The following is a 63,766-nucleotide window of genomic DNA, read 5'->3' as shown; positions in this document are numbered from 1 at the left end:
AGGAAGAGGGCTCGGAGCCGCAAAGTGTGGAATAAGTAAACGGCTTTATTGAGTACAGAGCGCACACTCCGCCCGGCAAGGTTCCCTGGCCCAGAGGAAAGAAAGAGAGATGGAGGTGAAAGATGGAGGCTAGGGAAGTTGCAGGGATTAAACCGCGTGGGAGATATTTAAAGGGTCCCTCTAGGGAAGTGGAGCTACTATGACGTGGTGAAATTTCACTGGCTGGCAGACGATCGCGATCGCTTCTTTCCAAATGGTTCCTGGGAAGCTTCCTTTGGCGGGCTTGATTGTGGGCGGTCCTAGCCAAAGTGGGCGGGTCTGAGTTCCTACATGACCATCCCTCTATCCACCGACCTTACATTCTGACCTTTTGTGTAAAATAGAAAAAGGGCGCCGTTTATTCGTCTGGCTACTTCCTGCTGAATAGGGGCGTCGTGGGGAGGGGGAGATCAGAAGGTGGTGGCTTTGATGGGTTTCAGGAGGAACATCTGTGTGGCTGTGACTGGAGAAACTTCGCAGATGCGGTCCTGTAAGGATTTAAAAAAAGAGAGGAGTAATAGGGGAATTTGCAGGGTCCATCCTTTTGGTGAGCTGGAGATGGATGGAGTCCAGTGGTTCCAACTGCCAGTGGTCCTATAAGGAGGCAAGCTTGAGGCAGAACTGCATGTCAGGAGTGGTGTAAAAAGGGGAAAGGAAGAGGGTCCCATCCATTCCCATAACCGAAACCTGTGAGGGAACTAGAGGTCCAGAGTATGAAGGCAAAAACAGAGAAGGCAGCCCCCCTGGCCACAAGAAATGAGATGGACTGACTTACCCACTTGTTGCAGAACCCTGGGTTCTCCGAGTCCAGGCCGTGTCCTAGGAGTTTGAGCGATGCACCCACCTGGCTGGATTGGCCTTCCATTTGGGCAGCTTGTCCTCCACGTAGAGGCGCTGAGGAAAAAACCTGTTGCCCAAAGGGGCAATCTCTCTGCCAGTGACTGGGCTGCTTGCAGTCAGGGCAGGGCTCAGTGGGCAGCCACAGGCAGGGGCCCTGCCGGGGCCAGTGGTCCTGCTTGCCACACTTAAAGCAAGCTGCTGGTGGCTCTGCTGGTCTCAGGGTTGCTACAAGAGTCGGGGTTTGGAGCGTTACCTTCTGCTGCATGGGGGCCTGGCGAACAGGCCTGTTTTTACTAGTTGGGACCGTTAAAGACTTTAAATGCCATGTTCACAGGTTCCAGATAGGGGTTTGGGGGATTGGGAATAAGAAGAGGGGGGGCTCGTGCAGAGCCCGGCACCCAGATTCCGCAGGAAAAGCGCTGGAGCCAAAGGTAGGACAGGGCAGGAACTTTCTGTAAGAAAATTGGGGTTGGACGTCCTGAAAACCAGTATAAGACCCAATGCCAGGCTGAGAAAGGCCTGACGGAGGCGGGACTAGAGAACACAGTGAAGGGAGGGGCCCCTGGCCAGCAGGGGAGGAGGAGATGGTAGTTAGTAGATGGCGAATAAGAAACAGGTTTTTTGCGAAGGGAGGGGAGAGAGTTTGGAGTCCGCGGAGAAGGAAAGATTAGGAGTAGAGGTTTTAGGTGAGGTTTCTCTGGCCAGAAAAAGGGCCGTGCGGTGGAACAGGCAGCACAGAGATTAAGGACAGGTGCGCGAATAATTAGGAGCCGTGAATGTAAGAGATCTCCAATCAGTTCCCAGCTTTTTTGGCGATAGTTAAATTGGTGAGGGTGTTAAAACCGAAAGTCCCTTCATGAGGCTATGTTGGGCAGATAAAATGTATTATGCTCACCTTGTTAAAGATTACGCTGCCCACGAGGAGGCCGTCGCCCAGGTGATATTAATGTGTGTTGGGGTGGGCTAAAGGCAGGCAGAATCCTTGTAGCCTGGGGCTTGGTTTTGGGATTAAACCTTTCCTACCCTTTTTTGATGTGGGGTGGTACAATCCAATCATGCCTCAGAGAAGTGACTTTGTATTGGAGACTTCCCTGTTTTGTATATTGGATTAAGGGTTTGGATTTCTATACTATAAAATAGGGGCAGAAAGGGAGCTGGCGCTTGGTTTCTGAGATTATCATGAGAGGAGAGAGTAGAGCCAGCAGCGGAAGGAGGCCACGTGGAGGAGGCCAGGAGAAGCAGCCAAGATGGCGGAGTGCTGAGTGAGATGCCAGTTTGTGTAGAGTTTGTATCTGGGATAAGGAAGAAGATGGGGAACTGAGGAGAAGAAGGCTGGTGAGCTAGAAACCTTTGATTCTAGGAAACTCGGATAAGTCAGTGGCTTTGTGAGCACTGAGTGTGACTGGGTTTTGGAGCCCAGTGTGTATTTTTACTTGCCCGCCGGGTGCAAGGTAGGATTAAAGGCTATGGCCCATCAGTTTTTGGCTCCGCTGTTTCTTTACCGACTGTCCGAATCCAATGCGAACCTGCATGGGCCAGGCGGCTGTGATAGTGGCCCTGGCCGTTTCTCCTGGCCTTACAGGCTAATTGAGTGGGTTCTGTGGCTTGGCCACAGCGGAGAAGAAGAACAGTTTCTTCTTCCTTAGGGAGGGAAATTCCTGTGCCCCAACAGCCGCACTCAGTTCTCGGAGTGGTCAGACCTGAGCATTAGCGTCCTAAAAACTCAAGGTCCAGCCACGGATGAAAGTGGATGTGTTTGGGGAGGTCTCCACAAGCACATGCTCACTCGGACGGACGGACAGACGGACGGACGGAAAAGACTTCCCTGACGTAGCTACGGTTTCGGACACGGAGTCTTGGAAAGAACTGAGAGGAAGGCGGAGGCAGCACCGTGCGCTGAAGTGGGTTGGAGATCGGAAATCCTGGTTCTTTCTTGGAGGGGAGGAGAAAGGAGTGGTCCTTGTGGACTTCTAACTCCTTCCGGGTTTTCGGCACCAAAATGTAAGGTATTTTTCCCCGCCGAGAAGGAAGGAAGAGGGCCGGAGCCGCAAAGTGTGGAATAAGGAAACGGCTTTATTGAGTACAGAGCGCACACCCCGCCCAGCAAGGTTCCCTGGCCCTGAGGAAAGAAACATGGAGGCTAGGGAAGTTGCAGGGATTAAACCGCGTGGGAGATATTTAAAGGGTCCCTCTAGGGAAGTGGAGCTACTATGATGTGGTGAAATCTCACTGGCTGGCAGACGATCACTTCTTTCCAAATGGTTCCTGGGAAGCTTCCTTTGGCGGGCTTGATTGTGGGCGGTCCTAGCCAAAGTGGGCAGGTCTGAGTTCCTACGTGACCATCCCTCCATCCACCAACCTTACAGCCCCCACTGTGTATGCTTTAGTTTCCAAGAAAGGACATGGCCTGACCCACTGCGCAGGTGAATAGCGGTGTTTCAACGCCAGGAGGTGTGGGGTGCAGAGCTGGTCACCCCAGGCTGCGTCAGGCCTGTGGGAAGGCGAGCCCCAGGCTGTGCGGGCAGGTTCACCCAGGCACACCTTATTGTGAACCTCCAGCACGGAGTCCAGCAGCTGGGTGGGCAGGCACAGGCCATGCAGGGCCGAGAACACACAGCCTTCTGCAGCTTGGTCCCGGGTGGCTCGGGTCTCTCATGTGCACGATCAGATCCTGAGGGGCAGACAGGACAAGTGGTCAGGATGTGGGGCCCTTCTCAGCCCCACAAGGAGACTGCGCTGCCCCATAGTCCCCAGGCCTGGGTGGGACAGACGGCAAGGTTCCCAAGACCCCACAGCAGGTCCTGCCCCCCACCCACCCCACCCGAGCAGTGTTGCATGCGAAGCTTGGGGCTGCTCCATCCTTCTCAGAAATCCTAGAATTTGCCTTCTGTTCACGTTTTAAACAGTGACTTTTGCCTCACCATAAACACTTTACAAGTTGCTTCATTATGCAAAACTTGGTAAAAGCCACCTGTGAGTTTCCACTGGAAAAGGTACCATTTATATGTGTGTGCTACTCACTTGTGAGATCTTTGGGGGGAGAACTGGAACTTAAGTTTTAAAAATGTTTTATTTCAGAAAAGTTTTCTATTTTCAGAAAACTGGCAAAGGCATTTGAGATGTGGCCTCAACCACTTGTGCTGTGCATCGAAAATTACTGTCACAGCCCAGGGCTGCAGTGGGATGTTCTCATAACCACACCCCAGAGTTGTTCAAATTTCAATGTCATTCCCGTGACCCCACGTATCCCAGGATGACAGCAAAGACCTGCTGTTCTCCCTGGCTGTGTCCCATCTTGTGGGGGGCCCTGGCCATGTCCTGTAGGAGGAAACCTGATGTCCACTGTTTTCATGTGTTTGAGGGCCCGGCCCTGATCAGTGCATACTCACCGAGTGGGCTACATCCTCCAGCGTGGCGGAGGACTCGATCAGGCTGTGGGGCAGCTGGGATAGGAAGCTGATGGTGTCCATGTAGATGACCGTCATGCCGGATGGCAGTGACTCGCGTAGGCCATGACATCCAGTGTCACGAACAGCCGGTCCCGCGGATGGGCAGCGGCATCTCCCGTCAGAGCCTTGATGAGCGTGGTTTTCCCTGGACGGTGGTACAAAGACACTCACTGCAGGAAGGCCCTCACATGTCCCTCATGTCCACTGGGGCGACATAGCAGGGCACAAGTCCTTGTGGTGAGGTTTGTCCTGGGAGGTAGCAGTATGTATGTATATGTTATGCCTCTTTAGGCCTGGAAAAACCCTGAGCTTGGGTTTTGAGGGAAGTCACCCTCTTTTGCACACAGATCACAACTCCTTGAGGTGGGGAGCTGACTGAACCCCATGGAGGGGCTGGACCTCCAGGTGCTTGGCAGATGCTGAGTAACAGAGGACAGAACAGGGGTGCTGCCCATTTACCCACGGTGCCCGAGACTGCAGAGCTCGGGGCCCCTCCAGGACACCTGGGATTCTGACTGTACCTAACGATTCAGTTAGCACGCGGCCCGAATGAACCCCACAACACACTGTGATGCCCCACTTCACACGACCCGAGTGCTTCTGTCATCTGCAACGGTGTCTGCTAGACTTAAAATGTGAAGTGTTCCCCGAGTTCAAACACATCCGTAAGTGAGGGCGTTCACCCCACTGTCGGGAGCTCGGCAAACACACACCTACGTGACCGCTGCTGTGGGCCTGACAAACCCAGGGCACTCAGCTCACAGTCGGTCTGTTCCTGCCCTCCGGCGGCCTTGGTGACCAACAGCCCCGTCATCTTTGTGAGTGAGCTCTCCTCACACACACCGGCCCAGCACGGAGGCCCCCACATCTAACGCATCGCCCGCTCACCACTGTTGGTGTAACCCACCACGGAGACCACCGGGAATTCCCGCTGCCGGTGCTTCCGCTTCACCCACAGCCACTCCAGGGCCTTCCGAATTTTCATCTCCTTCTCCCTCATGAGACGCTGCTGCAGCTGCATGAACGACTCTACTAGAAACACCCGAGGAGGCAAGTCAGGGAGCAGACAAAGAGGAGAAATTAGAGTGCCCACTGCATAACAGGCCTCCGCGGGGACGTGGGCAGGATGCTCACAGACATCACCCAACACCTTGTCTGACACACAGCTCTGTCTGGCAAAAGGCAGCCTCGCCCCCAACTTCCCCCACCTGGGCCCCCCTCACTCTGCAGGAAGTAACAGCCTCAGAAGAACAGCCCCTGATGTCCCCAGGGAGCCAAGTGGCACCTCTAAGATGTGTTACATCCTGACCCCCAGCATCTGTGAGTGATACCTTATTGGAAAATTGAGTTTGTGCAGATGGGATGAGGTGAAGGATCTGAGATGAGTCACCCTGGGTCAGGGAGGTCCTACACCCAGTGACAGGGACCTTAGAAGAGACAGAGGAGGAGACACAGACACAGAGGAGAAGCCACGTGGGAATGGAGGCAGAGACAGAAGGGAGTTGTCCACCAGCCTGGGTCGCCTGGAGCCCCAGGAGCTGGGAGAGGCAGAAGGATCCTTCCTGGAGCCTCCGGGGGAAGCACAGCCCTGGGTTCCCTGGACCTTGGACGTCTGCTCTCCAGGATGGAGGGAGAGTGAATCTTTGATGCTTTAATGCAAGACCTGTGGTCTGTAACAGGCTCCCAGGACCACCTGGACCCCTAGCTTGTGGGATATGACTGCAGAGGAGGCCCACACGCAGCCCTTGCCCTATCAGGACTGTTCAGGCACGCTGCCCCTTCCTTAACGTGGCTGCCACGACTTACCCCCTTCCCAGCACTTGGTGAGGAGACCTTGGACACTTACCTGACCCCATGATGTAGCGAGAGCTCCCTCCACATCCATCCAGGTGGGAAATCCTGTCTTTCAGGTGGGACCTGTCGTGCAAACAGGGCAACCAGTAGACGGGAGAAGATGCTGAGGTCGTTCAGGGAGCACAGAGCAGGGGCACCACTTCATGTGCGAGGGTGAGGGAAGGACGTTGTGTGGGGCCTGCAGATGGACAGGACCAGTGCACTGGGGTCCTCTCCAGTATGGGCCTTCACTAAATCAGGGAACAGGGTCCCACACAGGGTGACACCGTCAGGGAATGAGGCTCCACATTGGGTGACGTTCCTCATGGAGGGACGAGCCCCAGCAGGCATCCGACACGCTGTGCCGTCCAGGAGTGTGGTCAGCCATGTTCCGTCCTTACCACCCGTGAGCAACAGTCAGATGTGGGAAAACAAGAAGAGGTTTGTCTGTTGTGATACCTGGTGCTGTTGCCATACCTGAGCACAGGGAGCTCAGCCAGGGCCACCTGCAGCCGTGCCTCCTTGGTCCAGGCGTTGCAGCGGAAAATGTGCAGGGCCACCGTGAACCAGTTGAACACCTGCATGCCCCAGGCGGCCTCCAGTTCTTTCTAGAAGTGCAGAGTGCGTTAAAAGACCCTCACTGGGAGCCCGGCCCCATCACTCGACCTCAGGTGAGAGGACCTGTAAGAAAAGGGCTGTAGACTGCAGCCCTGAGACAAGTCTTCCGTGAGGACTTGATAATGCCAAGTCCTGGGGGGCAGAACACTGCCCCAGCAAGCACCAATAAGATTGTTTAAAGGAAACAGCTGATCCTTATAGCCTTTTCCTGCATACCTGAAAGCTATTAGACAATGGCAGTTCTTTGCATCTGAACCCATTCTAAGCTGCTTTGCCCCAGGCTCTTCTAATTTGCTTCATAACCAAAGACATGAATAAACACAAAGAGGCTGCAGAGATCTGGGCTCTCAGTCCTAGAGGCTGGGAATCCCCTGTACCCATCTTTTCTCCATGTTGTATCCTGTGTGTTCTTCTTAAGTCCCGCAGCGCCTTCCCCTCGTGCACACCCACTGACAAACTGGCTGCGGCAGGGACCTGTCCCAAACACTGTGTCCTCTGTTCCTCCTGGGAGGCTGACCTGCACTTTGTTTGGCTGTGTCCCTGGACTCTCTGAGCAAGGTGTTTGGGGCAGCTGGGGCATGGACTGAGATCAAGGGGAAGCCCAGAGTCCAAGTTCAAGCACGTGGGTCCCACAACCACGGAGGTGAGGTGACTGACCCCACGGAGAATGAATGCACGTAAGACTCATGGAGACACCAACAGGCAGTGAGGACTCGCCTGCCGCTCGCTGCTGTGAACTGTGAGCCCAAAACAGTGAGGAGTGTGACTGTCAGGGGTCCCAGAAGAGCAGGGTTCCCATTGGGTGTTGAGGGGAGCCAGGAGGGGAGGGCAGAGCTGGGGGGCAGCCCACTCTCAACGCACCAGGAGGCTCCATCACGTGGAAGCCTTTGTGACGTCAGAGGTGTCCTCCCTCAGTCGCGTCAAGCAGCGGCCTGTGCTTGACCTGCTGGTCCCCTCGGTCCCACGGGTGGCGCTGTGCTCACTGATCCCTCGGCAGGAAGGGGCAGGGACACATGCACAGGACCCACCTGTCAGGTGCTCCAAGGTCCCTTTGCCGAAGACGAGCTTTCTAAAGTCGGGCGCTTTGGTCGGCACCTCAGGCACAGTAATAAATATCCACAAACTACAAGGCACTAAGATATAATAAGACAAAATCTTGCTCCTCAAGATTAATCCAAAATAAACCATCATTTAAGTAACTTACTAATGAATGTCTACATATATATATCTCAAAATACCAATTCTACTTAAAAGGTCATCTCAACATTAAAAAAATAGTATTGAAATAAGTAAAAAAATATATTCACTTGGCTGAATTAAAAAAATGATCTTTTTTTTTTATAGAAAAGCCTATTCTATTTTATATTGGTTACCATTCTACCTACAATAATTACCAACTTATTCAAGTAATTCTCTTCAAGTTTAAAAACAATAAATTTTAATAATATGATTAAACTATAAATATATTTTTTGCTCAATAAACAAAGAAAGTAGATGAATTATAATATGGGTTACTCAGGGTTATATCAAAATGATCCAAACTAGGCTTGCAACTCATGGTCAGCGAACCTGGCCACTCACAGCCTTTCCAGAAGCATCCCTTTGAATTTGACACTGATTCTCAGTGTAGAAAATACTTTAAACTGGGATACTTCTTCCAGGGTATTTCTTTTTTTTTTTTTTTTTTGCATTTTTCCGAAGCTGGAAACAGGGAGGCAGTCAGATAGACTCCCGCATGTGCCCGACCGAGATCCACCCAGCATGCCCACCAGGGGGCGATACTCTGCCCCTCTGGGGCGTCGCTCTGTTGCATCCAGAGCCACTCTAGCACCTGAGGCAGAGGCCACAGAGCCATCCTCAGCGCCTAGGTCATCTTTGCTCCAGTGGAGCCTGGCTGCGGGAGAGGAAGAGAGAGACAGAGAGGAAGGAGGGGGAAGGGGTGGAGAAGCAGATGGGCGCTTCTCCTGTGTGCCCTGGCCGGGAATCGAACCCGGGACTCCTGCACGCCAGGCTGATGCTCTACCACTGAGCCAACCAGCCAGGGTCTTCCAGGGTATTTCTTAAGCACTTAAATGGTTATTTGAAAGATGACTTAAGCAAAGTACAGGCCAGATTCAGTATTGGAACTCATAACTGTTTAAATTCTCTGATAATTTGCTCTGTAACTTTATGAGTCTCATTATTCTCCACTTAACTTTCAGTTCTAGAAAATTAAAAAATATATGTATCATAGCCCATTCCTAAAAAAAAAAAATCTCACCAGCATCTTCACAGAATTGTGATAGGTTTGGCTAGTGACTTGATAAAAAGGCATTCTACAAAGATTTGCACTCTATAGTTCAAAAGAATTTGAATTTAATGTATTTAATTATATATGTTGGAAGTATCCTGCAAGGAAAAATAGAATTCCTTAAATCCTAATAAGCCTGATCCTGAAAGTAGTAGACGTTAACTGCAGTCAATCCACGAAGTTAATGCTCTCCTCAAACCTCAGTATTATAAAGAAAATCTTCACAAGTGAAATGTTCTATTCTTTAGTACTTCTCTCTAACTCTAAGAAAGAAGCATAGTAGAACTGTCTCTTAGAGAAGAGAAACACTTACTGGTATTTTGAAAGGTGAGGTATATGCAATGTCCACGGGCTTGGGCTTCTCTGATGTACTGGTCCCTGAGATACTGCATCTGTGAGGGGATCTTTCTGCTGGCACCTCTAGAGAAGAAAACATCATTAAGAACCCAAAATTTGGCCCTGGCCGGTTGGCTCAGTGGTAGAGCGTCGGCCTGGCTTGCAGAAGTCCCGGGTTCGATTCCTGGCCAGGGCACACAGGAGAAGCGCCCATCTGCTTTTCCACTCTTCCCCCTCTCCTTCCTCTCTGTCTCTCTCTTCCCCTCCCGCAGCCAAGGCTCCATTGGAGCAAAGATGGCCCTGGCGCTGGGGATGGCTCCTTGGCCTCTGCCCCAGGTGCTAGAGTGGCTCTAGTCGCAACAGAGCGACACCCTGGAGGGGCAGAGCATTGTCCCCTGGTGGGCAGAGCATCGCCCCTTGGTGGGCGTGCCGGGTGGATCCCGGTCGGGCGCATGCAGGAGTCTGTCTGACTGTCTCTCCCCATTTCCAGCTTCAGAAAAAAAAAAAAAATTACCCAAATTTAACGTATTTCACTAAATTATAAGTTTATTGGTTTCTTTTTCACCAACAAAAAATTATTTTGTTTTAGAGGTACATTACACATAATTTCTCTATTTCTGTGGTGTTTGAAATATCAAGACACTAGGAGACGGTCCCAGTTAAGAATCTGCTTTAGTGTGACAATTTATGTCTTATCTGTGCACATATAAAAAGTAATTTTCCTCTGAGTTATGATTTTTTATCTGTAAGTCACTAAACATTTGCCTCTCACAGTATATGAATCTACTTCTCTATTTGTCAGCAACATGGGAGTTAACAGAAAATTTTGATATTCTCATGAATAAAATATAGTCTAGTGTTACTTGTGATCTGATGGTGTTGGCACAAAGGTCCAAGTTCAGTTCTGTGCACATCAGATTATTCACCAGGCTACAAGGAAAGGGCCATGAGAAGCCTGACACTGTGGCCAGGAGAAAATCACATATATGCTTATGCAGATATAAAAATAGATCAGCTTCTCCTTGTCCCAGCTATATGACATTACCAAGCTCTTACTGTGTAACCCTAAAGCTGTTCAAGCTACTAAACAAGCTTTATATATATATATATATTGTATTTTTCTGAGGTTGGAAATGGGGAGGCAGTCAGACAGACTCCCGCATGCGCCGACCGGGATCCACCCGGCATGCCCACCAGGGGGCGATGCTCTGCCGCAATCAGAGCCATTCTAATGCCTGAGGCAGAGGTCACAGAGCCATCCTCAGTGCCCGGGCAAACTTTGCTCCAATGGAGCCTTGGCTGCAGGAGGGCAAGAGAGAGACAGAGAGGAGGAGAGGTGGAGAAACAGATGAGCGCTTCTGTGTGCCCTGGCCGGGAATCGAACCCGGGACTCCCACACGCCAGGCCGACGCTCTACCACTGAGCCAACCGGCCAGGGCCACAAACTAGATTTTGCACATAATGTGATAATCCCCAGTTTAATTCTATACTTTACATTAAGGTTACATTTAATCTTTCTCATGGTGATATATATATATATATATATATGCATATATATACACATACACACGCACACACAGATGATAGATATATACATATTATACCTTTATCACAACTGCTTCCCATCTCCACTTCAACTGACAGACATATAAGAATCCAGCTTCTCAGATAACATTAGAGAACCTCAACATGGACCATAAAAAAGTATTCTGTGTTATCTTCTAGATCTTCAAAAACAAGGAGTAAATCATGACTCCGGAGACTGACTGTTCACGCTTTAAAAGACAGATGTGGCTTAAACTTCCATTTCTGGCCTTCCAGCTGTTCCCTGGGTCCCATCCTGCTACTTCAACTTGAGAGAAAGTTTTCTCCCTTCTCTTGCTCCCTCCCTGAGTCTTGCTCTTTCCCCTCCCTTTTTACAGCTTGCAGAGAGAATAAGTGAGAAAGAAACACAGGAGTGTCCCACTACACAGGAAGTTGAATCAGATCCATCCATTTTGTTGTTAATGATCTGATGTCATTATTTCTTATGGCTGAGTAGTATTCCATAGTATATATGTACCACATCTTTTTTATCCATTCATCTATTGAAGGACTTTTTGGTTGTTTCCATATCTTGGCCACTGCGAACAATGCTGCAATGAACATGGGGCTGCATGTGTCTTTAAATACCAATGTTTTTGAGTTTTGGGGGTATATACCCAGTAGAGGGATAATTTTTGTTAAAGGGGCCAATAACACGGTGGAGAAATAAAAGCCTTTTCAACAAATGGTGCTAGGAAAACTGGAAGGCCACATGAAAAAGAATAAAACCCGACTACAATTTGTTCCCTTGTAAAAAAATTCAAAATGGATCAAAGACCTAAATATAAGACCTGAAACAATAAAGTACATAGAAGAAAACATAGGAACTAAGCTCTTGAACCTTGGTTTTAAAGAGCATTTTATGAATTTGACTCCAAAGGCAAGGGAAGTATAGGGAAAGATAAATGAATGAGACTAAATCAGACTAAAAAGCTTTTGCACAGCAAGAGAAACTGAAAACAAACAGACAGCCAACTAAAGGGAAGAAGAGATTTTCAAACCATAGCTCAGATAAGAGCTTAATGACCAAAATATACAAAGAGCTCATAAAACTCAACAACAAACCAATAAAAAAATGAGAAGAGTACATGAACAGACACTTCTCCCAGGAAGAAATAAAAATGGCCAACAGAGATATGAAAAGATGCTCGTCTTTATTAGTTATTAGAGAAATGCAAATCAAAACTACAATAAGATACCCCTTCATACCTGTTAGATTAGCTATTATCAACAAGACAGGTAATAGCAAGTGTTGGAGAGGCTGTGGAGAAAAAGAAAAACTTATCCACTGTTGGTAAGAATGTAAAGTAATACAACCATTATGGACGAAAGTATGGTTGTCCCTCAAAAAAACTAAAAAAAGAACTACCATATGACTAACTGCTTTTCTCTTGATGCTTTTAAAATTTTCTGTTTTTCTTTAACTTTCTGCATTTTAATTATGTGTCTTAGTGTGGGCTTCCTTAGGTTCATCTTGTTTGGGAGTTGCTATGCTTTCTGGACTAGTCTATTTTTTTTCTCAAGTTAGGGAAGTTTTCTGTCATTTTTTCAAGTAGGTTTTCAATTTCTTTCTCCTCTCTTTCTAGCACCGTCATGATGCTAATGTTGGTACACTTGAAGTTTTTCCAGAGGCTTTTTACACAATCTTCATTTATTTATATTCTTTTTACTGATCTGTTTGAATATTTTTTGCCTTCTTATAGTCCAAGTTTTTAATTAGCTTTTCAGCTTCACATACTTTGGTTCTCTGTAAGTTATACTTAATTTCAATTACAATAGTATATCAATTATTTCAAAATGGTCATTTATATGTTTGAAGTTCTAAGTTCATTGAGCATACTAATGACCAGTGTTTTGTACTCTGTATCTAGTAGATTGCTTCTCTACATTTTGTTTAGTTCTTTTTCTGGAGTTTTGTTCTGTTCTTTGATTTGGGACATGTTTTCTTATCTCTTCATTTCGGCAACCTCCCTGTTTGTTCCTTTGTATTAGGTAGAGCTGCTACATCTTTCAGGATTGGTAGAGTAGCCTAATGTAGTAGGTGTTTTATAGGGTCCAGATGCACAGATTTTCTGATCACCCAAGTTGGGCACTCAGGTGCACCTCCCCCTCCTGTGTGGGTTGTGTACAGTCTCCTCTTTTATTGAGCTTTTATGTATTTAAAATTTTTTTTAATTTATTTATTTTAGAGAGGGGGAGAGATAGAAAGAGAGAAGGTAGGTGAGGAGCAGGAAGCATCAAGTTTCATATGTGACTTGACCAGGCAAGCCTGGGGTTTTAAAACAGCGACCTCAGCATTCCAGGTTGACACATGATCCACTGTGCCATCACAGGTCAGGCCATCTTACAGTTGAGCTTTGATTGTTGTTGGCATGTCAGTGGAGAAGGGAGTTCCCCAGAGGTTGATTCAATTTGCTGCAAGGACTGACTGTAGCCACTGTCCTCCTACTGTGGAGGATAAACTATGCAGAAACCCATCCCACAGAGCAGGACTTACTATAACATCAATAGGGCTCTAGTGCTTGCTGAGTCTGTCCCTTTAGCTTGTAACTTATGAATGTGGATAAGTGGTAATAGTTCCATATAGTTTGAAGCTGTCCACTGGGTATGCTGACCCTGGGTATCCCTGGAAGTTGTAGGCCACAGTCAGCCACCACCTGTGTTTTTCCCTAGGACCACCTGGTATGAGCTGCAAAATGACTTGCAGCCTGACCAGGTGGTAATGCAGTGGATAGAGTGTTAGAACAGGATGTGGAGGACCGAGGTTAGAAACCTCAAGGTCGCCAGCTTGAGTATAGGCTCATCTGATTTAAGGAAGGCTCACCAGCTTGAGCTCAAGGTCCCTGGCTTGAGCAAGGTGTCACTTTGGTTGTAGGCTTCCAGTTAAGGCACATATGAGAAAGCAATCAGTGAACAACTAAGGTGCCACAACAAAGAATTGATGCTTCTCATTTCTCTCCCTTTCTGTCTGTCTGTCCCTATCATCCCTTTCTCTGTCTCTCTTTACCTCTCTCTCACACACACAATAAAAAGTAATTTGTAGATGTCTGCTCCTTGTGCTGGACTTGGAAGTGTCTGGGCAAGAGGCCAAGTTGCAAACCATTGGCAGCTACTACTGCAGGACCTGGGGCTACTTAGCAAGATGTACAAATGTGCTGAGGCCAGGTGCTGCTTGTTTGAGATTTTAGAAAATTCTGAGGCATTAACTAAGACAGGACATTCATATGGAGAAACCACTTGAAACACCTTGGCTGGGCCCACAAATAGGGTGCAGTAGCCTTAGGTAATCACTGGGGCAGGGCAAACTTGTGACCATATTGATTAGATTCAGATATGCCATCTGCTGGATTTTCTGTGGTGAATGGTTTATCAAAGATACAATAATAGTCTCTGCCAGCACTTCTGCCTGGGAGAAGGCTGTTCCTCCTGCTTTTGCCTTGATTCTGTCCAATTCATTTCTTTCCCTTTTGTCTCTTGTGCCTTTCTTGCAGCTGCCCCAGTGCTTGAACTCAGAAGGAGTCAGTTTAAGTATGTGTGTGGGGTGTGCATACACTTTAAGGAAAACTGCCTGGGACACCAGCAGCCCTCTGTTTTCCTCAGCCTCAATCCTCAACCTCAGCCTCAATCCCCCTGTTTTTTTTATACCAAAAGTTATGGAGACTTCTCTTTCTGTCTCTGGAACTCTGGGGTGGGATCCTGGTGTTGGACTGTGACCTTTGTTTCTTAGGAGGTTATAAGATTACCCTTCATTTAGTCTAGAGATGGTTATTCAGAATGATTGTAATTAAATTTAGTTGTAACTCCTGGCAGGAGGTGAGTGTAACATCCATCTACTTTGCCACCATCTTGAATTTTGCCTGCTATTTATTTTGGTGTTTTTTACTAACCAGTTCTGCTGTTAGTCTTGATTTTATTTTAATACTAGCAGTTATTTGCTAGTAGAAGTTTTTGCTCCATCTTTGTTTTGTTTAGGTGTGGATTTATTTTGAATTATTCTGCTTAGGATTTGGATTACAATTTGAGGACTTATTTCTTCTTTTGTGAAAATTTTGGCCATTATTTGTTTTCTTTTTTTTTTTTATAAATTTTTATTAATGTTAATGGGATGACTTTAATAATTCAAGGTACATATATTCAAAGAAAACATGTCTAGGTTATCTTGTCATTAAATTATGTTACATACCCCTCACCCAGAGTCAGATTGTCCTCCGTCACCCTCTATCTAGTTTTCTCTGTGCCCCTCCCCCCCCAACTCTCTCCCTCCTTCCTTCCTGCTTCCTCCCTCCCCCCACCCCTGGTAACCACCGCTCTCTTGTCCATGTCTCTTAGTCTCGTTTTTATGTTCCACCAATGTATGGAATCATGTAGTTCTTGTTTTTTTCTGATTTACTTAATTTACTCCGTATAATGTTATCAAGATCCCACCACTTTGCTGTAAATGATCTGATGTCATCATTTCTTATGGCTGAGTAGTATTCCATAGTGTATATGTGCCACATCTTCTTTATCCAGTCTTCTATTGAAGGGCTTTTTGGTTGTTTCCATGTCTTGGCCACTGTGAACAGTGCTGCAATGAACATGGGGCTACATGTGTCTTTACGTATCAATGTTTCTGAGGTTTTGGGGTATATACCCAGTAGAGGGATTGCTGGGTCATAAGGTAGTTCTATTTGCAGTTTTTTGAGGAACCACCATACTTTCCTCCATAATGGTTGTACTACTTTACAGTCCCACCAACAGTGGATGAGAGTTCCCTTTTCTCCGCAGCCTCTCCAACATTTGCTATTACCCGTCTTGTTGATAATAGCTAATCTAACAGGGGTGAGGTGGTATCTCATTGTAGTTTTGACTTGCATTTCTCTAATAACTAATGAAGCTGAGCATCTTTTCATATACCTGTTGGCCATTTGTATTTCTTCCTGGGAGAAGTGTCTGTTCATGTCCTCTTCCCATTTTTTTATTGGATTGTTTGTTTGTTTGTTGTTGAGTTTTATGAGTTCTTTGTAAATTTTGGATATTAGGCCCTTATCTGAGCTGTTGTTTGAAAATATCATTTCCCATTTAGTTGGCTGTCTGTTTATTTTGATATCAGTTTCTCTTGCTGAGCAAAAACTTTTTATTCTGATGTAGTCCCATTCATTTATCTTTGCCTTCACTTCTCTTGCCATTGGAGTCAAGTTCATAAAATGTTCTTTAAAACCCAGGTCCATGAGTTTAGTACCTATGTCTTCTTCTATGTACTTTATTGTTTCAGATCTTATATTTAGGTCTTTGATCCATTTTGAATTAATTTTAGTACACGGGGACAGGCTGTAGTCGAGTTTCATTCGTTTGCATGTGGCTTTCCAGTTTTCCCAACACCATTTGTTGAAGAGGCTTTCTTTTCTCCATTGTGTGTTGTTGGCCCCTTTGTCAAAGATTATTTGACCATATATATGTGGTTTTATTTCTGGGCTTTCTATTCTGTTCCATTGGTCTGCGTGTCTATTTTTCTGCCAATACCATGCAGTTTTGATTATTGTGGCCTTATAATATAGTTTAAAGTCAGATATTGTAATGCCCCCAGCTTCATTCTTTTTCCTTAGGATTGCTTTGGCTATTCGGGGTTTTTTATAGTTCCATATAAATCTTATGATTTTTTGTTCCATTTATTTAAAAAATGGCATAGGAATTTTGATGGGAATTGCATTAAATTTATATATTGCTTTGGGTAATATGGCCATTTTAATTATATTTATTCTTCCTATCCAAGAACAAGGAATATTTTTCCATCTCATTGTGTCTTTTTCTATTTCTCTTAGCAATGCCTTGTAGTTTTCTTTATATAGGTCCTTTACATTCCTTGTTATGTTTATTCCTAGGTATTTTATTTTTTTTGTTGCAATCGTGAAGGGGATTATTTTTTTGAGTTCGTTTTCTAATATTTCATTGTTGGCATATAGAAAGGCTATGGACTTTTGTATGTTAATTTTGTATCCTGCGACCTTACTGTATTGGTTTATTGTTTCTAATAATCTTTTTGTGGAGTCCTTTGGGTTTTCGATGTATAGGATCATATCATTAGCAAAAAGTGATACCTTTACTTCTTCTTTTCCGATATGGATGCCTTTTATTTCTTTCTCTTGTCTGATTGCTCTGGCCAGAACTTCTAGCACCACGTTAAATAAGAGTGGAGAGAGTGGACAACCCTGTCGTGTTCCTGATTTAAGGTGGAAAGTCCTCAGTTTTACGCCATTTAATATGATGTTGGCTGATGGTTTATCATATATGGCCTTTATCATGTTGAGATATTTTCCTTCTATACCCATTTTGTTGAGAGTCTTAAACATAAAATTGTGTTGTATTTTATCGAAAGCCTTTTCTGCGTCTATTGATAAGATCATGTGGTTTTTGTTCTTTGTTTTGTTGATGTGGTGTATTACGTTAACCGTTTTACGTATGTTGAACCATCCTTGAGATTCTGGGATGAATCCCACTTGATCATGATGTATTATTTTTTTAATATGTTGTTGTATTCAATTTCCCAGTATTTTGTTTAGTATTTTAGCATCTGTATTCATTAGAGATATTGGTCTGTAGTTTTCTTTCTTTGTGCCATCCTTGCCAGGTTTTGGTATGAGGGTTATGTTGGCCTCATAAAATGTGTTTGGAAGTATTGCTTATTCAGTTTTTTGGAAGACTTTGAGTAGAATAGGAACCAAGTCTTCTTTGAATGTTTGATAGAATTCACTAGTATAACCGTCTGAGCCTGGACTTTTATTTTTGGGGAGGTTTTTAATAGTTTTTTCTATTTCCTCCCTGCTGATTGGTCTGTTTAGGCTTTCTGCTTCTTCATGACTCAGTTTAGGAAGGTTGTATTGTTATAGGAATTTATCCATTTCTTCTAGATTGTTGTATTTGGTGGCATATAGTTTTTCATAGTATTCTACAATAATTCTTTGTATATTTATGATGCCTGTGGTGATCTCTCATATTTCATTTTGGATTTTATTTATTTGAGTCCTGTGTCTTTTTTCCTTGGTGAGTCTTGCCAAGGGTTTGTCGATTTTGTTGATCTTTTCAAAGAACCAGCTCCTTGTTTTATTGATTTTTTCTATAGTTTTTCTGTTCTCTATTTCGTTTATTTCTGCTCCGATTTTTATTATCTCCTTTCTTCGGCTGGTTTTGGGTTGTCTTTGTTCTTCTTTTTCTAGTTCCTTAAGGTGTGAAGTTAAGTGGTTTACTTCGGCTCTCTCTTGTTTGTTCATATAGGCCTGAAGTGACATGAACTTTCCTATTATTACTGCTTTTGCTGCATCCCAGAGATTCTGATATGTCGTATTTTCATTTTCATTTGTCTGTATATATCTTTTGATCTCTGCGCTTATTTCTTCTTTGACCCATTCATTTTTTAGAAGTATGTTGTTTAGTTTCCACAATTTTGTGTGGGTTTTCCCCCCTCTTTTTTACAGTTGAATTCTAGTTTCAAGGCTTTATGGTCAGAGAATATGCTTGGTACAATTTCAATTTTTCTAAATTTGCTGATATTGTCTTTGTGGCCCAACATATGGTCAATTCTTGAGAATGTTCCATGTACACTAGAGAAAAATGTATACTCTGTCGCTTTGGGATGAAGTGTCCTGTAGATGTCTATCATATCCAGCTGTTCTAGTATTTCATTTAAGGCCACTATATCTTTATTGATTCTCTGTTTGGATGACTGATCTAGAACTGTCAGCGGTGTATTGGGGTCTCCAAGTATAATTGTATTTTTGTCAGTTTTTGTTTTAAGGTCAATAAGTAGCTGTCTTATATATTTTGGTGCTCCTTGGTTTGGTGCATATATATTAAGGATTGTTATGTCTTCTTGATTCAGTGTCCCCTTAATCATTATGAAATGACCATTTTTGTCTCTGAGTACTTTTTCTGTCTTGTAGTCAGCATTATCAGATATGAGTATTGCTTTTTTTGGTTGTTGTTTGCTTGGAGTATTGTTTTCCAGCCTTTTACTTTGAATTTGTTTTTATCCTTGTTGCTTAGATGAGTTTCTTGTAAGCAGCATACAGTTGGATTTTCTTTTTTAATCCATTCTGCTACTCTGTGTCTTTTTATTGGTAAGTTTAATCCATTTACATTTAGTGTAATTATCGACACTTGTGGGTTCCCTATTGCCATTTTATAAATTGCTTTCTGTTAGTTTTGTATCTAGTTTGATTCTTCTCTTTTGTTTTTCTATCGTTTATTTTTGTTTGTTTGTATTCCATACTTCTTTCCTCTGTTGCTACCGTTTTTAAGTCAAGTGTTTTTGTGGTGGTTTTTTCAAGGGTGGTTACCATTAAGTAATGAAAAGTGTACCTACCATATTCATTGTAGTACCCTTTTTTATGAGTATTTCTGTGCTTCATCGTCCTTTGCTACTGTTAATCTTCATCTTTTCTCCCCTTTTTTTTCTTTTGTTGTCACAGTTTAAGTTTGGTTTTATTGTTTTCTTGGTGGAGCTGTTATTTGTGGTGTTGTTTTCTTTTATTCTTTGGATCTGGTTGGAAAACCCCCTTTAGTATTTCCTGGAGTGGGGGCTTTCTGATGATAAATTCTCTCATCTTTTCTGTGTTTGTGAATGTTTTTATATCTGCTTCGTACTTGAAGGATAGCTTTGATGGGTATAGTATTCTTGGCTGAAAGTTCCTCTCTTTCAGGGCTTTAAATATTGGGGTCCACTCTCTTCTAGCTTGTAGAGTTTCTGCTGAGAAATCTGATGGTAATCTAATAGGCCTTCCTTTATATGTTGTATTCTTCTTTTCCCTGGCTGCCTTGAGAATTTTTTCTTTGTCATTGGTTTGTGTCATCTTCATTATGATGTGCCTTGGAGTGGGTTTGTTGGGGTTAAGAAAACTCGGTGTTTTGTTTGCTTCTTGAACTTGAGGCTTTAGTTCTTTCCACAGGCTTGGGAAGTTCTCATCTATTATTTGTTTGAGTATATTCTCCATTCCATTTTCTTTCTCTTCTCCCTCTGATATACCTATTATTCTTATGTTATTCTTTCTGATGGAGTCAGACAATTCCTGTAAGGCTTTCTCGTTTTTTATTATTTTTGAGTCTCTTTCTTCTTCTCTCTGTTGTGCCTCAAGTTGCTTGTCTCTATTTCACTAATCCTATCTTCTTTCTGGGCTGTTCTATTAGCTAAGCTTGTTACCTCGTTTTTCAGCTTGTTAATTGAGTTTTTCATTTCTGTTTGATTTGTTTTATAGTTTCAATTTCCTTGGTGATATATTCTTTGTGATCGTTGAGTTGTTTTCTGATCTCCCTAAATTGCCTTTCTGTGTTTTCTTGTATATCTCTGAGTACTTTTAAGATTTCTATTTTAAATTCTCTGTAATTTGGCTCCAAGGCTTCCAATATGTTAAGTCTTTTCTCCATAGATTTTTCCACATCTATTTGTGTTACCTCTCTATCTTTTGTATCCATAATATTCGATTTCCTTTTTCTTATTGGTATCTGGAGGTGGTCTTGTTGATAGTGTTAATTAGAATTAATAAAGAATAAAAAGAAAAAAAAAGAAAAAAAAGAAAAAAAAGGAAATCACTCCACACACAAAAAAAGTAATAATTTATTATTTCCCCCTGTTTTCTTTCTTCTCTTCCCTTCCTCTCACCTCCTTAGGGAAATATCGTGATGACCTGTGAATTATATTATGCTAAATGGAACAAATACTGCCTATAACAGAGGGCCTGATTTGGGGTGAATAGTTCAAGGGGCAAAAAAGGGAGTAGGAACCTACTAAATGCAAAAAAAAAAAAAAAAAGGAGAAAATCTTAGACACGCATAAAATGATTTGCTTGTAAGTGATGGTCGACTAAGAGATATAATGAGAGGGATAAGAGGGAAACAAAAAAGGAGAGAAAAATAAATAATATATAAAGAAGAAAAAAATAAAAATAAAAATAATAAGTAAAAATCTGTTGTAATAAGTGGAGCGAAGACTAAATACAATGGAGACTTTGGGTTGGGAGGAATGCTAGTGAGTTAAAAAGCAATGTAAAAAGTACCCAAAATGCCACAAAAACAAACAAATAAAGGAAAACCAAGAACAAAAGCAGAAAAAAAAGAACAAAAAACAAAACAAAAAAACTTGAGTCCCAAATTAAATAATTTGTTCGTGATTGAGGAGTGAATGGGAGGAAAAGTAAAAGGAGAAAAGAAGAAATGAATAGAAAGGAAAAAATAAGAAAAAGAGAGAAACGAAGGAAGAAAAAAAAGGAAAGGAAAAAAAAAACAAAAAAAAACAAAAACAAAAAAAACAAAAGGGAAGAGAGTGAGAGTTAAGGGTTTTGGAGTGTAACCCTAAAGGAGAGTAAGGATGAAGAAAAGAAATAAAATGTAACACTCATGGGTAGTGTAGTTCAAGAAAAGGGTAGCATAAGATGGGCAGAGAATAAAAGGACCGAGGTGGAGGAAATACAAATAATAATAAAGGCAATAAGAAAGAAGATAGAAACAACAACAACAAAGAATTATTGGAACAAGTTCTAAAGTCTGTGGATTTTTCTTGATTTTGAAAGGTTAACTTCTTCCTTTTTCTTTTCTCTCCCTCTTCCTGGTCGGTGACTCTGTACCCCAGGTTCTGCCCCTGTGTCACGCTTAGGTAGGGATTTGCAGTTGATGGGATTCTATGGCAATGTCATATAATTGGCTTTAGTCTCGCTGGTAGTCAAGGCTTGTTGGCGTTTGCAGAGTCCAACGATGAGAGAGTTTGCTTTCCTGGAGTCTCTCTCCTAGTCTCCCCTTCCTGAATTAGCAGTCTGGTGATCTAGCTATGAGGCTGCCACTGCTTCTGTCTGGGGAGTAAGAGGCTCAAAGAGCTGGGAAATCCCCACTCTATCCTCACTCAGCGCAAGGCTCTGGGTAAGGCTCTGGCAGTCAGAGCCTCCAGCGTAATCAGGTGGGGCTGGGAGTCAATTGTTGTCGAGGTGACTGTTCAGCACCTACCATTCAGTTGGACCACTCAACCCAGGCTTTCCACACTTTGTAGCCTGTTTTGGCTGGGAAGAAGAGGCACTAGTCGCTGCTTGCTATATAGATCTTAATATCTGCCAAGTCCCTCTTGTTAGGTATATCCCTGAATATGAAGGCTCTGTCAATCAGAAGTTGCCCCCGCCCCTTTAGCGAAAGGCACTGAAAAATATCACGCCTCTTGTCTTGGATTGCTGAACTGGGAGAGATCTTATCAATTAGAGCCCCGTGCGTGCGCAGATTTCGTGGGTTAAGCTAATTTCAGTGATTGGATCCGCAGCTGTGCTCCAGAAAGTATTTCAGGCTGCCTGCGCGCCCCTCCCCCAACGCTTGATTGTTAGCTTGAATGGCTGGGTGAGGTGCCCCGCTCACGGAGAGAATCTCCCGACTAGGAAAGACAGGCTTGGCGCCCCTCCCGGACCGCGGCACGGGGCGCACGCGCGGTTTCTCAGTGCACGCCGGTGGCCGGGACCCTCCGGACCGCGGCACGGGGTGCGCGCACGGTTTCCCAGTGCACGCCGGTGGCCGGGACTCTCTGGACCGTGGCACGGGGCGCGCGCGTGCGGTTTCTCAGTTCACGCCGGTGGCCGGGACTCCCCGAGTGTGGGCGGGCAGCTGCACGTGTGGGTTGACTCACCACAGGTGTACTCCCTCCTCGGCAACAGTCCTTTCGCTTTCAGTGTGTGTGTGTGGAACTCCGGAATGCTCCGAGGATAAATTTTTCTGTTTCTAGTTGATAAATTTGTTGAGATTTTGGGGAGATCTGTCGGACGCGCTGCTCACGGTGCCATTTCCGTGACGTCACTCCTCCATTATTTCTTTAAATAGCATCTTTGCCTCATTTTTAAAAATAAATTTCTAGAACTTCTATTTGACATATGCTGGAGTTTCTCATTCAGTTTTTTAACTTTCTTTGTAGTTTCCATCTCTCCTCATCTCTGTGCCAAATTCTATGTAATTTCTTCGTATCTATCTTTTACCTTGATAATTTTATTTTTATTTATCTCTTGCTTACTATTAAAGCTGTGTTTTGAGTTTACTCAATGAGTATATTTTCTTCTTGATTGTTTTTTATATCTACCAATTTCCATAGATTAATTATTCTTTCATAATCCTGAATATTTTACACATATTTAAAGTCCTTTTCAGACTGCTTTATTTCTGTGATTTACGTTGTTACTTGTTTTATTGTGTTTGTTGACTCTAATAGTATTGGTTTCTTCATTACCATTGTACTTTTATTGACAAACTTATTCTCAGTAGGGACCCCATTAGTACCCTGGGTTGGGAGGTATTTTAATGAAATGGTTTTGTGTTTGTATATGGTTTTAGAAAAGCTGCTGCTGCCTTGTTTATTTTATTTTATTTTTATGGTTGTTGTTGAATGACTGTGAATTCACTTAAATAGGCAATACAGGAAGCAAAAGAGATATGAGGCATAGTTAATGACTTCTGCTTTGTGGACATTTTATTTGGAGTTTTGAGTTGATTAAAGATGAGTTTTAAATAACTTAAATAGAAAACAGAAATGTTGATTTCAGCCTTGGGAAAAATGATGAGAATTATGGCCTGGGTTCCTTTCAGTTATGGTAGATGTACTCCCAGTTTTGCATTCAGTGTTTCTGAAGTCTCAGGAAAACTGGTGCCAGGATATGAAGATGCAGGGCTGGAGGTTGTATCCCTACATGAACTTTACCTGTTCATTTGAAAAGCATGTGACTCAGGAACAGCTAGATGGAAGAGGATCATAGGGCAAGGTGTGTGGGAAATAGTGTGGCTATTTTTATCCTCTAAGTGTGTTGTGCCACTATTCCAAATTTCTCCAAGTTTACCTGCTTGGAACTCATAGAACAACTTCTTGATAGTCAAGATTTTTTTCTTGACTTGGCCTTCTTTGTACTGTGCAGATAATAGAAACTTTTATTATGTATCTATACATGAAGCTTGTTTGGCATTCTAACTTCTTGTGGATGACTGCAGGGATGACAAAGATTTTAGCTTGCCCTGTGGCTTATGAAGGGAGTTTAGTTTTACCTTTAAAGCTTTGTCCTATTTCACCTGGCATCAATGCCTCACCACTTGGGCTGTGAAATTTTCTTTTTGTTTTCAGTACTTCAAAACTTTGCCTTCTTGGATGCAGACTTAATTATATATTTTTTACTTATGATTTGTTATATAGTAGACATTTCTGTGTTTGAGTTGGATGTCAGATGGTCTTTCCACATCTGCTTAGTCATCCATCTTGAATAAAAAGTCACCAGTGAATTTACTGGAACTAAATTTTTTTTAACACAGTAGAGATAAAGTAGTTTGTAGATTTTTGTGTTTTGGTCTGTTAAGAAGAGTCTTCTGCCTAACTGGTGGTGGCACAGTGGATAGAGTGTTGACCTGGATGCTGAGGGCCCAGGTTTGAAACCCCAAGGTATTTGTCTTGAGTGCGAGGTCACCAGCTTAATCATGGGAACATTGATATGATCCCATTGTCTCTGGCTTGAGCCCAGATGTCAATGTCTTAAGCCCAAGGTCACTGGTTTGAGCAGGGAATTACTCACTCTTCTGTAGCCCCCCCACCTCTCAATGCACATATGAGAAGTAATCAAAGATTAACCAAGTGCCACAGTTACAAGTTGATGCTTTTCATTTCTATCTTCCTGTTTTTTTCATTTCTTACCCTCCTCTCTCTCACTCTCTGCCTCTCTCTCTCTCCTTTCTGTCTTGTTAAAAAAATGTCTTCCAGCCCTGGCTGGTTGGCTCAGCGGTAGAGCGTCGGGCCTGGCGTGCGGGGGACCCGGGTTCGATTCCCGGCCAGGGCACATGGGAGAAGTGCCCATTTGCTTCTCCACCCCCTCCCCCTCCTTCCTCTCTGTCTCTCTCTTCCCCTCCCGCAGCCAGGGCTCCATTGGAGCAAAGATGGCCCGGGCGCTGGGGATGGCTCCTTGGCCTCTGCCCCAGGCGCTAAGGTGGCTCTGGTCGTGGCAGAGCGATGCCCTGGAGGGGCAGAGCATCGCCCCCTGGTGGGCAGAGCGTCGCCCTTGGTGGGTGTGCTGGGTGGATCCCGGTCGGGCGCATGTGGGAGTCTGTTTGACTGTCTCTCCCGGTTTTCAGCTTCGGAAAAATACAAAAAAAAAAAAAAAAGGCTTCCTCACTACCATTTCCCATAATTATACATTTTAGTGAATTGGCAGTTAAAATAAATTATTGTAATAGACATGAATGGGACTCTCAAAACTTGAGCTTTGAAGTAATGGAATCTGTTATTAGGGACATATACATAAAACTGGTCAGAAACTTTTGTTTTTGATTTTGGGTTTTATTTTTGTATAATCATCAAAACTTAACCATGAGAACTGGCACACTGAGTGAGATTGAGTTGAGGGCACATTCATCTGATCTATACTTATTACAATGGTATACTTGCTCATAAATGCAAATGGTGACCGTGGCTGGTTGGTGCAGCAGTAGAGCATTGACCCAGCATATGGACCTTTGGTTCAATTCTGGGTCAGAGCATATAGGAGACGCGCCCATCTTCTTCTCCACACCTCCCCCTCTCACTTCTCTCTTTCTTCTTCCCTTGTGCTTGATTGGAATGAGTTGTCCACAGGCACTGAGGATGGATCCTTGGCCTCTGCCTGAGACACTAATAAATGACTCCAGTTGCAATGGAGCAGAAGCCCTGTATGTACAGAGCATCACCCCCTATTGGTCTTGCTGGGTGGATTCTGGTCAGTGTACATGCAGCAGTCTGTCTCTACTTCCCGTCCTCTCACTAAATTCTTTTTAAAAGGTAGGATTTGCTGATGTATACATACTTTACTTTTTTCCCTGGTGTCTCCTTGGGACTTCATTTCATGCCTCAAATTTCTGAATTTAGCTTCTTTATGAAAATCTTTATGGCCAATAAGAGTCTTTCTAAGATGTATTCCGCCACTCCTTGTGTACTCTGGATGGGTTTCTTCATATTGTTCATATATTCTTTTGCATGTACATTTCTTGAAATTGGATAATTCTGATTTGTGTGACTTGCCCCCTTTTCTACCTGAATTGTTTTCAGTATTATGTATCTTCTAAATTCCATAATGTTAATTCAACAGAAATTGAAATGAGGAAAAGATGGATTTTTGTTGTCATTGACAGTGATGCCAGCTTGCCAGATGGATGTAAAAATTTAAAGACTCTGAGAATCATCTTATTGAGTTCAAAACCTCCAAAATACCTGATATTACTTTTATCAAGTCATTCATTTAAACAGGTAAAATGGATTCTTTTGTGATATTGGGTGTTTTCATGCTCAGAACAGAATGTCTTTTTCTCATTTGTTGTTTTCAACAAAAATATTCCTTAATTTAGATGTTGCAAATTTTTTAACTTTTTCAATTTATGTATATGTATATATATGTATATGTATATGTAAATGTATATTTAATTATATTTCTATTTTTTTATAGACTCCATTTATTCATTTGAAAACTTTGCACCTGCTTTTCTTGGTTTATATGCTGTATTTTTCTATCCTAGTTGAGTTAGGGGTCTCCAGGACCACCCTCAGTCTCAGTGATTGTCTAAGACTCACTGGATTCAGAAAACTGTTATACTCATCGTTGTTTTATTAATGTGAAAGGACATATATTAAAATTAGCAAAGAGAAATAGTGCATGTTATGAAATCCAGGAGGAAGTAGGCACAAGTTTCCAAGTATCTCCTTTCAGTAGAGTCCCATGAAAATGCTTAATTCTATTAATAACAATGTGGGACAGTTTATAGAGTATTGCCAACCAGAAAAACTTGCCAGAGCCTTTGTACGTATGGTCTTTTATTGGGGGGTGTTAAGTCCCATTGGGGTTCAGCCTCCACATTACTGACACCATCTTCTTGAAGTCAAACCACCCAGAGGCCAAACTGAATACAGCATGGCCCAAGACCTCAGGCATATAGAAATATTCTTTTTTTTTTTTTTTTTTTGTATTTTTCTGAAGCTGGAAACGGGGAGAGACAGTCAGACAGACTCCCGCATGTGCCCGACCGGGATCCACCTGGCACGCCCACCAGGGGCGATCCGGCATACCCAGCAGGGGCGAGGCTCTGCCCACCAGGGGGCGATGCTCTGCCCCTCTGGGGCGTTGCTCTGCCGCGACCAGAGCCACATTAGCGCCTGGGGCAGAGGCCAAGGAGCCATCCCCAGCGCCCGGGCCATCTTTGCTCCAATGGAGCCTTGGCTGCGGGAGGGGAAGAGAGAGACAGAGAGGAAGGAGGGGGAGGGGGTGGAGAAGCAAATGGGCGCTTCTCCCATGTGCCCTGGCCGGGAATCGAACCCGGGTCCCCCGCACACCAGGCCAACGCTCTACTGCTGAGCCAACCGGCCAGGGCTTAGAAATATTCTTACAAGGTGTAATATTTTACACATAGTACACTTGAGCTTAGGCAAAAGGCCAAGAAGTGATCAGGTATAAAATTCCAAGAGTTCAGAATTCATCTCCCCAAAATTTGTCAAGGGCTGGTATTGACAACTTTCCTTAAGAATGTGAAGGGTTTGAGGAACATAGGCAAATCAATGGTTGCACATTAGTAAGTGCATGTTAATTCTTCAAGACTGTATTTAAGTATCACCTTTTCAGTGAAAACTTACCTGCTTTACTGTAAGAGGTTAATTGCTCACATATTTTTGCTTCGGCAATTACTTATACTTATTTCCTTTATAGTTATATTGTACTTTTTCTTTTCTTTCTTTTTTTTAAGAGATAGGAAGGAAGAGAGAGGGAGAAAGAGAGAAGGATCGAGTCATCATTTCTTCATTTTAGTTCTGTATTGATTGATTCTTGTATTTGCCTGCACAGGAATGGGTGGGTGAGGGGGGAAGGGGGGGCTCAAGCCCCTAGAAACTTCAGGCTTCAAGACCATGACCTTTGGGCTCAAGCCAGCATTTGGATCTTGTTGATCACCCAGTGGTCAAGCTGGCGACCTTGGGGTTTCAAATTGCAACCTCAGCATTCAGGGTCAATGCCTATTCATTGCAACACCATGGGTCAGGCTATTCTTTCTGTTTCTTGTAAGATTTTAAAACTCAGGTCATCTTAAATGTAAAAGTATTTATACTTTGCCTCATTTTTCCCCACCATACTGTTTCTTCATTTGAAGAATTGTTTTTATGTATTTCTTTGGAGCAAGATCTTTGTATGCATTTTGTATTATAAAAATAGCATTTTGTTTTCAAATATATAATTATAAATTTGAGGGTGATATCAGAAATAGCACCATAAAAAGCACTCTCAATACCTCTTTGCAAAATTTCAACAAATTCTACAACTAAAGACAGAAAATTCCAGGAGTGTCTGTAAGTCCCACATAAAGAACAAAGGTATGATAGGGTGAAAAGGTGGCTAAATATATAATCTACCCTGAAATAAATAAGATGAAGAATGGCACACTCCATCTTCTTCACTGACCTGAGCAAGGGCTGTTTCACTTGGAACTTGGAGAAAGTGAGGGCTAGGGGCATGGAACGAGCTGGGCTGAAGCAGAGAGGTTCAAGCCAAGGAAAGAGTGTGCCCCCAGCAGCTCATCCCACACGAGCTAAACCCTGGCAAAGGCGAGCAAGCCTTTGCCCTCATTACCCCCCGATATCCTGGTTGGTGAGCGGGGACAGTGTGCTAATGGTTCCTCCTAGCGGGTCATGGGCACCCACATTCCCAGACAGAGGGGCAGGATTAGAAACTGTCAGCAGTAGCCTTCTGCGTGGGCTGTGATAGAGGCTCAGTGTAATCCCTGCTCCCTGAACAACAGCACATGGGATGAGGGTGAAAGCAGAGTTTCCTACGCCCAGACTTTTCCGGGCGGTCGGGGCACCTCAACAAAGGCTAACAAAGCACATTCCCAGGGGGAAAAAAACCGAAAATGCTAGGGAGAGTGGTGTGCAGGCAGATTGCAGACAGTCTCTGGAGCAGATCTGTGGATCCAATTGCTGAAATTAGCTTAACTCACTGTCTGCTCACTGCCCAACTGGATTACGCTGGCAGTGGCTCTGGCTGACAAGGTCTTCTTTCTCAGGTCAGTGATCTAAAAGAAGGGACATGATATTTTTTAGGGCCTCTTGCTCTGCATGTCATAGCTGGGGCAACTTCCTGCCAGCCGATACAGGGTGAATAACACATTCCTACGGAACAGACCTCAGAGAACACTGCAGAAGTTGGACAGGCTAAACTGTAGGCTTTTTAACAAGGAAGAAGCCTGCAGAGAGCAATCCCATGGAACGCTAAAGAAAATTTAACTAGATATACCCGCATCACTTTAGAAAGGAGCCTGAACAGAAGTCAACATGCCCCCCCTACCTGCTTAAGCTGGTGGCTCTGATCAGAAGAGCTTTCGTACTCAGGGCTGTGTGCTAAAAGGAGAGAATTGGCAGCTTTTGAGACCTCCTGTTCTGCAGGCAGTGACTAGGGCATCTTCCTGCTAGACTATACAGGTTACAACTTGCAAAAAACCTGAGATAGTGATCATACAGAGTGCTAAGGCATACTAGATACACCTGGAGGCTCATAGAAACACATGTTGAGAGCAATTGGCTCACAGCCCTGCCTGATTATGCTGGTGACCCTGACTGACAGAGCATTACACAGAGCCTTGCGCTGAGTGGAGATAGAGTGGGGATTTGCCAGCTCTTAGGGCCCCTTACACTCCAAACAGTGGCAAGGGCAACCTCATAGCTGGATCACCAGGCTGACAATTCAGGAAGCAGAAACTTGGAGAGAGGCTCTGAAATAATGGACTCACCCATTGTTGAAGCCACTGACCAGGAAAAGGGAAAGGAAAGAAAAAGGAAGAAGAGAACCTCTCACACTCAAGAAAAATCTACAGTCTTTAACAGTCTTTATAACTTTTTTTGTTTCTTTCATGTTCTTATCTTTATTTTTTCCTTCTTCTACATTGGTCCTTTTATTCTCTGCTCATCTTATTCTTTTTTCTTCATCTTTAACTACATTATTACCCATAAGTGTTACATTTCCTATTTTTTTCCTCTCTATGAGGGTTACACTCTAAAACCCTTAACTCTCTCCTTTTTTTTTCTTTTTTCTTTCTTTTTTTTCTCCCTCTCTTTTAGTTTCTTCTTTTCTCCTACACTTTTCCACTCATTTGATCCTCACTCACAAACAAATTATTTTATTTTGGATTCAATTTCTTTGTGGCATTTTGATGCTTTTTACTTTGCTTTTTAACTCATTAGGATTACCCCCAAACCGGGCCCTCCATTCTATGTAGCTTTTGTCCCACTTAATACAATAGTATTAATTTTTTTTGTTTCCCTCTTACACTTTCACCGTATCTATCAGTCGATCATCATTTACAAGCAAATTATTTTATTTCTGATTTAAATTTATTCCTTTTTTGCATTTTGTGAGTTCCTATCTCCTTTATACTCCTATATCATTTCTCTCCAACTCAGGCCCATTATTATAGGTAGTTTTTGTTCCACTTAGCACAATATAATTCTCAGTTTTTAATGATAATTTCTCAAAGAAGTAAAGAAAAAAAAATAATTTTAAATTATTTTTTAGTGTAATTTATTTTTTTACTTTTTACTCTTTATTAATTCTCATTAGTGGTATTAACAAAAGCACCCTCAGATGCCATTAAGAAAAAGGATATTGAATATCATGAATACAAAAGACAAATACAGCACAGAGAAATGAGGAAAACTATAGAAAAAAATTTAACAGATTGGAAACCTTGGAGTTAAATGACAAAGAATTTAAAATAGAAATTCTAAAAATACTCAAAGATATACAAGAAAACACAGAAAGTCAATTTAAAGAGCTCAAAAAACATCAAACACAAAGAACATATTACCAAGAAAATTGAAACTATGAATACAAATCAAAGAAAGAAGAAAATCTCAATTCATGAATGAAAAACAAGGGAACAAGCTTAGAACAGGCCAGATAGAAGAGAGGATTAGTGACATAGAAAACAGGTAACTTGAGGCACAACAGAGAGAAGAAGAGACTCAAGAATTTAATAAAATGAGAATGGCCTACAGGAATTGTGTAACTCCATCAAAAAGGGAAACATAAGAATTTCAGAAGGAGAAAATAAAATGGAGAACATATTTAAACAAATAATAGATGAAACTTCCCAAGCCTGTGGAAAGAACTAAAGCCTCGAATTCAAGAAGAAAACAGAACACCGAGTTATCTTAACCCCAACAAACTTACTCCAAAGCACATCATAATGAAATTGGCACAAACCAATGACAAAGAAAAAAATTCTCAAGGGAACCAGAAAAAAAGAATACAACATATAAAGAAAGGCCTATTAGATACTCATTGGATTTCTCAGCAAAAACTTTACAGCTAGAAGAGAGTGGACCCCAATATTTAAACTTCTGAAAGAGGGGAAATTCTAGCCAAAAATACTATAATCATTAAAGCTATCATTCAAATATGAAGGAGAAATAAAATACATTTACAGATACAGAAAGAAGAGGAAATTTATCATCAAAAATATTTTTATGCAAGTTTCTGTTAACATAAGTTACAAGTTTTCTGAGATAGTGTCACTCGTGTATGTTTGGTTTCAAATTTAGTGTAGTATTTACAAGACTTACATAGTCGTTTGCTCTTCAAGTAAAGAGGTGGTAGAAATTGAAATAGAACTCAGTTTTGTTACACAGTAATGTACCTGTACTGCTTCTGCTTAGAATCTCAAGGTGAATGGAAGAATTATGTTTTAAATAACTGTTACTTTCCTTCTCTAAAAAATTAGTGAAAATCAAATCATTCTTTTTTCAACACATTACTTAATGCATTGTTCAACGACTCATTTATTTATTCTTTGCACGTGCCTTTCGGCTAACATGATTTCAAGTTATCTGAGTTAGTGTCACTCATGTGTATGTTGCCTTTCAAATTTACTGTAGCTTTTACAAGACTTACACAATTGTTTGATCTTAAGGTAAAGCAGTGTTAGGAATTGTAATAGGACTCAGTTTTGTTACACAGTAATGTACCTAAAATGGGTGACCTTAACCTCTCAAATGGAATAAAATCTTTATATTTCAAATATCACTTAATTTACTTCTCATAAGAACTTGTAAAAGAGCAGTTCATATTTCAGAACATATACTTTTTTCAGCACAATTCTTATTGCTATTTTACAAGACTCATTTAGATATTCTTTGTAGGCAGGTTTTTACTAACATGAGTTTCAAGTTAGATGAGTTAGTGTCACTCATGTGTTTGTTTGGTTTCAAATTTAGTGTAGTATTTACAAGACTTACACAGTTGTTTGCTCTTCAGGTAAAGCAGTGTTAAGAATTTAACTAGGACTCAGTTTTGTTACACAGTAATGTATCTGTACTGCTTCTGCTTAGCATCTCAGAGTGAATGAAAGTAGTATGTTTTAAATAACTGTTAGTTTCTTTCTCTAAAAAACTAGTAAAAATCAATTCATAATTATGGAGATATATTTTTTCAACACATTTCTTAATGCATTAACAACTCATTTAATTCTTTGCACATGGGTTTCTGCTAACATGAATTTCAATTTATCTGAGTTAGTGTCACTTGTGTTTGGTTTCAAATTTATTGTAGTTTTTTATTTTATTTTTTTTATTTTTTATTTTTTTCTTTCATTTTTCTGAAGCTGGAAACAGGGAGAGACAGTCAGACAGACTCCCGCATGCGCCCGACCGGGATCCACCCGGCACGCCCACCAGGGGCGACGCTCTGCCCACCAGGGGGCGATGCTCTGCCCATCCTGGGGGTCGCCATGTTGCGACCAGAGCCACTCTAGCGCCTGAGGCAGAGGCCACAGAACCATCCCCAGCGCCCGGGCCATCTTTGCTCCAATGGAGCCTTGGCTGCGGGAAGGGAAGAGAGAGACAGAGAGGAAAGTGCGGCGGAGGGGTGGAGAAGCAAATGGGCGCTTCTCCTGTGTGCCCTGGCCGGGAATCGAACCCGGGTCCTCCGCACGCTAGGCCGACGCTCTACCGCTGAGCCAACCGGCCAGGGCTATTGTAGTTTTTGCAAGACTTACACAGTTGTTTGCTTTTCAGGTAAGGCAGAGTTAGGAATTGAAATAGGAGTCAGTTTTGTTACACACATATACCTATACTGTGTATGGTTAACTTTTCAAACTGAATGAAATGGTTATGTTTAAAATAACTTTTAGTTTACTTCTCAAAAGAATCTGTTAAAATCAGTTCATTCTTCTGAAGATATCTTCTTTCAACACAATTCCTAATTGTTTATTACAGGGCTCATTTATCTATTCTTTGTATTTTGGTTTCTGCTAACATGAGTTAAAAGTTTTCTGAGATAGTGTCACTCATGTGTATATTTTGTTGGAAATTTACTGTAGTATTTACAAGACTTACACAGTTATTTGCTCTTTAGGTAAAGCAGCATTAGGAATTGAAATAGGGCTCAGTTTTGTTACACAGTAATATACCTGTACTGCTTCTGCTTAGCATCTCAGAGTCAATGAAAGAAGTATGTTTTATATAACTGTTAGTTTCTTTCTCTAAAAAACTAGTTAAAATCAATTCATACGTATGGAGATATATTTTTTCAACACATTTTTTTAAATTTTTTAAATAAATTTTTATTAATGTTAATCGGGTGACATCAATAAATCAGGGTACATATATTCAAAGGAAACATGTCCAGATTATATTATCATTCAATTATGTTGCATACCCATCACCCAAAGTTAGATTGTCGTCCGTCAACTTTTATCTAGTTTTCTTTGTGCCTCTCCCCTCCCCCTCTCCGTCTCCTCCTTCCCTCTCACCCCTCCCTCCCCCCACCCCCAGTAACCACCACATTCTTGTCCATGTCTCTTAGTCTCGTTTTTATGTCCCACCAATGTATGGAATCATGTAGCTCTTGTTTTTTTCTGATTTACTAATTTCACTCCATATAATGTTATCAAGATCCCACCATTTTGTTGTAAATGATCCGATGTCATCATTTCTTATGGCTGAGTAGTATTCCATAGTGTATATGTGCCACATTTTCTTTATCCAGTCTTCTATTGAAGGGCTTTTTGGTTGTTTCCATGTTATGGCCCCTGTGAACAATGCTGCAATGAACATGGGGCTGCATGTGTCTTTCTGTATCAATGTTTCTGAGTTTTGGGGGTATATACCTAGTAGAGGGATTGCTGGGTCATAAGGTAGTTCTATTTTCAGTTTTTTGAGGAACCACATTACTTTCTTCCATAATGGTTGCACTACTTTACAGTCCCACCAACAGTGAATGAGGGTTCCTTTTTCTCCACAGCCTCTCCAGCATTTGTTATTGCCTGTCTTGTTAATAATAGCTAATCTAACAGGTGTGAGGTGGTATCACATTATAGTTTTGATTTGTATTTCTCTAATAACTAATGAAGATGAGCATCTCTTCATATATCTGTTGGCCATCTGTATTTCTTCCTGGGAGAAGTGTCTGTTCATGTCCTCTTCCCATTTTTTTATTGGATTGTTTGTATGTTTGTTGTTGAGTTTTATAAGTTCTTTGTAAATTTTGGATATTAGGCCCTTATCTGAGCTGTTGTTTGAAAATATCATTTCCCATTTAGTTGGCTGTCTGTTTATTTTGATATCAGTTTCTCTTGCTGAGCAAAAACTTTTTATTCTGATGTAGTCCCATTCATTTATCTTTGCCTTCACTTCTCTTGCCTTTGGAGTCAAATTCATAAAATGCTCTTTAAAACCCAGGTCCATGAGTTTAGTACCTATGTCTTCTTCCATGTACTTTATTGTTTCAGGTCTTATATTTAGGTCTTTGATCCATTTTGAATTAATTTTTGTACAAGGGGACAAGCTGTAGTCGAGTTTCATTCTTTTGCATGTGGCTTTCCAGTTTTCCCAGCACCATTTGTTGAAGAGGCTATCTTTTCTCCATTGTGTGTTGTTGGCCCCTTTGTCAAAGATTATTTGACCATATATATGTGGTTTTATTTCTGGGCTTTCTATTCTGTTCCATTGGTCTGAGTGTCTATTTTTCTGCCAATACCATGCTGTTTTGATTATCGTGGCCCTATAATATAGTTTGAAGTCAGGCATAATAATGCCCCCAGCTTCATTCTTTTTCCTTAGGATTACTTTGGCTAATCGGGGTTTTTTATAGTTCCATATAAATCTGATGATTTTTTGTTCCATTTCTTTAGAGAATTTCATAGGAATTTTGATGGAATTGCATTAAATTTATATATTGTTTTGGGTAATATGGCCATTTTGATTATATTTATTTTTCCTACCCACGAACAAGGAATATTTTTTCATCTCATTGTATCTTTTTCGATTTCCCTTAACAATGCTTTGTTGTTTTTGTTATATAGGTCCTTTACATTCTTTGTTATGTTTATTCCTAGGTATTTTATTTTTTTTGTTGCAATCGTGAAGGGGATTATTTTTTTGAGTTCGTTTTCTAATATTTCATTGTTGGCAGAGAGAAAGGCTATGGACTTTTGTATGTTAATTTTGTATCCTGCGACCTTACTGTATTGGTTTATTGTTTCTAGTAATTTTTTGTGGAGTCTTTCGGGTTTTCGATGTATTGGATCATATCATCTGCAAAAAGTGATACCTTTACTTCTTCTTTTCCGATATGGATGCCTTTTATTTCTTTCTCTTGTCTGATTGCTCTGGTCAGAACTTCTAGCACCACGTTAAATAAGAGTGGAGAGAGTGGACAACCCTGTCTTGTTCCTGATTTAAGGTGGAAAGTCCTTAGTTTATACCATTTAATATGATGTTGGCTGATGGTTTATCATATATGGCCTTTATCATGTTGAGATATTTTCCTTCTATACCCATTTTGTTGAGTGTCTTAAACATAAAGTTGTGTTGTGTTTTATTGAATGCCTTTTCTGCATCTATTGATAAGATCATGTGGTTTTTGTTCTTTGTTTTGTTGATGTGGTGTATTACGTTAACCGTTTTACGTATGTTGAACCATCCTTGAGATTCTGGGATGAATCCCACTTGATCAAGATGTATTATTTTTTTAATATGTTGTTGTATTCGATTTGCCAGCATTTTGTTTAGTATTTTAGCATCTGTATTCACTAGAGATATTGATCTGTAGTTTTCTTTTTTTGTGCCATCCTTGCCAGGTTTTGGTATGAGGGTTATGTTGGCCTCATAAAATATGTTTGGAAGTATTGCTTCTTCTTCAATTTTTTGGAAGACCTTCTGTAGAATAGGGACCAAGTCTTCTTTGAATGTTTGATAGAATTTACTAGTATAGCCATCTGGGCCTGGACTTTTATTTTTGGGGAGGTTTTTAATGTTTTTTTCTATTTCTTCTCTACTAATAGGTCTGTTTAGGCTTTCTGCTTCTTCATGACTCAGGCTAGGAAGGTTGTATTGTTCTAGGAATTTATCCATTTCTTCTAGGTTGTTGAATTTAGTGGCATAAATTTTTCATAGTAATCTACAATAATTCTTTGTATATCTACGATGTCCGTGGTGATTTCTCCTCTTTCATTTTGGATTTTGTTTATATGAGTTCTTTCTCTTTTTTCCTTGGTAAGTCTTGCCAAGGGTTTGTCAATTTTGTTGATCTTTTCAAAGAACCAGCTCCTTGTTCTATTAATTTTTCTATAGTTTTTCTGTTCTCTATTTCATTTATTTCTGCTCTGATTTTTATTATCTCCTTTCTTCGGCTGGTTTTGGGTTGTTTTTGTTATTTTTCCAGTTCCTTAAGGTTTGAAGTTAAGTGGTTCACTTGGGCTCTCTCTTGTTTGTTCATATATGCCTGAAGTGATATGAACTTCCCTCTTATCACTGCTTTTGCTGCATCCCTGAGGTTCTGATATGTCATATTGTCATTTTCATTTGTCTGAATATATATTTTGATCTCTGCGCTTATTTCTCCTTTGACCCATTCATTTTTTAAAAGTATGTTGTTTAGTTTCCCCATTTTTGTGGTTTTTTCCCCCTCTTTTTTGCAGTTGATTTCTAGTTTCAAGGCTTTATGATCAGAAAATATGCTTGGTACAGTTTTAATTTTTCTGAACTTTCTGATATTATGCTTATGGCTCAACATATGGTCAATTCTTGAGAATGTTCCATGTACACTAGAGAAAAATGTATACTCTGTCGCTTTGGGATGAAGTGTCCTGTAGATGTCTATCATATCCAGGTTCTCTAGTGTTTCGTTTAAGGCCACTATATCTTTATTGATTTTCTGTTTGGATTACCGATCTAGATCCGTCAGCGGTGTATTGAGGTCTCCAAGTATGATTGTATTTTTGTCAGTTTTTGTTTTTAGGTCAATAAGTAGCTGTCTTATATATTTTGGTGCTCCTTGGTTTGGGGCATATATATTAAGGATTGTTATGTCTTCTTGATTCAGCATCCCCTTAATCATTATGAAATGACCGTTTTTGTCTCTGAGTACTTTTTCTGTCTTATACTCAGCATTATTAGATATGAGTATTGCTATGCCTGCTTTTTTTTGGATGTTATTTGCTTGGAGTATTGTTTTCCAGCCTTTCACTTTGTATTTGTTTTTATCCTTGTTGCTTAGATGTGTTTCTTGTAGGCAGCATACAGTTGGATTTTCTTTTTTAATCCATTCTGCTACTCTGTGTCTTTTTATTGGTGAGTTTAATCCATTTATGTTTAGTGTAATTATTGATACTTGTGGATTCCCTATTGCCATTTTATAAATTGCTTTCTGTTAGTTTTGTATCTTGTTTGATTCTTCTCTTTTGTTTTTCTATCATTTGTTTTTGTTTGTATTCCATACTTCTTTCCTCTGTTGCTACCTTTTTTAAGTCATGTGATTTTGTGGTGGTTTTCTCAAGGGTGGTTACCATTAAGTAATGAAAAGGGTACCTACCATATTCATTGTAGTACCCTATCTTGCGAGTGTTTCTGCACTTCATCGTCTTTTGCTATTGTTAATCTCTGTCGTCTCCCCTTTTTTTTTGCTTTTGTTGTCACAGTTTAAATTTGGTTTTATTGTGTTCTTCATGGAGCTTTTACTTGTGGTTTTGTTTTGTTTTGTTCTTTGGATCTGGTTGGAAAACCCCCTTTAGTATTTCCTGGAGTCTTTTCTGTATTTGTGAATGTTTTTATTTCTCCTTCATACTTGAAGGATAACTTTGATGGGTATAGTATTCTTGGCTGAAAGTTCCTCTCTTTCAGGACTTTAAATATTGGGGTCAGCCCTGGCCGGTTGGCTCAGCAGTAGAGCGTTGGCCTGGCGTACGGGGGACCCGGGTTTGATTCCCGGCCAGGGCACATAGTGGAAGCGCCCATTTGCTTCTCCACCACCTCCTCCTTCCTCTCTGTCTCTCTCTTCCCCTCCTGCAGCCAAGGCTCCACTGGAGCAAAGATGGCCCGGGTGCTGGGGATGGCTCCTTGGCCTCAGCCCCAGGCGCTAGAGTGGCTCTGGTGGTGACAGAGCGACGCCCCAGAGGGGCAGAGCATTGCCCCCTGGTGGGCAGAGCATCGCCCCTGGTGAGTGTGCCAGGTGGATCCCGGTTGGGCGCATGCGGGAGTCTGTCTGACTGTCTCTCCCCGTTTCCAGCTTCAGAGAAATACACAAAAATAAAATATTGGGGTCAACTCTCTTCTAGCTTGTAGAGTTTCTGCTGAAAAATCTGATGATAATCTAATAGGCCTTCCTTTATATGTTGTATTCTTCTTTTCCCTGGCTGCCTTGAGAATTTTTTCTTTGTCGTTGGTTTGTGCCATTTTTATTATGATGTGCCTTGGAGTTGGTTTGTTGTGGTTAAGAAAACTCGGTGTTCTGTTTGCTTCTTGAATTTGAGGCTTTAATTCTTTCCACAGGCTTGGGAAGTTCTCTATTATTTGTTTGAATAAATTCTCCATTCCATTTTCTCTCTTTTCTCCCTCTGATATACCTATTATTCTTATGTTATTATTTTTGATGGAATCAGACAATTTCTGTGGGGCTTTCTCATTTTTTAAAATTTTTGAGTCTCTCTCTTCTTCTCTCTGTTGTGCCTCAAGTTGCTTGTCTTCTATGTCACTAATCCAATCTTGTATCTGGCCTGTTCTATTAGCTAAGCTTGTTACCTCGTTTTTCAGTTCATGAATTGAGTTTTTCATTTCTGTTTGATTTGTTTTATAGTTTCAATTTCCTTGCTAATATATTCTTTGTGTTCATTGAGTTGTTTTCTGAGCTCCCTAAATTGCCTTTCTGTGTTTTCTTGTATATTTCTGAGTATTTTTAGGATTTCTATTTTAAATTCTCTGTCATTTAGCTCCAAGGTTTCCAATATAGTAAATTTTTTCTCCATAGATTTTTCCACATCTATCTGTGTTACTTCTCTTTCTTTTGTATCCATGATATTTGATTTCCTTTTTCTTAATGGCATCTGAGGGTGCTAGTCTTGTTGCTAGCACTAATGAGAATTAATAAAGAGTAAAATGTAGAAAACAAATAAAAAATATAAAAAATAAATAAAATTGGAAAAAACGCACAAAAAAACCCAGTAATAATTTCTTATTTCCCTCCCCTTTTCTTTCTTCTCTTCCCCTTCTCTTCCCTCCTCCTTAGATAAATATTGTGATAAACTGTGAATTATATTATGCTAAATGAAACAAAAACTGCCTATAACGGAGGGCCTGAATTGGGGGGAACTCTTCAAGGGGCAAAAAAGGAAGTAGGGACCTACAAAGTGTAAAAAAGGAAAAAATTTGGGTCAAGTATAAAATCATTTGCTTGTAAGTAATGGTCAACTATGAGAAATAATGAGAGGAATAAGAGAGAAACCAGGAAAAGGGGAAAAAAACTATTATTTAAGTGGAGCAAAGACTGAATAGAATGGAATTCCTGGGTTGGGAGGAATGCTACTGAGTTAAAAAGTGAAGTAAAAAGCACCCAAAATGCTACCAAAAAATCCAAAAAATCTTGATCCCCAAATTAAATAATTTGTTCGTGATTAAGGATTGAATGAGAGGAAAATTAAAAGAAGAAAGAAGAAACTAATAGAAAGGGAGAAACAAGAAAAAGGGGAAAAGGAAAAAAAGAAAAAGAGAAAAAAAACAAAAAGAGAGAGAGTTAAGTGTTTTGGAGTGTAATCCTCATGGAAAGTAAGGAAGAAGAAAAGAAAATGAAACACTTATGGGTAGTGTAGTTCAAGAAAAGGAAAGAGTAAGATGGGCAGAGAATAACAGGACCAAGGTTGAGGAAATAGAAATAATACCAATAAAGGCAAGAGGATGAAAGAAACAAACAAATAAAAGAAATAGTGGGACAAATTATAAAGTCTGTGGATTTTTCTTGAATTTGAGAGGTTAACTTCTTCCCTTTTCTTTCCTCTCCCTCTTCCTAGTCGGTGACTCTGTACCCCAGGCTCTGTTCCTATGGCATGCTTAGGTAGGGATTTGCAGTTGATGAGACTCTACGGCAGGGGTCCCCAAACTTTTTACACAGGGGGCCAGTTCACTGTCCCTCAGACTGTTGGAGGGCCGGACTATAAAAAAAAACTATGAACAAATCCCTATGCACACTGCACATATCTTATTTTAAAGTAAAAAAACAAAACAGGAACAAATACAATATTTAAAATAAAGAACAAGTAAATTTAAATCAACAAACTGACCAGTATTTCTTTTTTTTTTTTTTTGTTTTAATCTTAGTAAATCTGACCAGTATTTCAATGGGAACTATGCTCCTCTCACTGACCACCAATGAAGGAGGTGCCCCTTCTGGAAGTGCAGTGGGGGCCTGATAAATGGCCTCAGGGGGCCGCATGTGGCCCGCGGGCCGTAGTTTGGGGACCCCTGCTCTACGGCAATGTCATATATTTGGCTTCAGTCTTGGTAGTCAAGGCTTGTTAGCATTTGCAGGCTCCAACAATGAGAGAGTCCGTTTTCCCAGAGCCTCTTTCCTAGTCTCTCCTTCCTGAATTAGCAGCCTGATGATCCAGCTATGAGGCTGCCGCTGCCTCTGCCTGGGGAGTAAGAGGTTTAGAGAGCTGGCAAATCCCCACTTAATGCAGGGCTCTGGGTAAGGCTCTGGCAGTCAGATCAGCCAGCGTAATCAGGCGGGGCTGGGAGCCAATTGCTCTCAAGGTGACGTTCTGTGAGCTTCTAGGCCTGTTCAGCACACTCAGCACTCTGTGGGACCACTGTCCCCAGGCTTTCCGTACTTTGTAGCCTGTTTTGGCTGGGAAGAAGATACCCTAGTCGCTGCCTGCAGTACAGGAGGTCTTAACACTGCCAAGTCCCTCTTTTTAGCGTATGTCCCTGAATATGAAAGCTCAGCCAATCAGAAGTTACCCCCACCCCTTTAGCAAGAGGCACTAAAAAAATATCATGCCTCTTGTCTTGGATAGCTGGACTGAGAGAGATCTTGTCAATTAGAGCCTCGTAGGTCAGTTAGGAGGTGAGCAGCCTGTGGGTTAGGCTAATTTCAGCGATTGGATCCGCAGAATTTCTCCAGAATGAACTGCAAGCTGCACGCGTGCCCCTCCCCCAATGCTTGATTGTTAGCTTGAATGGCTGGGTGAGGCGCCCTTCCCACCTAGAGAAGCTCGGGTGTAGGGAAGTTCACTTTGGCACACTCCCCGTGCACCACTGGCACCTGCTGCTTGTGTTGCGGTGATTACTCGCAGGCAGGTGGTTGCTGGGCTGCTCACGGCCCAGCACGCAGGGGGCCGTGCTGCTCACAGCCGGCACGCGGGAGGCTGGACTGCCCACTGTGGGGGCCATGGGCTGGGATGCTTGGGGCGTGGCACACTGGCGTTTGCTCGTGTGGGCTGATTCAACACAGGCACACTCTTTCCTCGGCTGGAACGAATGTCGGAGCCGCAGCCTAGCTACCTCCACACCCCTTGCTCCTCCCAACTCTCAGTTCCAAGTGAAAGCAGCCTTTGCTCAGGTTAGTGAGGAAGGCAGAGAGTTTCTTTGTCCGACTTATTTCCCTCAGGGTTGATTATATAGTTAGCCAATTTTTCGCTCGATCCTACCTTCGCCTTCAGGGTGTGAAACTCTCGGATGCTCCAAGAGTAGGTTTTTCTGTCTCTGGTTGTTGAACTTGTTGAAATTTTGGGGAGATTTTTTGGTTCATGTCCTCATGGTGCCATTTCTATGACGTCCTGAACACATTTTTTTTTTTTTTTTGTATTTTTCTGAAGCTGGAAATGGGGAAAGAGAGTCAGACAGACTCCTGCATGTGCCCGGGATCCACCTGGCATGCCCACCAGGGGCAATGCTCTGCCCACCAGGGCGTCGCTCTGTTGCAACCAGAGCCACTCTAGCGCCTGGGGCAGAGGCCAAGGAGCCATCCCCAGCGCCCGGGCCATCTTTGCTCCAATGGAGCCTCGGCTGCGGGAGGGGAAGAGAGAGACAGAGAGGAAGGAGGGGGGGGGTGGAGAAGCAGATGGGTGCTTCTCCTGTGTGCCCTGGCCAGGAATCAAACCCGGGACTTCTGCACGCCAGGCCGATGCTCTACCACTGAGCCAACCGGCCGGGGCCTCAATGCATTGTTAAACAACTCATTTCATTCTTTGCACGTGGATTTCTTTTCTTTTTTTTTAAAATTAATTAATTTATTTTTACAGTGACAGAGAGAGAGACAGATAGGGACAGACAGACAGGAACGAAGAGAGATGAGAAGCATCAATCATCAGATTTTCATTGCGTCACCTTAGTTGTTCAGTGATTGCTCTCTCATATGTGCCTTGACCGTGGGCCTTCAGCAGACCAAATAACCCCTTGCTTGAGGTGAGCTTTGCTCAAAGCAGATGAGCCCGCACTCAGGCTGGCGACCTCGGGTCTCGAACCTGGGTCCGCCATATCCCAGTCCGACGCTCTATCCACTGCGCCACTGCCTGGTCAGGCTGCACGTGGATTTCTGCTAACACAAATTTCAATTTATCTGAGTTAGTGTCACTCATGTGTTTGGTTTCAAATTTACTGTAGTTTTTGCAAGACTTACACAGTTGTTTGCTTTTCAGGTAAGGCAGAGTTAGGAATTGAAATAGGACTCAGTTTTGTTACACAGTAATATACCTATACTGTGTATGGTTAACTTTTCAAACTGAATGAAATGGTTATGTTTAAAATAACTGTTAGTTTACTTCTCAAAAGAACTTACTAAAGTCAGTTCATTCTTCTGAAGATATATTCTTTCTACAAAATTTCTAATTCTTTATTACAGGGCTCATTTTCTATTATTTGTATGCGGGTTTCTGCTAAAATGAGTGAAAAGTTTTCTGAGATAGTTTCACTCACGTGTATGTTGGGTTTCAAATTTACTGTAGGTTTTACAAGACTTACACAGTTGTTTGCTCTTCAGGTAAAGCAGAGTTAGGAATTGAAATAGGACTCAGTTTTGTTACACAGTAAGGTATCTATACCGTGTGTGCTTAACCTTTCAAACTGAATGAAATAAGTATATTTCAAATATCTCAATTTCTTTCTCATAAGAACTTATAAAAGAGCAGTTCATAGTTCAGAACATATAGTCTTTCAGCACAATTCTTAATGCTATTCTACAAGGCTCATTTATTTATTTTTCTTAGGCGGGTTTCTACTAACATGAGTTTCAAGTTATCTGAGTTAGTGTCACTCGTGCATGTTTGGTTGCAAATTTACTGTAGTATTTGCAAGACTTACAGAGTCATCTGAACTTCAGGTAAAGCCTCATTAGGAGTTATAATAGGACTCAGTTTTGTTACACAGTAATGTTCCAAACCTTGTATGCTTAACCTCTCAAAATGAATGAAATGGTTATGTTTCAAATAACTGTTTGTTTCCTTCTCATAAGAACTTGTAATAGAGCAGTTCATAGTTCAGAATATATAGTCTTTCAGCAAAATTCTTAATGCTATTTTACAAGGCCCATTTAGTTATTCTTTGTAGGTGGGTTTCTACTAATATTAGTTTCAAGTTATCTGAGTAAGTTTCACTCATGTGTATGATCGGTTTCAAATTTACTGAAGTATTTACAAGACTTACACATTTGTTTGCTCTTCAGGTAAAGCAGTGTCAGGAAGTGAAATAGGACTCAGTTTTGTTACACAGTAATGTACCTGTACTGCTCTGCTTAGCATCTCAGAGTGAATGAAAGAATTATGTTTTAAATAACTGTTACTTTCTTTCTGTAATAAACTAGTGAAAATCAATTCATTCTTATGAAGATATATTTCTTCAGCACATTTCTTAATGCATTTTTTAACAACTCATTTAGTTATTCTTTGCACATGGGTTTCTGCTAACATGGGTTTCAAGTTATCTGAGTTAGTGTCACTCATGTGTATGTAGGGTTTCAAATTTACTGTAGTTTTTACAAGAGTTACACAGTTGTTTGCTCTTCAGTTAAAGCAGAGTTAGGAATTGAAATAGGACTCAGTTTTCTTACACAGTAATGTACGTATACTGTGTATACTTAACCTTTCAAACTGAATTAAATACTTATGTTTAAAATAACTGTTAGTTTACTTATCAAATGAACTTGTTAAAATCAGTTCATTCTTCTGAAGATATATTCTTTCAAAATAATTCCTAATTATTACACGGCTCCTTTATCTATTCTTTGTATGAGGGTTTCTGCTAACAGGAGTGAAAGGTTTTCTGAGATAGTGTCACTCATGTGTATGTTTGGTTGCAGATTTACTGTAGTATTTACAAGACTTCCTCAGTCGTCTGAAATTCAGGTAAAGTAGCATTAGGAATTGTAATAGGACTTAGTTTTGTTACACAGTAATGTATCTATACCGTGTGTGCTTTACCTCTCAAACTGAATGAAATAATTTTATTTCAAATATCTCTTAATTTCCTTCTCGTAAGAACTTGTAAAAGAGCAGTTCATAGGTCAGAACATATACTCTTTCAGGAAAATTCTTAATGCTATTTTACGAGGGTCATTTAGTTAATCTTTGTAGGCGGGTTTCTACTAAAATGAGTTTCAAGTTATCTGAGTTAGTGTCACTCATGTGTATGTTTGGTTTCAAATTTAGTGTAGTATTTACAAGACTTACACAACTGTTTTCTCTTCAGGTAAAGCAGTGTTAGGAATTGAAATAGGACTCAGTTTTGTTACACAGAAATGTTCCTGTACTGCTTCAGGTTAGCATCTCAAAGTGAATGAAAGGATTATGTTTCAAAAAAGTGTTAGTTTTCTTCTCTAAAATAGTAGTAAAAATCAATTCATACTTATGAAGATATATTTTTTCAACACATTTCTTAATGCATTGTTAAATGATTGATATAGTTTTTCCTTGCATGTGGGTTTCTGCTAACATGAGTTTCAAGTTTTCTGAGTTAGTGTGACTCATGTGAATGTTGGGTTTCAAATTTACTGTAGTTTTTACAAGACTTACACAGTTGTTTGCTCTTCAGGTAAATCAGTGTTAGGAATTGAAATATGACTCAGTTTTGTTACACAGAAATATACCTATACTGTTTATGCTTATCCTCTAAAACTGAATAAAAAGGGAGAATATGTTCACCCTGAAATCATGTAAAACCATTATTTTTTTTTCTATCACTTTTTTTATTATCTCCTCAACTTTACTTTCTGCTCCTTGCAGTTTGCTGTAGTCTGAGATACTACAGTATTTTATTTAGTTCCTGCATATTTGGTGAGATGAACAGAGACCTCTAGTCTCAGTTTCACATATAATAACTCTGTTTTTCAAATGAGGAAATAAAAGCATAAGTATGAAGCAGTTTACTTATTCATAGAGCCTGCAGAGAGTGCTGAGGTGTTCAGCCCATTGGTTGGGACCGTACTCAATTGTCTGCTGGACCTCCAGTCCTGGATTGTGGTTTCTGGATGTGTGCTCATCAAGACTCACTGTGTTGTCATGGTTTCCCCAGACTCCCTTCTTTCACAAAATTTGTTTATCTCTGATATACTGTGGCCTAGCCTAGTTTATAAAATATATAGTACGGTGTGCATGTTTCCCGTTACTCTTATGTAACAGCACCCTGAAAACTGCCACCTTTTGGAGTCAGAATTTTTACATCATTTAAAAATTTTACTGGTGGCACGGGAAGTTTGGGAATATGAAAGATCAAATCTATGTGGCCTGATTGTCACTAATAACTTAAAAAGTCACGGATGAGTAAAAACAGCTGACAAAAAGCATTTAGTGGATTTTGGCTTTCCCATATGAAGAGTTAAATTTAGTAACTGGTAGAATTTTTACATATCCATATTCTCAGATATAAATATTTAAAAAATAGGGACTTGTCAACATTTAGTGCATGTAAATAACCTGAAATTTTGCTAAAATGCAGATTCTCATTCTGTAAGTCTAGGATACTACAACACTGCTTTTGCTAGAGATTAAGGAAACATACTTAAAGTAGCCTGGTACTAGAAACAGCCAGGAGTGGAGGTGTGAGATGTGGGCCTTTTTTTTGTGGCAACTGCCAAGGAACCAGAGAGGAGTCTCTGGGGACTGAAATTATGTGGTTGGGTTTTTTTGACCATTTCTTTTAGCAGGAAAAAGTAAAGAATTTTTGTGAAACTGAGATTAAGGTTCTCTGTTCACCTCACCAAATATGCAGGCACTGAAAAAAAATGCTGTAGTATCTCAGACTGCAGCAAACACCAAGGAGCAGAAAGGAAATTTGAGAAGATAATGAAAAAAATGATAGAAAAAATCAAAATATAATGGTTTGACATGAATTCAGGGTGAACATTTCCCTCCCACTTTTTTTTTTGAGAAAGAGAGAGGGACAAACAAGCTGGGAGACATGAATAGCATCAATTCTTCATAACTCTAACCCTAACCCTAACCCTAACCCTAACCAAACCCTAATGAAACCCTAACCCTAACCCTCACCCTCACCCTTACCCTTACCCTCCTAACCCTCACACTCAACCTCACTCTCTCCTTCACCCTCACCTCACCCTCACCCTAACCCTCACCCTCAACCTAACCCTAACCCTAACCCTAACCAAACCCTAACCCTAACCCTAACCAAACTCTAACCCTAACCCTAATCTTCACACTCACCCTCATTATAACCCTCCTAACCCTCAACCTCACCCTAACCCTAACACTAACCCCCACCAAGCCCCACCTTTCTAGTTTCCACACCCAGTGATCTCCTTCACCCTGCCTTATCGGGCTGGCTGCCACGACCCCACCCTCATCTGCCAGGCCCCACATCCTCAGATGCTCCGTCTTCAGCGATGGCACTCAGCCTGCCCTACATGTCGGTCTCCTTCTCTGCTGCCCCGTCTTTGCCCTTCCCCTAACTGCCTAAGAGGGCTCACCTGGCCTCTGGCCTGAGTGGCCTTCAGGAGAATTCAAGTGGCTCCAATCACCCTCCGCAGTTGAGAATGTTTTAAATCAGGATGCCACAGGCTGCCTCCCTTTAGAGGCCGGTCTGGAACAGCCAAGGCACTTGCGGGGACGCCTCGTGTCTCCTGCACAGGCCAGTGGCTCCTCTAGGAAAAGGGCAGTTCCTGGCGCGAGTCCTTCACCCTCAAGCCAGATCTTGCCCCAAACGAGCCCCCAGACCAGCGCGCAATGGGCTGCAGGGCAGGGTGGGCGGGACCAGCTCCCCTGCCCCATCAGCTGAGATTTCTGCATGGAGCTACCTCGTGGACTGATTTCTTTCTGAGAAGATGGGGCAATACCTAACTCCTTTTAATCCCCGAGGTTTATAGTAGGAAACTGGCTTAGGTCATTTGTTTATAATTAGTTCTCCCCACTGTCTTTGTTGTTGTTTTTGAGAGAGAGGAAGAAAGAGACAGAAACATCGAGATGTTCCTGTATGTGCCCTAATCAAGGAATCAATCTGACAACCTCTGTAGTCCAGGATGAAGTTCTAACCAACGAAACTATCTGGCCAGTGTTTAATTTTTTTGATTTATAGAGAGACAGAGAGAAGAAAGGAGAGAGATGGGAGTGCGAAGGGAAACATTCATTTGTTGTTCCACTCAGCCATGGACTCATTGGTTATGCCCTGACTTGGGATCAAATGCACAACCTTGGTGTTTCCGGTGGATGTTCCTAACCACCTGAGCTAACTGGCAAAGGCTCTCTGCTGTTTCTTTCTTTTTTTTCTTTTATTTAGTGAGAGGAAGGGAAGCAGAGAAACCAACTCCCTTATGTGGGATCCACCCGGCAAGCCCACTAGGGGGCGATGTTCTGACTATCTGGGGCGTTGCTTTGTTGCTTAGCAACCAAGCTCTTCTTAGCACCTAAGGCGACACCATGGATCCACCCTCAGCACCCGGGGCCAACTTGCTCCAACTGAGCCATAGCTGCATAAGAAGCATGGAGGTAGCACTGCACTGCAAATACATAAACAGCACACCTTCAAAGAGACACTATGCGTTTATGGTCATGGGCAGCAAACTGAGGATACTGTCTTGACACACACACTGGGAAAACCAGCTGAGAACAGCTTTCCCCTGGGCCACCTCATTTCAATATTCTATGAGACTTTGTCCTATGAGCCGCCCCATGACCCACTTCATAACCCTCCTCACTGTGACACATTGTTCCTCCCCCCTCTTGGAACATTCACTTACTTTGCAGATGCCTCTCCTTTCCTCCCACCCCACCTTCCACTCCGCACCCTTTTTCTACCCACAGGACCCGCACCCAGGGCAGCAGCGGGCATCACACTTCAGGCTTTCTCCTGCAACGGTCTTTCAGCTCCCTTCCCTGCAACTCCCCCACTCAGCCACAGTATCCCCCACAAACTCCCCCAGGAACTCCCCTGACCAAAACCCTTCTTTGCTTCTCTCCCCCCACAGGTACACCATGGACACCGCCCTGACTCACCGTGAAGTTTCCGAGACGTTTCCGCGATGGGTCTTTGACGCCGGCGGGAACCGCGGGCCCCACTCAGACCATTGGGAACGCATACCCCCTAGGCCTATGACTGAAGATTTTCCAAAAGGTCACCATTCCCCTCAAACGGAAGTGAACGACCTACCTGAAGACTCCATATCTCCATAACAGAAGGTTATGAGGCCCCATTTACATGTAAGTTTTTTTCAGAGTCTAGTACACTCTCATCTGCGTTCCCACAGAGCTATGTCACGCAACTCAGACTAAGAACCGGTTCTAAGAACACCAATGGGCACGTCCTGAGACAGGACAAATTTATGTCTTCATGTGCACACTGTGTGCCCTCACAGACAGGGTGCCGGGAGACACTTCGCATCCAAATCCGTGACATGTACTTTTTCGTGTTTTTTTTATTTTTGTTTTTTAGTTTTTTTTTTTTTTTCATTTTAGAAAGGAGGGAGGGAGAGAAAGGAAGAGAGAGAGAGAGAGAGAGAGAGAGAGAGAGAGAAGGGAGCAGGAAGTATCAACTCCCATATATGCCTTGACCAGACAAGTGCAGGGCTCTGAACCGGCAACATCAGTGTTCACAGGTCGATGCTTTATCCTCTGCGACACCAGGTCGCAGTCTTTTTTATTTTTTTAAATATTTCTTTCCCAATCAAGGATTCCCTCTTTCTAAACTCAAATTTCACTGAGGTGACAAATGCTGTTTCATCCATCACAAGGATCAGGAGATATGAACAAAATTTCCTTTCACAGAAAGGGCATGAGCAGGCTCTTTTCTGAAAACTTCTTTCTAACATGCGGAGCAGATCCAATCTGCCCTGCGCTGCCCCACCCCTCAACATTCCCGCCCCTCAACTTTCCCACCCCTCGCTGTCCTTGCTCCTCCCCGCGCCCCGCTGCACATCTCAGAAAGTGTGCTGTAAGAAACCCTCGGCTCCCTCTCCAATCCCTATTCCCTCTCCTTCACCTTGAGACCGTAGGACTTGCTACCCCGTACTGCCCTGCCCCCGCTCCACGCCATCCCTGTGTCGTCGTGTGTGGACCCCTCCTCCCGCCTCACTGTCCCTACTTGCGCCATAATCACCCCTGGCTGTCTGCCCTACCCCATGTCTTCCTCACGCAGTCTTGCCCCTCTCTTTCCGCTCCACCCAGTCCGCCACACCTGGCTTCATTCTCTCCACCCCGCCCCACGCCTCTTTGTGGCCCCGCCCTGTGCTCGCCCTTCACGGTCCCGCCTGGTAGCCCTCAAGGTGGCTGCAGAAGCAGCTGCCTGGGCTCTGCGGGTGCTCCTCAGCCCTCCCAGTGAGGGCGGCCAGGGCGGGGTCTAAAGGGCAGAAAGGACCCAGAGCCTCAGCGGTCATGTGACTGCATAGATGGCCAGATTGCCCTCTTGAGCTGCGCACCGTTCTTGGGCTTGAGGAGGGTTTGTCGCTGCCTGTTTTGTCGCCGCCCCCGTGTGCGTTTCTGCAAGTGCGTGTGTGTGTGTGTGTGTGTGTGTGTGTGTGTGTGTGTGTTTGCGCGCATGCACTGCTCCTCTGTTGGGTGCTGCTGGTCTCTCTGCCCACCTCTAGGTTGTCTTGGCCCAGAAGCGCCCCTGAGGCTGTGCCGGCGGAATCTGGTTTCTCGCCATCGTTTCCAGAACCTTGGAGAAAACTCAGCCTCCGCTCTCCACTTTCCCAGCCAAGTTGGTACAGGTTCCAGGGGCGCTGGATGCAAAGAACGATGGACCCAGCTCCGGGTCAGCAAAACACGGAGACCTGTTTGTTCCTGAGCTCCTTAGTCCATTTGGAGGAGGCTTGCTTTTTGTCATCTGTGAAAATGCTGCTGTTCAGCGTACCCTGTTCAGGACCCCACGCTAAGTGCAGGGGATGCAAAACCCGCAATCTCTTAAGGGAACTGACAGTTTAAATGGGGAACATTCACAGAATAGAAGAATATCTAAAGAAGTCATTTTGATGGGCTACAGCCCCTCCTACAGGCACAGGGAATACTTCAGAGAGGCAGAGCCTAAAACTGGGCTTTGAGTGATGTATAGCTGTTCATCAAGTAGGAGGGAAGGGCTCCTGCAAAGGTTGCCAACCATTTGTGGCTGTAGTGATTGGAACTTCAGGCCCTAGCGGGTGCTGAGTGCACACAAAAGCGAGTTGTGATGGTGATAGTGGAATTATTTGGGGGTTGAGATCTCCCTTATGCCTCAGAAAGGAAGATAATTTTCTGATCTTTCCAAATGATGTGATGTGGTTTCATTGAAGGAGTGAACAAGTGGAAGGATATATAGCCCCAGACCTTAGAACTACTCAGAGGCAAACCTTGGATAGTTTTCTGGTTTTGTTGCAGACCAACCATGCAATAGAGTCAGCTGTAATCAAAATTTACTAGTGGAGGGTTTTTGCCTTCAGTTTTAAAAGAAAGAAAAAAATAGGCCAACATCTATGAAGCACAATGAAGCGACACACGATAGAATGAGGTCTGCCTATACAACCTTCTGCTTCACAGCTGTCTTCCCTGTATTCCCTTTATTTCTGTGTCTTCCTTCCAAAGCTTGGACACATGAAGCAAGAGTGGATGCCGATGAGCTCTTCTAGACCCGAGTTTTCTTTGAGTTGGTTGTGTGAACCACCTTTTATGGAATCATTTAGGCTTAAACACAAAAACAGGAGAAACAGCCTCAATAATCTAGAATGTTGTCATCAGAAAATCAGGAAGATGCTATTTTCATTTCTGTCTTCTACTATTTTTACCATTTCTGTTTTCACTTTAAATTACAAAGAGGTCGTGGTTTTCGCTGGTTGGCTCAGTGGTAGAGTGTCGGCCCAGTGCATGGAAGTCCTTGGCTCAATTCCCGGTTAGGACACACAGAAGAGGCACCCATCTGCTTCTTCAACCTCCCCCTCTCCTTCCTCTTTATATCTCTCTTCCCCTCCTGCAGCTAAAGTTTCATTGGAGCAAAGTTGGCCCTGGACGCCGAGGAGGGCTCCTTGGACTCTGCCTCATGTGCTAAAATGGCTCCTGTTGCAACAGAGCAATGCCCCAGATGGGCAGAGCATTGCCCCCTGCTGGGCATGTTGGGTGGATTCCAGTCAGGTGCATGTGTGGAGTCTGAGTACCTTCTGCTTCTAACTTTGGGGTGAAAATAATGATAAATAAATTATGAACAGGTGGTGTTAGTATTTTAGCATCTGGGGTCTCCAGAATTTCTAATCTCACTGTGCTGCTCTAGTCGTTTTTCTGTGTTGTAGCATTTAGTCTTTATTTGGCTTCTCCACCTGACTTGTTTCTTTTAAGAGGGACTGAGTTTTAACTATCACTGGATCCCCAGTGTCTTGCATGGAGCTTAACAGATAGTAGGTGCTTAGTAATATTTATAGAATGAATAAGGAAACTAAGGCCTACAGAGAACATGTGTTTCCGCCATGGTTTTTGACCTATGTCAAGCCTTTATTTTGTGTCCATGCTTAACATGTAGCATCTCATTTAACTCTCATATAATAACTTTGCTTTTCAAATGAGGAAATAAAAGCATAATTATGAAGTAGTTCACTTAGTCATAGAGCCCGCAAGGAGTGCTGATGTGTTCAGCCCATCGGTTGGGACCTTACTCAATTGTCTGCTGGACCTCCAATCCTGGATTGAGGTTTCTGGGGTGTGTGCTCGTCAAGACCCACTGTGTTGTCATGGGTCTCCCCAGACTCCCTTCTTTCACAAGCTTTTTGGTTTTCTCTGATATACTGTTGTCTAGCTTAGTGTATAAAATATATACTACAGTGTGCATCATATTTCCTTTTACTCCCATGTAACAGCACTCCAAACACTGCGACCCTTAGGAATCAGAATTTCTACATCATTTAAAAATTTTACTGGTGGCAGGGGAAGTTTGGGATTATGGGAGATCAAAACTATGTGGGCTGATTGGCACTAATAACTTAAATGTCACGGATGAGTTAAAACAGCTGACAAAAAGCATTTAGTGGATTTTGGCTTTCCCATATGAGTTAAATTTTGTAACTGGTAGAATTTCTACATATACATATTCTCAGATATAAATAATTTAAAAATAGGGACTTGTCAACATTTAGTGTACATAAATAACCTGAAATTTTGCTGAAATGCAGATTCTCATTCTGTAAGTCTGGGATACTACAACAAACCCTTCGCTAGAGAATAAGGAACCGTACTTGGAATAGCCTGGTACTAGACACAGCCAGGAGTGGAGGTGTGAGATGTGGGTCTTCTTTCTGTGGCAACTGCCAAGGAACCAGAGAGGAGTCTCTGGGGACTGGGATTATGGGGTGGGGGTTTGTTGACCAGTTTTTTTAGCAGGAAAAAGAAAAGGATTTTTGTGAAACTGAGACTAGAGGTCTCTGTTTGCCTCACCAAATATGCAGGCACTGAAAAAAATGCTGTTGTATCTCAGACTGTAGCAAACACCACGGAGCAGAAAGTAAATTTGAGGAGATAAGGAAAATAGTGATAGAAAAAAATCAAAATTTACTGGTTTGACATGACTTCAGGGTGAAGATTTTTCTCCATTTTTTTTGAGAAAGAGATAGGGACAAGCAGGATGGGAGAGATGACAGCATCAATTCTTCATAACCCTAACCCTAACACTAACCCTAACCCTACCCTAGCTGTAACTGTAACACTCCCCCTCCTCCTCACCTTCACCCTATCACACCTAACCCTCACTCTCACACTCACCCTCACCCTAACACTCACACTAACACTAACCCTCACTCTAATCTTCACCCTAACCCTAACCCTCAACCTAACCCTAACCCCCGCCAAGCCCCACCACCCAAGGCTCCGCAACCATTAATCTTCACCCTGCCCTATCAGGCTGGCTGCAACGACCCTGCCCTTCATCTGCCAGGCCCCACCACCTCCAGAGGCTCCGTCTTCAGCAATGGCACTCAGCCTGCCCTACCTGTTGGGCTCCTTCTCCTCAGCCCCGCCCTTGCCTTTCTCTTACTGCCTAAAAGGGCTCACCTGGGTTCTGGCCTAAGTGGCCTTCAGGAGGTTTCAAGTGGCTCCAATCGCCCTCCACAGTTGAGAAAGTTTTAAATCAGGATGCCACAGGCTGCTGCTTCTTAGCAGCTGGTCTGGAACAGCGGAGATCCACCCTCTCCCTCCCTCCTTCCCTTGCCCGGCACTTGCGGGGACACCCTGTGTCTGCTGCACAGGCCGGTGGCTTCTCTGGGGAAAGGGCAGTGCCTGGCATGAGAACTTTACCCTCAAGCCAGCTCTTTCCCCCTGACCAGCCCCCTGACCAGCGCGCAGCAGGCTGCAGGGCAGGGTGGGCGAGACCAGCTTTCCTGCCCCAGCAGCTGAGATTTCTGCTTGGAGCTACCTCGTGGACTGATTTCCTTCTGAGAAGACAGGGCAATACCAAACTTCTTTTAATCCCCGAGTTTTACAGTAGGAAACTGGCTACGGTCTTTGGTTTACAATTAGTTCTCCCCACTGTCTTTGTTGTTGTTTTTGAGAGAGAGGCAGAGAGAGACAGAAACATCAAGATGTTCCTGTATGTTCCCTAACCAAGGAATCAAACCGACAACCTCCAAGGTCCAGGACGATGCTCTAACCAACGAAGCTATCTGGCCAGTGTTTAATTTTTATTGATTTATAGAGAGACAGAAAGAAGAAAAAAGAGAGAAGGGAGTGGGAAGGGAAACATTCATTTGTTGTTCCACTCAGTCATGGAATCATTGGTTATGCCCTGACTGGGGATCAAATCCACAACCTTGGTGTTTCCGGTGGATGTTCCTAACCACCTGAGCTCACTGGCAAAGGCTCTCTGCTGTTTCTTTCTATTATTTTCTTTTATTTAGTGAGAGGAAGGGAGGCAGAGAGACCAACTCCCGTATGCGTGATCCACCCGACAAGCCCACTAGGGGGCGATGTTCTGACCATCTGGGACATTGCTCTGTTGCTTAGCAACCAAGCTCTTCTTATTGCCTGACCTGAACACCATGGAGCCACCGTCAGCACCCAGGGCCAATTTCATCCAATAGAGCCATGGCTGCAGGAGAAGCATGGAGGTAGCACTTCACTGCAAATACATCAACATCAAACCTTCAAAGAGTCACTATGCGGTTATGGCTACGGGCAGCAAACTAAGGATACTGTCTTGACACACACACTGAAAAAACCACCTGAGAACAGCTTTCCTCTGGGCCACCTCATTTCAATATTCTATGACACTCCTCCCTAGGAGCTACCCCATGACCCAGACAATTCATAACCCTCCTCACTGCGACACACCGCTGCTCCCCTTTCGGGAACTTTCAGGGACTTTGCGGATGCCTCTCTTTTCCTCCCTACCCACCTTCCCCTCTGCACCCTCTCCCTTCTCACAGGATCTGCACCCAAGGCAGCAGAGGGCACCACGCTCTGGGCTCTCTCCTGCACCGACTCCCATTTCCCTTCCCTGTGACTTTCCCACTCAGCCACGGTGGCCCCCACAGATTCCCTGGGGACCACCCCAACTGAAACCCTTCCTCGCTTCTCTCTTCCCACAGAAACGCCCTGGACACCGGCCAGTCTCACTGCGAAGATTTCGCGACTGGTCTAGGACGCAGGCGGGAACCTCGGGCCCCATTCAGACCAGTGGAAATGCATCCCCCGTAGTCCTATGTGAAGACTCCTCAAAAAAGCGCCAATCCCACCAAACAAAAGTGAACGACCTACTTGAAGCCTCCATAGCTTCATAACAGAAGGTTATGAGCCCCCATTTAAATGGAAGTTTTTTTCAGAGTCTAGTACACTCTTATCCTTGTTCCCACAGAGCTATGTGACACAACTCAGAGTAAGAACCGATTCTAAGAACACCAATGGGCACCTCCTGCGACATTACAAATTTATGTCTTCACGTGCACACTGTGTGCCCTCACAGACAGGGTGCTGGGAGACACTTCACATCCAAATCCATGACACGTATTTTTTTGAGTTTTTTAAATTTTTGTTTTCTGTTGGTTTTTTTTTCATTTTAGAGAGGAGGGAGGGAGGGAGGGAGGGAGGGAGAGAGAGAGAGAGAGAGAGAGAGAGAGAGAGAGGAAAGAGGAGCAGGAAGCATCAACTCCCATATATGCCTTGACCAGACAAGTGTAGGGCTCTGAACCTGGGGCCTCAATGTTCCCAGGTCGACGCTTTATCCACTGTGTGACCACAGGCCAGGCCTTTTTTGTGTTTGTTTTAATAATATCTCTTTCCAAATCAAGGATTCCCTCTTTCTAAACTCAAATTTCAGTCAGGTACCAAATGCTGATTCTTCCATCACAACGATCATGAGACATAAACAAAATTTCCTTTCACAGAAAGGGCACGAGCAGGCTCTTTTCTGAGCTCTCTCCTGCACCAACTCCCATTTCCCTTCCCTTCTTTCTAACATGCAGAGTGGATCCGCTCTGCCCTGTGCTTCCCCTGCCCCTCGCCATCCCAGCCCTTCGCTGTCCTTGCCCCTCCCTGCACCCCACTACACATCGCAGAAAGTCTGCCTTAAGAAACCCTCGTCTCCCTCTCCAATACTTATTTCCTCTCCTTCACCTTGTGTCCGCGGGCATCACTGCCCCGTCCTGCCCTGCCCCTACCCCACGCCATCCTTGATTTTTTCCGCGCCTCACTAACTCTCCCTACGCCATAATCACCCCTCGCTGTCTGCTACACCACATGTCGTCCTCCTGCGGTCCCGCCCCGCTACTTCCCCTCCGCCCTATCCACCACGCCCCTCGTCATTTGCTCTGCCCCGCCCCCGCGCCTCTTTAGCCCCTGCCCTGTGCCCGCCCGGCACCGTCCCCGCCCAGTACTCATCTTGGCAGCTGCAGAAGCCACCGCCTGGGCTCTGAGGTCGCTCCTCGGCCCTCCCAGTGCTGGCGGCTGGGGCGGGGTCTAAAGTGCGAAAAGGACCCAGTGTCTAAGTGGTCATGTTTTTGCGAAAATGGCCAGATTTCTCTGTTGAGCTGCGCACCGTTCTTGGGCTTGAGGAGGGTTTGTCGCTGCCTGTCTTGTCGCCGCCTCCGTGTGCCTTTCTGCGAGTGTGTGTTTGTGTGTTTGTGCACGTGCACTGCTCTTCTGTTGGTGCTGCTGGTCTTTCCGCTCACCTCCAGGCTGTCTTGGCCCAAATGCGCACCTGAGGCCGTGCTGGCGGAATCTGGTTTCTCGCCATCGTTTTCTGAACATTCTAGAAAACTCAGCCTCTGCTCTTTGCTTTCCCAGCCAAGTTGGTGCAGGTTCCAGGGGCGCTGGATGCAAAGAACGATGGACCCAGATCCGGGTCCGCACAACCGGGGAGACCTGTTTGCTCCTGAGGTCCTCAGTCCATCTGGAGGAGGCTTGCATTTTGTCCTCTGTGAAAATGCTGCCGTTCGGCCTACCCTAAGCAGGATCCCGCGCTGAGTGCTGGGAATGCAAAACCCGAAGACTCTTAAGGGAACTGACAGTTTAAATGAGGAACATTCACAGAATAGAAGAATACCTAAAGAAGGCATTTCGATGGGGTACAGTCCCTTCTACAGGCACAGGGAATACTTCAGAGAGGCAGAGCCTAAAACTGGGCTTTGAGTGATGTCTAGGAGTTCATCAAATAGGAGGGAAGGGCTCCTGTGAAGGTTGCCAAGCTTTTGTGGCTGTAGTGATAGGAACTTCAGGCCCTAGCGGGTGCTGAGTGCACACAAAAGCGAGTTGTGATGGTGATAGTGGAATTATTTGGGGGTTGAGATCTCCCTTATGCCTCAGAAAGGAAGATAATTTTCTGATCTTTCCAAATGATGTGATGTGGTTTCATTGAAGGAGTGAACAAGTGGAAGGATATATAGCCCCAGACCTTAAAAATAATCAGAGGCAAACCTTGGATAGTTTTCTGGTTTTGTTGCAGACCAACCATGCAATAGAGTCAGCTGTAATCAAAATTTACTAGTGGAGGGATTTTGCCTTCAGTTTTCAAAGAAAGAAAAAAAAAAAAATAGGCCAACATCTATGAAGCACAATGAAGCTACAGACAATAGAATGAGGTCTGCCTATACAGCCTTCTGGTTTTCTGCTTCACAGCTGTCTTCTCTGTATTCCCTTTATTTCTGTGTATTCCTTCCAAAGCTTGGACACACTGAAGCCAGAGTGGATGCCGATGAACTCTTCTAGACCCAAGTTTTCTTTGACTTGGTCTTGTGAACCAGCTTTTATGGAATCACTAAGGCTTAAACACAAAACAGGAGAAACAGCCTCAATTATCTAGAATGTTGTCATCAGAAAATTCTGGAAGATGTTATTTTCATCTCTGTCTCCAACTATTTTTACCATTGCTGTTTTCCCTTTAAATTACAAACAGGTGGTGGCCTTGGCTGGTTGGCTCAGCGGTAGAGCGTCGGCCCAGTGTGTGGAAGTCCTGGGTTCAATTCCCATCTAGGGCACACAGAAGAGTCACCCATCTGCTTCTTCAACCTTCGCCCTCTCCTTCCTCTCTATCTCTCACTTCCCCTCTTGCAGCCAAAGCTCCATTAAAGCAAAGTTGCCCCCGGGCGGTGAGGAGGACTCCATGGCCTTTGCCTAAGTTGCTAGAATGTCTCCTGTTGCAACAGAGCAATGCCCCAGATGGGCAGAGTTTTGCCCCTTGCTGGGCAGAGTTTTGCCCCATGCTGGGCATGTTGGGTGGATCCCGGTCGAGTTCATGTGTGTAGTGTGATTGCCTTCCCGCTTCTAACTTTGGGATAAAAATAATAATACATAAATTACGAACAGGTGATTTTAGCGTTTTAGCATCTGGGGTCTCCAGAGTTCCTCTTCTCAGTGTGCTGGTCTAGAATTTTTTCTCTGTTGTAGCATTTAGTCATTATTTGGCTTCTCCACCTGACTTGTTGGTTTTAAGCGAAAGGGACTGAGTTTTAACTATCACTGGATGCCCAGTGCCTTGCATGGAGCTTAGCAGATAGTAGGTGCTTAGTAATATTTATAGAATGAATGAGGAAACTGAGGCCTACAGAGAACACGTGTTTCTGCCATGGTTTTTGACTTATGTCAAGCCTTTGTTTTGTTTTCTTGCTTAACATATAGCATCTCATTTAACTCTCATATAATAACCCTGCTTTTCAAATGAGGAAATAAAAGCATAATTATGAAGCAGTTCACTTAGTCATAGAGCCCGCAAAGAGTGCTGATGTATTCAGCCCATCGGTTGGGACCTTACTCAATTGTCTGCTGGACCTCCAATCCTGGATTGAGGTTTCTGGGGTGTGTGCTTGTCAAGACCCACTGTGTTTTCATGGGTCTCTCCAGACTCCCTGCTTTCACAAACTTTTTGGTTATCTCTGATATACTGTGGCCTAGCCTAATGTATAAATTATATAGCATGGTGTATATCATATTTCCGGTTACTCATATGTAAGTGCACCCTGAAAACTGCCACCCTTTGGAATCAAAATTTCTACATCATTAAAAAATTTTACTGATGGCAGGGGAAGTTTGGGATTATGGGAGATCAAAACTATGTGGCCTGATTGTCACTAATAACTTAAACATCACAGATGAGTTAAAACAGGTGACAAAAAGCATTTAGTGGATTTTGGCTTTTCAATATGAGGAGTTAAATTTAGTAACTGGTAGAATTTCTACATATCCCATATTCTCAGATATAAATAATTAAAAAATAAAGACTTGTCAACATTTAGTGCATATAAATAACCTGGGATTTTTCTAAAAAACTGATTCTCATTCTGTAAGTCTGGGATACTACAACACTCCCTTTACTAGAGATTAAGAAACTGCACTTGGAGTAGCCTGGGACTAGACGCAGCCAGGAGAGAAGGTGTGAGATGTGGGCCTTTTTTCTGTGGCAACTGCCAAAGAACCAGAGAGTAGTTTCTGGGGACTGGGATTATGGATTGGGGGGTTGTTGACCAGTTCTTTTAGCAGGAAGAAGAAAAGGGTTTTTGTGAAACTGAGACTAGAGTTCTCTGTTCGCCTCACTAAATATGCAGGCATTGAAAAAAATGCTGTAGTATATCAGACTGCAGCAAACACCACGGAGCAGAAAGTAAATTTGATAGATAATGAAGTAAGTGATAGAAAAAAATCAAAATATAATGGTTTGACACGACTTCAGGGTGAATATTTTCCCTTTTTTTTTTGAGAGAGAGAAAGGGACAATCAGGCTCTACGAATATGGTGCACTGTGTTTTTTGTTGTTGCGGGGAGTTCAGGGCACGCTGTACATGTCGCTTTGTCTCTGGTTCTTACAGCTTACTGGTTTTGAGGGAAATTTATGTTTATATTGTTGAGGGTAAAAAATACTTTCGTTTAATAAATTAAACAGAACTGTGGATAATAACTGAAGCCGAGAAGGTTGGGGAAGTAAGGTGGATCCAGTTGCTGTAAATGTGATGTTTTAACCCAGGACAGCTCATGCTGGGTAGTTCTGTCTGAGGGAAGATCTTTCTCTCAGCAAAAGTAATGCCTTTTACTGAAGCCTGTCTGTTGTGTTTTGCACCTGTGGAGTGTGAGGAAGTAAGACATCCCAGCCCTCATTGTTATTGTTCTGTGAATCATTTACAGTTAACTTTTTCCTGCCTAGGTAAAGAAGTTTCACTGAAGATATCACATGTGCTCCAAATCCCCAGCCTGGTGTGAGACATCAGTGTGAGGGCTCGGGGTCCGGGGCCTGGTGTCCGGCATCGGGCATCTCAAGTCCGGCTTTGGCCACAGTTTGAGACAGGGCCCCTGGGCTGCCCTGTTATTTATTAGAATACATTCAGGGTCCTGTCTCAGATGGCAGTCCGTGTCCCGGGTATGGGGTCTAACTTCCGGCACTAGGCCTCTGCGATCCCATACCGCTTTTAGGTTTGTGTCAAGGGATGTGTAGGGTCGAGGAGTGCATTCCAGGGTGGTGGTCAAAGGGTAGGTCTAGGGTGTGTGGCTTCCAAGATAGGGCTAGGGTGTTAGGTGTTACTGGAGAGGTATTAGGCTTGGAGGCAGATGGGAGGGTTTCCCCTGGAGGGGGAGGGATGAGGGTGAGTGGGCGGGAGTGAGGCTGAGGCAGGGAATTCCCCTCATTTTCCTGCTCCAGAGTTCTCTCTGAATGAGAATTTGGTCAGTGTCACAGCACATACCCGACAGCTGCGTTTGGAATAGACAAAGGACAGAGTTAGTCAGGAGCCAGCCTAGATATTCATCCAAATCACTTATCCCCAAAGTGAGGAGTTTCCTGTGTAGGGGCTACTTCATTTGCATCTGAAGAGCCATTCCTGAAAAGGAAGGCATTCCAGACTGAAGGCATCAGAAGGGGTTGGATGCCTGTCTGGCTGCAAAGGGATTTGGCCAATGGAGCCGGAAAGTCTTCTGCTGTGATCGAAGCAACACAGCGGGGTCTCGTTCTTTTTCCATGCTGAGTGCCTTTGTCGTGGGATTGTCCAGAAAATTAAGACTGCTGTACGTGGGTGGCCAGACTCGTGCGGGTAGAATGATGTGATTCCCTGGACAGTGCATCCAGACAGGTAAGACTTAGGGTGTTATGAAGCTAGTACTCCTCAATGGAACTCTACCGGCATGCTTTCCTCCTGCCCCTGTGTATGGAACGGAAGGAACTTTTAAAAACTTTATGAAGAAAGCATTTTTCCTCTCCCATCCTCATTTTCCTGATGAAACAGATCAAATATACTGAAACTAACTATCCACATGCAGAATTTGGCAAAAAGGGATTGAATTGGAATTTGAAGTTTTAATACGTCCATGCTGAATAGAATGGTGACAATAAGGTGACAGCTAATCTGAGGTTTGCCTTAATACTAAGACTAAAGTATTCTTAAGTAAAAGTAATAAGTGAATAATGCATGTACATGAGGGCTAAAACTACTTACAGACCACTTACTCAGTAGTTAGTTTCCTGATAGTCTCAGCCACCTCATGAATTTAGAAATAATGAGGGAAAAAAAGAGGCCTTTGCCTAACCAATTGGGGCCTGAGCCCACAGCACTTAGCCCTCCAGGAGAATTTAACTATTCCCAAGCCCTCACCTAGACAGTTGTTTGAAAAAGAACCATCAGAACATACCAGTTGCGGAGTCATAAAACCAATCTGCATCCGCTTAGTATAAAGGCCTTACATTTATCAATAGCCCTTAAGGGTACCATTGTTTCACAGGATGGATGGTGCATAGTGTAATAATTGACATCCATAATAATGATCTTGAATCATCAAGAAAAAGTATGATTCTATTTATTGTGCATGGCTTTTAAAAAATAGAACTGTATAATATTGTATAATATATATCCAATGAAAACATTTAACATCTTGAAGATGCATGATGCTTATAAAACCTTTCAGAAAAATCTGGTTTGTGAAGTACTTTGTTCCTTGATAATGCTGGATAAATAATTTATGTTCTTTTAAGAGAAGCCATAATATGCTGGCTACATGAGGCACTGCAGTACTTGGATGTCTATGAAAGGACACTGTAGTTTTTAAATTTACATATAACACCAATAGCTAATGTGACCACATCACTTAAATGTAGTGCCAGTAAGAACTTTATCTAATTTTTAGATCACCACAAAATACTTTTGTAATTGGTATCAGAATAGACTCTGAATATGGGAAAACAGTACAGAAAGGAACCAAACTTTGAGATACTTTAAGTTACTTCTACAGTATCACAAAGAAGATCATTTCCATGTTAACTTTCTAAAGGGGCAGAAGTGAGGTTTAAGCACAAGTGCTTGTGGCTCTAGGATGCAAGAGTCTTTCCTATGGCGAGCAGCAGGTTCACTACTTGTCAGATGAGCCCAAAAAGCAGCTAGTAGCGGACTCCCTGAAAGGGCCCTATTCTTCTTAGTGATATATCCGAGCTTAGAGAGAACAGAACAGATGAAATAGATTTTAGCAAGCCTTGACTGAAATTATTGACAGTGACACACTTATTGAGTGCTTACTTTGGACAAAGTATTGGTGACTTGCCAATTATTGATACTTTCTTGGCATTATACTTGGTACTGGGAAAGCAGAAATGAACACAGAATGTTCTACTCCCTGAGAACTTATAGTCTAGTAGCAAAAGACCAGATTCATAGGAGGTAGGTAAGCATTGTGACATGAGTTTTTAACAATGCACTATGTAAGCTAAGGCTTTGCCAAGGAGCCATTATTTGAGCTGAGATTCAAAGGCTGTATGAAAGTAATTGACAAGGGAAGAAGAGTATTCCAGGCTGAGAGAACAGCATTTTGTAAAGATACACTCCATAAGGTAGTTGATGCTTTCAGGGAATATGGAAAGGGTTCAGTGAGGCAGGAATCAAAAAGCATACAGGCACTAATGGCAACAGAGAGGAACGTTAAGTTGGGACAAGACTGAGTGGGTTTGTTTATCAAGCTTAACTAAATTTTGTTGGCTGCTAAACATTAGAGATTTGTTTATTAAAATATTTGAGGGAAAAAAGAAATACTTGTCTTGGCTCACAAGCTAAACTAATTTGTATAAATACTGGGAAATATTGATAAATTACTTGACTCTTCCCCAAGTGACTCTTTTAACTCTTGCCATCACTCAGTGATAGGTGGGGCTCTCATTCAGTGGAGGGCCAGCCCAGCACCCACCTGTGGCTACCAGCTGACACTACTGATAGTTCTGCAAAAGGGGTTAGCCTCAGGGAGACCCAGGAGAAGCCAGGAGGTGAGAGTTGCTTGTATCCTACTGATGCTGCTGGATAAGCAGAAAGGAGCCAAGGAGTAACTATAGCAGTGAGCCCACAGCAGAGAAGCCCATGGTAGACAGTAGAGTCAACAAGTTTAAAAATGAGGACATAAGAAATGAAAGAGGGGAACTTATATAGACACTAAACCTGTAGGTTAAGGCAATAACTTGGTTTTTAGGAATGTTTAAATGTTTTGGGGTATGACGTCAGAGTAATGGTGCGGTAGGAAGCGATACCGATAAATCTCCCCAAAAACTCAACAAGATCTTCAACCAGAAACAGAAAAACCTATCCTTGGAGCCTTCAGATGTTTCGCAACACACCTGAAGGTATGGTCGAGCAAAAAATTGGCTAAATATATAATC

The 63,766-nt window shown here is 42.9% G+C and overlaps 1 protein-coding gene across 1 annotated transcript; it reads right to left on the bottom strand.

The window, feature by feature from the left end:
* Window positions 1-3,210: 3,210 nt before the first annotated feature.
* Window positions 3,211-41,671, bottom strand: LOC136383469 (putative GTP-binding protein 6). Its single transcript, XM_066353357.1, is given in 9 exon segments — window positions 3,211-3,514; window positions 3,516-3,550; window positions 4,269-4,381; window positions 4,384-4,473; window positions 5,217-5,360; window positions 6,175-6,245; window positions 6,639-6,769; window positions 9,383-9,489; window positions 41,569-41,671. Coding segments are annotated over 9 exon segments (1,098 nt in total).
* Window positions 41,672-63,766: the final 22,095 nt, after the last annotated feature.

The sequence above is a fragment of the Saccopteryx leptura genome, chromosome 11 (genome assembly GCF_036850995.1).
Source record: "Saccopteryx leptura isolate mSacLep1 chromosome 11, mSacLep1_pri_phased_curated, whole genome shotgun sequence".
Classification (NCBI taxonomy): domain Eukaryota; kingdom Metazoa; phylum Chordata; class Mammalia; order Chiroptera; family Emballonuridae; genus Saccopteryx; species Saccopteryx leptura.
The sequence above is the reverse complement of the archived record's forward strand: the minus strand, read 5'-3'. Positions and strand labels throughout refer to the sequence as shown.